This window comes from Theropithecus gelada, chromosome 1, assembly GCF_003255815.1.
Source record: "Theropithecus gelada isolate Dixy chromosome 1, Tgel_1.0, whole genome shotgun sequence".
NCBI lineage: Eukaryota > Metazoa > Chordata > Mammalia > Primates > Cercopithecidae > Theropithecus > Theropithecus gelada.
In genome coordinates, this window is record NC_037668.1 from 197,258,592 (window position 1) to 197,325,884 (window position 67,293).

General features: G+C 43.0%; 1 protein-coding gene, 1 long non-coding RNA gene, 1 other non-coding gene and 2 pseudogenes across 4 annotated transcripts; 2 read left to right on the forward strand and 3 right to left on the reverse strand.

Moving 5' to 3' along the window:
* The first annotated feature begins 7,788 nt into the window (after positions 1–7,788).
* Positions 7,789–7,891, forward strand: LOC112615263. Its single transcript, XR_003117311.1, has one exon. It is a non-coding gene; the product is annotated as a U6 spliceosomal RNA (small nuclear RNA).
* Positions 7,892–18,138: 10,247 nt separating this feature from the next.
* LOC112635444 lies at positions 18,139–19,601 on the reverse strand. Its single transcript, XR_003121914.1, has 2 exons — positions 19,008–19,601; positions 18,139–18,911 (listed from the first exon to the last, which is right to left on the reverse strand). It is a non-coding gene; the product is annotated as an uncharacterized LOC112635444 (long non-coding RNA).
* Positions 19,602–24,150: 4,549 nt separating this feature from the next.
* Positions 24,151–28,820, forward strand: LOC112633980 (annotated as a pseudogene). Its single transcript, XR_003121711.1, has 2 exons — positions 24,151–25,837; positions 28,739–28,820. The product of XR_003121711.1 is annotated as an ankyrin repeat domain-containing protein 36B pseudogene (transcript).
* Positions 28,723–45,793, reverse strand: SFT2D2 (SFT2 domain containing 2). The gene is made up of 8 exons (XM_025403575.1): positions 45,608–45,793; positions 39,929–40,015; positions 39,611–39,696; positions 36,332–36,413; positions 34,877–34,912; positions 34,731–34,789; positions 32,413–32,442; positions 28,723–29,072 (listed from the first exon to the last, which is right to left on the reverse strand). The coding sequence occupies exons 1-8, from the start codon at positions 45,668–45,670 to the stop codon at positions 29,033–29,035; spliced, it is 483 nt and encodes a 160-aa protein (XP_025259360.1). The 5' UTR covers positions 45,671–45,793; the 3' UTR covers positions 28,723–29,032.
* Positions 45,794–60,812: 15,019 nt separating this feature from the next.
* On the reverse strand, positions 60,813–61,121 carry LOC112608904 (annotated as a pseudogene).
* Between the last annotated feature and the right edge of the window lie 6,172 nt (positions 61,122–67,293).

The window sequence follows — 67,293 nt, forward strand, 5'->3', positions numbered from 1 at the left end:
AGCACAGAGTACCAAGGTGTACAAATCATGTCACTTTTAGGGAATTAGCAAGAAAGACTTTCTCACAAGTGGTCTCAATTCCCTTGTCAGGCTGGGTGAACAGAAAACTAGCAGGTGGAGCTCCTCCACCCCACTCTACTTCCTTTAACCTTAAAAATTCTTTTCTACCTGTTATACATTGGGCTGCCATGAAGGTTTTGTTATAAAGAAAAAATAAGTGAGAAAGTGTTTTCATATTTTTTAAATTAGATATAAAAGTTTTTAAAAATGTTTCCAAATCTCTGGACTAAATAATGTCTAAGGTATTTCCCAACTCTAACAATCTAGCATTCCCTCTGATATGTATTGACGGTGTAAGGAAAATGGCTGTGCTTCAGTCAGGAGTAGGCTGAGGTAGACATCCAGCACAGCATAACACAGTGGGTTTGGAGTGCAGGCACACAATCCTGTGCATTATATAATCACATGTATGTAGCCATTTGATGTAACTAGTTTGTGTGAGATCATACCTGGCTTTGAGCCATGATTGTCTGTGAGTAGTATAACTACACTGCTGACTTTGTAGGAGAGCAGAGAATAAAGCCATGTCCCAATTGCCTATGGTTCCTTGAGTATTCTTTCAGATACCCGCCACCAGTCCACCAACTCCCCTTGGACCTCAGCTGGGGTTGGAACCTGACAATTGGCGTAGTCAGCAGGATCCCAAGGTGAGTAAGCCCTTGGCCCCTATGATCCCGGGTAGGCCATGAGGCCCCAGCATGAGTTATGGCACCCGGTGCTGCTAGGATGGGCCCCAGTGGAACGGTGGTGGACAGGTCCCCCCGAGCATGGAGAAGGGGCTGAAGCACCTGGAAGGACAGAGCACCGAGAAGGAGCGTGCTTTAGCCAGCAGAGTTGGATGGGCGTTTTTGACTGTGCTATGGGAAGTGCACGCTCAGTCCCTACGGGATGCAGCACAGGTAAGGAACCTCCACGCACAAGCAGAGTGCCAGGAGGCCCGGATACACAGCTTGGAATGAGAATTAGGAGCTGCCATTAGTGTGGGTCTGGGCCCACCATCCCAACCAGAGACCCTCGATCATTCTGATACCTAGGAGGAAGAACCCCTGTTTCGGGCTTGCCTAGTTGTCTATCAGAAAATAGAACATGAACAGCTGTTGGAGCCCCAGGGACGGGCACAGGGACCCCCTACCATAACGGAGCACACATCATGCAGTGCTTATACCCCAAATGAGTTGCAGGAATTAGGTAAACAGCTTTGGCAGCGCTTGGGGAACCCCTACCCTCCTGGACGCTTCACCTTTGGGATGAGGTAGCCAACAGTATCGTCTGCTCCACCTCTGAAATGGAAAAGTAGACCTCCATTATGACCCATCTCTCCCTCTGTCGGTGATTGCAGGTGAGCAGGCAGTTAGCACAGGGCAAGGCGACCACACTCTAGTTAAATAGCTGATGGTAGCCCTACGAATGGTATGGAACAATGCCAGAGAAACATCAGAAACTATGAGTAAATAGCAGTTGTATACAGATTTGGTGCAAGTAAATTCAGGAGATGGGTATGCGGCAGGCTATGTTCAATCTGAATACCCGAGGGCCAGATGATGAACACTTTACCTCCCACAAGAGGGACCCTGTGTTAGGTTCTGCACCCCCAAGTGCCTTCGGCTTCCAGGCCGTTGTCCTCACTCCATATGTGGGGCACTACACACACGAGGTGACTACCACCATGGTGGTCCATAGGGAAGCAGAGGGCCCACAGTGGGACCAGGGAGTCTGTGCCACAAAGAAGAAGGTACCCATTCCACATGGGGCCACTTCATGGGACAAAATGGGGCCCCAATGCGTGACCCACATGCAGATGTGAATTGATTTGATTTGGCTGGGGTTGACCGAGAGAAAATTAATAGGCAACCCAATGAAGTGCTGTTAACTTTGTGGAGGCAACTGTCCCCAGAGCAGCAATTCCAGAGAATGCCCAAGATGAAGAAGAACGATGCTGCTGGACCCAGTCCCATCCAAGGCTCCAGCTCAAGAACTACTTGCAGACCGGCGGAGGTATAGAGCATTTATGTTTGATTAGGAAACTGGCTGAGGTGCCTGGCTTGGGGGGACACCAGACAACCAAAGGCCACATGTGAAACAGGCAATCCACTGGTCCCCCACCAATGCACGGTGGGTGATGGCGCTGGTAGACACCGGTGCAGATTGTAGCCTCATCTATGGGAACCAGAATAAATTTCCGGGCAAGGCTGCATATACAGATGGCTATGGAGGCCGGTCAGTGAAAGTGAAACCTGTATCTTTGCACCTTGGCATCGGCCGCTTAGCTCCCCACTCATAATTGCGTATGTCTCTCCCACACCTGAATACATTCTGGGGGTGGATATTTTACATGGCTTGGCTTTACAAACCACAGTCAGAGAATTCAGACTCCGAGTACATGTGGTTAAGCTGGTACTGTGCAGACATACACATCACCAGCCCCAGGTCCTGCCATAACCCTGACAAGTTACTTCCACCTGTCAATACCGCTTTCCAGGTGAGCATACAGAGATAACAGAGACCATTAAGAAGTTAGAGGAAGTGCAGATAGTGCATGGCACCCACAGCCCCTATGATGCACTGGTATGACCAGTCAGAAAGCCTGATGGAACCTGGCCGATGATGGTGGATTATTGAGAACTAAATAAAGTAACACTCCCTTTACATTCGGCTGTACTGTCTATCACTGATTTGGTGGGCCGCTTGACGACAGAATTGGGACAGTACCCCTATGTGGTAGACTTGCCAGTGCATTCTTCTCAACTGACATTGCTCCAGAGAGCCAGGAACAGTTTGCTTTCACATGGGAAGGGCAACAAGGGACTTTCACAGTGTTGAGGCAGGACTTTGTGCCTAGCCCCAGCCTATGTCATTGTCTCGTGGCCACAGATTTAACCACCTAGAAATGTCCAAAGGAGGTCCACCTAGTCCATGATATTGATGATATTATGTTAACCTCTGATTCTCTTGCAGATTTAGAAGCAGCGGCACCCCTCTTGCAATAACATTTGGCAGCATGCAGTTGGGCCATTAACCAATCCAAGGTCCAAGGGCCTGGATTCCAAGGTCCAAGGGTCTACCAAATTATTGGGAGTTATCTGGTGAGGTAAGAAGAAGGACATCCCAGAGGCCACTGATAAAATTCAGGCATATCCCCGCCCCGCAATGATGAAGCAGCTACAGACTTTTGTGGGCCTCTTAGGATATTGGCGGGTATTCCTGCCCCATTGAGCTCAGATGATAAAACCATTGTATCGGTTGACCAAAAAAAAGGGAGCTACCTGGTATTGGGACAATGATGCTGAAATGGTTTTTCTGGCAGCCAAGTGGGCCATACAGCAAGCACAGGCCCTACGAGTAATTAACCCAGGGTGCTCATTTGAACTCAATGTGCATGTGACCACAGATGGTTTTGGCTGGGGCCTATGGCAGCACGTGGAGCACTTTAGAACACTGGTAGGCTTTTGGTCCCAACTTTGGAAGGGAGCTGATCTCTGGTATCTCTCAATAGAGAAGCAATTAGCAGCTGCATATGCCACCCTTCAGGCTTGTGAGAGTGTGATGGGACAGGCTACAGTCGTCGTGTGGCCGACTTACCCAATAGCAGGGTGGGTACATTCATGGGTAACCACCCTCCGGACTGGGACAGCACAGACATCCACCTTAGCAAAGTGGGGCGTCTACCTAGAACAGCAGAGCACACCGAGTACAAGGCCCTTAGCAGCAGAATTACAAGAACTCTTGGGACCTGCAGTTCCGATATAAGATATGGTTATGGATCAGCCTGAGGCACTCTTAAACCCTAAGCCATTACTGTTTAAAGAAGGGCACCCCCCCATTCCTGATGGGGCGTGGTATACGGTTGGGTCCAGCCGGGGTGCTAGTGCTGCCTGGACCACTGTCGTGGTCCAGCCTAGTACTGAAACCACATGGTTTGATACTGGGTGCAGACAAAGTAGTCAGTGGACGGAACTAAGGGCAGTGTGGATGGTGATCACCAAGGAGGAGACACCTGTGGTAATCTGCACTGACAGCTGGGTAGCATATCGAGGCCTGACCTTGTGGTTAACTACCTAGAAGTTACAGAATTGGCTAGTTGGCCACCTGCCCATTTGGGGCCAGGCCATGTGGCAAAACCTATGGGAAATGGGCCACCAAAAGGATGTAACTATTTATCATGTGTCAGGACGTGTGCTTTTTGCTGTCCCCAGCAATGATGACGTAGATACCTTGGCCAAGATCCAGTGGTTGGAGTCAGCACTTACACAAGATATAACCCTATGGCTGCACTGAAAATTGGGCCATGCGGAGGGTAAACTAATGCAACAGGTCAGTAAGCGCTGGGGGTCTATCCTTGCCCACATAGGATATCTGAGAGGCCCACCAGAAGCGCCCAGCACGCGCACAGACATACACCAGACAGAGGCAGCTGCCCAGGGTTACACAACAAGTGACGGTAGGGTGGATGCCCTTGGCTAGATGGCAAATAGACTACATTGGGCCACTTCCAAGGTCACAGGGGCATACACATGTTTGACGGCTGTAGACACGGCCACCAGTCTGTTATTTGCCTACCCTTGCAGGACGGCTGACCAACACCACACCATTCAGGCCCTGCAACACTTCGGTGCCCTATATGGTTGTCCCCTGATCATTGAAAGTGATAGGGGAACACATTTTACTGGACAGCAGGTACAACAGGGCACAACAGATGGACATAAAGTGGAGGTCCCATGTTCCACAAGCTGCTGGTATGACTGAATGATATAATGGACTCCTGAAAAATGGGTTATCCTTGCATGTTACTCCCCCATCTTTGCGGGGCTGGAGTTCACGGTTGGACCTGGTGCTCCAAACCTTGAATGAACGGCTACAGAAAGGTGGCCTGGCCCTGGTGGAGGCACTGCTACACCGGGCCACTGCCCCCATCCAGTTACAGATACACACCAGGGACGACCTCCTCCGACCAGGTATGGGGACGAACAGTAACCTGTTGTTGCCTGCCCCATGCTACACCGGGCCACTGCCCCCATCCAGTTACAGATACACACCAGGGACGACCTCCTCCGACCAGGTATGGGGACGAACAGTAACCTGTTGTTGCCTGCCCCAGCACCCCTAAAGTCAGCGGAACAAAGAATCTGGCTTTGGCCGTGGACCCTCCAAGCCCCACATTGCCAATGGTTAGCTATTGTAGCCCCTGGGAGGAGGGCCTACAGTATGATTTACATGTCACTCCTTAGGTATTTAATATATGCCCTCCGTGACTGACCGTTCATAGAGGAATGGCCAGGGAAGGAATCCTCCTCTGGGGTCCATATGTATTATCTGTGTGACCTATTATGAGCTTCCCAGTGACTTTGGCACAGATACAGGACCCAAAGGAACCATGGGGAGCTGAGAAGGTGTGGTGCCATTGCCTAGGGCAGAAGCCCTTGGTGGCTGCATTGTTATCCAGGAATGAAAGGTTGGCCTGTATTTTGCCCGAGGGGTGTGATTTACCCTGGTTAGTAACTGTGCCTGCTTTATCGTTTTGACCATAGGTTGACATGCTCCAACAGCATTGTGGACTGGGCCCACACCTGCACTGAGGTGACCAGTGTTTCCAACTGCTGAATCTGCACTGCTCTTCCAGCAGCAGCTGTGGATGGCTTGCCCTGGCACATACATCTAGCTTCTGTGGAAAACTGGACATGGTTAGACATTTGGGGTCCCATGGCCATTTGGAATGCAACATGACAAGCTTTGGATAGAGGATCCCACAAAACCCATAGCATGCCTGCCCCCTGGCTGACCCATAGCGACTATGATGGATGGGGCTGGTTAGTGGGAGAACATGTGGTGCCCCTACCACAGGTACCACAATGTATAGAGCAGCACTGGGGCAAGGCCACCATGGGGCGGCTACCTGCCACAGCCTGCACAAATATAACATATGTCACCACACCAAAGGTGCAGTGGAATAGGCGGCCTCATCAACGCTGGGCCCCAGTGGACTTAGTGCCCCCCTGGAAATTTATAGACCTATGAAGACACAGGATGGTCATCTTTGCCAGTGAAATGGACTGGCTGATGTACCTAGGGGGGACCTTACGTGCCTGCCGCTGTTATTCCCACATTACCTAGATGCCCAAATAACTGGGAGGCACTACGTTCCCAGTTTTTGTGAGTGCGACAAACCCCCTGGTGGCTCTGCCCCTTAGCATTAACCATCCCTGAAGCAGGTGTCACCTGTAGAAACGCAAGTTACCGCCCTTGCAGAGCACACTGCTTGAGCCTTGAATTACACCCAAGTTGCCCTCCTTCTGTTGACAGATGAGGTTGATCAAACCAGGAAGGTGGTACTGCAGAACTGGGTGGCCCTCAACATATTAACTGCTGCCCAAGGTGGCACCTGTGCTCTTTTGGGAACGCAATGTTGTGCCTTCATCCCGGACAATGAACAAAACATAACAGCAGTTTTGCAAGAGTTTCCCAGGAAATCAAGGCAGTTGACAGCCTTACTGATGACCCCCTACAGACATGGTGAGCATCTTTAGGCTCTGGCCTATGCTGGACCCTAATAATTATGGGCAGCATAGCAGGAATATTAGTAGTGAGTTGTTGCTCCCTATATTGCTGCTGTGGCCTATGAATCCAAAGTTCCACCCTGTGGGCACGTCTCCCCACTACAAGGACTCCCTCGGCCTACAGGGTGGATTGCTGTGCTGCAATCAGGAGTAGGCTGAGGTAGACATCTGGTACAGTCTGACACAGCAGGTTTGGAGAATAGGCGCACAACCCTGTGCAATATGTAATCACATTTATGTAGCCATTTGATGTAACCTGCTTGTTACAGCTCATGTAAGGCTTTAAGCCATTATTGTCTGTAATATAACCGCACTGCTGACTCTGTAGGAGGGGAGAGAATAAAGCCATGTCCCAACTGCGTATGATCCCTCAAGTGTTCTTTCCATTACCCTCCACCTGTCCACAAATTCCCTTCAGACCCCAGCTCAGGTTGGAACCTGACAGATGGTACTACATGACTGTTGCCATTTCACTTATTAGTGAGGGGCTAATTATTGTGTGTGTATATTTTTTTAAGTGGGCAAGGCATGGTGGGTCACACCTATAATCTCATCACTTTGGGAGGATGTGAGCCCTGGAGTTCAAGATCAGCCTGGGCAACATAGCAAGATCCTATCACTACAGAAAAATTAAAAATTAACTGGGCATGGTGGCATGTGCCTGTAGTTCTAGCTTCTTGGGAGCTTGAGGCAGGAGGACCACTTGAGCCCAGGAGTTTGAGGCTATAGCGAACTATGATCACACAACTGCATTCTAGCCTGGGCAAAAGACCAAGACCCTGTCTCAAAGTCTCAACAAACAAAAGCTTATAACATTTCATGGAAGCCTCATCTTCCTCAGATATGATATTCTGGCTTTCTATTATAGTGGGTTACTGGCTTTCTGAATTGTTTTCTAAGAGCTTCACATTTGTGTTCCTGGCATATTTTGTAAGTAGGTCCTGGCCAAGCTTCTTAGAGAACAAGTCACTCATTTTTTTTCTCTCTCTTCAGGTGTCTTTGCAGCACAGTACTTCCGTGAAATACAAAGTTAAATCTTAGACAATGTGCTATACAATATATCTTCAATATTTGAAAAGAGACTCATATCTGCATCTTAGGATTAAATCACTAAATTGTTTTACCTACAGTATAATAAGCCCATATTACTTTTAACCATAAGACCCAACAGCTATGCGTGCTTTGGCAGCACATTTACTAAAACTGGAATGATACAGAGAAGATTAGCGTGGTCCCTGTACAAGGATGACATGCAAATTCATGAAGTGTTCCATATTTAAAAAAAAAAAAAAAAGATCTAGTAGCTGGCACGGAGTAGGTCCTTTATTATTACTGCTTGGTTTATTATTAATTTATCAAGGTGTAATGAGGCAAAAACTGATATTAACAAAAAAATTAATAACATTTGGAGGCATCATATTTATTGAGGCATTTTTAAGAGAAAACTGATATTTCATAAAGTTTTTTTCAAGAACATTTTTACTTTTAAATATTTTCGGGCCAGGCACAGTGGCTCACCCCTGTAATCTAAACACTTTGAAAGGCCAAGGCGCGAGGATCACTTGAGGAATTCAAGACCAGCGTAGGCAACATAGTGAGATCTTGTCTCTATAAAAAATTAAAGAAAAATTAGCTATTTATAGTGGTGCATACCTATAGTCCCAGCTACTTGAGAGGCTGAGTGGAAAGGATCCCTTGCGCTCAGTAGTTGGAGGTTAGAGTGAGCCATGATTGTACCACTATACTCCAGCCTGAGCAATGAAGCAAGATTCTATCTCTGAAAAAAACAATTATGCATCTTTGCTGTATTTGAGATAGTCCAAATGTGAAAACATTAAAAGATAACTTCCCATTCAGAAATCAGAAAACATTTTTCAATAACAAATAATAAGACTATTCTATGCTTTCAGTCAAATGTTACATGCTTCTTCTCAGATTCTGGGAATGTTGCACTTTCAACAAAGTGTCCAATCAAATAAACCCAGACACACAGACATCTCCCCTCAAAAAATCAATGCAATTAAAAAAATAGTGACATGCCATCTATGAAGACTATGAAGAAGCTATGCCCTGGTGATTTAATATTAGGATGGAGATGGAAGAACTGAGATGTCAAGCAAAACTCTGAGTACCTTAAAATTGTGCCTTGAATGAAGCATTGCAGGAGAAGGAGAAGTAGAGGGAAGTCTTCACTTGGGAAGGCCCCAAGAATGATCTACATGAGTGAATCAAATAGCCAGGCACAAAGGGGTCTAGAACTGCTTTTCTCCCAGCACAAGCATGTCTGAGTCTCACGTTAGACAGCTGAGTTTTATTCCTATAGAAGTCTAGCTATTTATGCAAATGTCTGAGATGCGTTTTCAGTTGCTTATGCGGGGAGCTCCAGCTTGCAAGTGGAAGGGTCACGTGGGAGCCCAGGCAGGAACCCCACTCACCTGAGACTTTCTCCTCAGCGTGGGGCCTGCAGGTGCCCACCTTCCCCATGTGGGCCACCTTATCAGAAGGAGTCTGAAATGTTGAAGTCCACAGGAAACAGTAAAAGAATGAGGGTTCTAGATTCTGCCACAAATAATCCTGTGTCCGCAGGCAATTAATTTTGCTGTACCTTTTTCTTCACATACTAGAAAGAGCTGAAAAGAAATCTTTGAGATCTCCCAAACATCCTCTGATTTTAGAGATGGGACTCATGATAACAAGGATAGGAGTGACTTTCCTGGCATCATTTCACCCATTCATTCACCCACTGAGTGTTTACTTTGTGCCAGGCATATTGGACCTCAGGGAGCTTACAGTGAGGAGACCAACAAGTTTCCTGCAGCGGAAGTTTGGAAGAAAGCGTAGAACAGAGAAAGCCTGCCATTCTCTGCAGGAACCAGGGACACCTTCACAGAGGAGGAAACATATAAGCTCAGTTTTGAAGTAGGCATTTGCCTTCGGCCAGGGAGGAACTACATTCCAGGAAAACAAGACTATTCCATGACAAGCTCAGGAGGTATTAACACATTGAGTATTCAAATAGCAGCAAGTTCAGCCAGTGGAATATCAGACTAGAGAGGAAATGATTAAGGGCTTGGAATGTTCCGTATTTCCACAAGGAAATAATTTTAGTTGGCATATGAACTAACATTTGTTACTATAATAGTTATAGCAGAGAAATGCAACTAGAATTTGAAACCTATGCCTTTAAGGAGAATGTTGCTTAGAACAAGAGTAAAACTAAACAGAGAGTAGTGTGAAATGCCTGTAAAGCAATAGTGGTGGTAAAACTTGAAAACAACAAAAGGTGGAAGATGAAAGGGGGAGGGAGGAAGGGAAGGCGGGGGCAGAGGTTAAAAAACTATCAATTACTATGCTCAATACCTGGGTGACGGATCAATCATACCTCAAACCTCAGCACCATGCAAGGAACAGGCAGGTGCAATGCAGGAAAGGGCATAGCAGATGTGAGAGCTATTTAGAAGGTAGAATCCATAGGAAATGGCCATTACTGGATATGGCTATTAACGGAGAAGGTATCCAGGATGATTGTTCAGCTATCCATTTGGACAACGGGGCAAATGGCAGGACCATTCTCCAGGACAGAGAACACAAGAAGAGTCAGGAGGAATGATGTTGCATGTTCACCACGAGCAGGGGCATTAATTTCAACCAACACAGTCTGTAGTTCACAGGCTGGCTATAAACACACCCATGGATAACAACTTGAATATCGGGAACGGGGACCCGGGGAAAGGAGATGCCCAGTGCTGTGACCTCTGGACTGGAATCCTGCTGAAATGATTAGGAGGGCTAAATGTTTCTCTTCTGCTTAATAATGTAAGTTCTATCTCACAGGCTCAGCAGCTGCCCTGTAGCTAGTTGTTGAAGGGGGCAAGACAGCTATTAATTAAGGTGTGCAGTCTAGCTGACACCTGATAGTACTGCTGTGTCCTCTGGCACACAGCAGCCCATGTCTCCAATTTAAAAGGGCAAAAATTAAAAGCCATGCAACCTGACCTCACAAGCTTGAGCTCCCCTGAACTGTGGCTGGATCCCTAGACATACACCAGGCAGAATCCACGTCTGTACATTTAGTCCCTGCAGCCTGCAGAAACCTAACACCTTTTCCCACCCACTTCCAGTGCCCCCAGGAAATTAGCACTCACCTGGGTACTGGGTCATAATTAAACTGAACAAAAAGACAGCTGCTCCTACCTTTCTTTTTTAATCACCAACATGTAGCCTTGGGGATTACCAGCTTCGGGTTGATTTAGGGAGGATTACTCTTTCATTAGTTTCCAGGGTCAGTTCCAATACACTGACATGAGAGCCCTTTAAGATGTCCTTCCATGCCAACAGTTCATCCCTTTCCATGACTGAAAGGTTAGGTTTTTGGAAGCCACTGGCAGCCTACTATTTGCCAGACCCCCAAATATCTGATTTTTTAACCAGAAACAACACCCCAAAATGATTCTGCACTGATTTTCTAGTGTATATGAGATGTCACTCTAAATCCCCAATGTAGTCTCTAATAATGATGAGAAGGAACAAACGTGGGAAAAGAACAAATGTAGAGAGCTCAAGCTTCTGCATAACAAAGAAAACCATTTACAGAGTGAAGAGAATTCACAGAATAGGAGAAAATATCTGTATACCACACATCTGATAAGGGGTTAATATCCCAAATATATAAGAAACTCAACTTAATAGCAAGAAAACAAATAACCTGATGTTTAAATGGACAAAGGACTTGAATAGATTTTTTTTAAAAGAAGACATACAAATAGCCAACAGATTTATTTAAAAATGCTCAACATCACTAATAATCAAGGAAATGCAAATTAAAATCACAATGAGAGATTATCTTACACGTGTTAGAATGACTGCCATCAAAAAGACAAAAGATAACAAGCATTGGCAAGAATGTGGAGAAAAAGGGCCACTTGTATACTGTTGTAATGTAAATTAGTACAGCCATTATGGAAAACAGTATGGAGGTTCCTCAAAAAACTAAAATTAGAATACCATATGATCCAGTAACCCCACTTCTGGGTATATATTAGAAAGAATTGAAATCAGTACACTGAAGAGATATCTGTACTCCCATGCTCACTGCAGCATTGTTCACATAGCCAAGATATGGCATCATGCTGGGTGCCCATTAACAGAGAAAATGTGGTATACATACACAATAGAATACTAGTCAGCCTTTAAAAAGAAGGAAATTCTGTCACTGGGACAATATTGTGAAATATTGGACTGTGTGAAATAATCTATGCACAGAAAGACAAATACTACACAATCTCACTTATATGTGCAATTTAAAATAGTCAAAGTTACAGAAGTAAAAAATAGAAAGATAGTTACCAGGAGAGTGGATGAGAGATGCTGACCAAAGAATACAAAGTTGCAGTTAGATAGGAGAACAAATTGAGATCTATTGCACAGTACGGTGACCATAGTTAATAATAATGTATTATATATTTCAAAACTGCTAAAAGAATAGATTTTAAATGTTCTCAGTATAAAAAACATAAAGTATGTGATACATATGTTAATTAGCTTGATCTAATCATGCCACAGTAAATACACATATCAAAACAGTACATTGTGCCCCATACTCCATTAACATACATAATTGTCAATTAAAAGTAAAACTTTTTTTTTTGAGACAGATTCTCACTCTGTCACCCAGGCTGAAGTGCGGTGGTGCAATCTCAACTCACCGCAACCTCTGCCTCCCAGGTTCAAGTGATCCTCCCACCTCAGCCTCCAGAATAGCTGGGACTACAGGTGTGCGCCACTGTGCCCACCTAATTTTTTAGTAAAAACAGGGTTTCACCACATTGACCAGGCTGGTCTCAAACTCCTAACCTCATGTGATCCACCCACCTCTGCCTCCCAAAGTGCTGGGATTACAGGTGTGAGACACTGTGCCCAGCCTAAAAATAAAACTTAAAAAAAAAAAATAGTTGAAGAAGGATATACCATGCCACCATTAATCAAAAGATAGCAAGAGAAGCTATATTAATTTCAGGCAGAGCAAGCTTCAGGGAAAGGAAAGGTATCACAGATAAAGATGGGACACTGCATAATGCTAAGGGGGTCAATCTCCAAAAAGGCATAACAATCTTTAATGTGTATGTGCCTAACAACAGAATATCAAAATGTGTGAGGCAAAAATTAATAGAAATGCAAAGAGCAATAGAAGAATCCACTATTATAGTGGACACTTCAAAGCCCTTCTATCAGAAATTAATAGATCCAGCGGGCAGAAATTCAGTAAGAATACACTTGAATTCAACAACACCATCAATCAACTAAATATAATGGATATTTATAGACTAATTCATCCAGCAACAGCAGGATACACATTATTCTCAAGTTCATGTGAAATACTCACCAACATAGACCATATTCTGGGCTCTTAAAACACCTTAACAAATTTTTTAAAAATAGAAATCATGAAATTGGATCCTTATCTTATACCATATATAAAAATCAACTCAGAATGGATAAAGGACTTAAATATAAAACCTGAAATGTACAACTGAAAGAAGAAAACACAAGGGGAAAGCTCCATTATTTTGGCCTGAACAATAACAGAAAGATAGCTGGAAAATCTCAAATTACTTGGAGATTAATCAACACACTTCTAAATTACACATGGGTCAAAAAAATCAAGAGAAATTTAAAAATATTTTGAATTAAATGAAAATGAAAATACAGCTCATCAAATTTTGTGGGATGCAACAAAAGTAGTGCCTGGGGAAATTTAGAGCATTGTATGCACATATTAGTAAAGAGGAAAGCTCCAAAATCAATAATCTTCCACCTTGGAAAACAAGAAAAAGAAAAGCAATTAAACCTGATGTAAGCAGAAGACAAGAAATAACAATGAGTAGAAATCAATGAAACTGAAACAGGAAATCAATAAAGAAAATCAACAAAACCAAAAGCTGGTTCTTTGAAAAAAATCAATAAAATCAATGAGCCTCTAGCCAGGCTAACTAAAAAGCCAGGGTGGTGGTGGGAAGGGCAAATTACTAATATTAGAAATGACAGAGGAGACATCACTACAGATGTCACAGACGTTAAAAGGATAATAAAAGAATTCTATGAACAACTCTATGATCACAAATCTGATAACCTAAATGAAATTGATCAATTCCTTGAAAGATAAAATCTGCCAAAACTCACACAAGAAATGACAATCTAAATAGATCTATATTTATTAAAGAAGTTGAAACAATAATTAATAAACTTAAAAATACAGAAAATTCCAGGCCTAAATGGGTTCACTGTTGAATTCTGTGAGCCATTTAAGGAAGAAATTATACCAATTCTCTAAAATCTCTTTCAGAAGATAGAAGTAAAAACAAAACAATCAGGATTTATCCTATGAGCCCTGATTTATCCTATGAGGCCAGCATTACCTAATACCAAAACCAAACAAAGACATTGCAAGAAAAGAAAACTACAGACCAATATCTCTCATGAACATAGATACAAAAATCCTTTGCAAAATATTAACATACTAAGTCCAAGAATGTAAAAAAGAATTACATATCACAACCACAAGATTTATCCCAAGTATGCAAGGCTGGTTCAACATTCAGAAATCAATTAACATAATCTATCACATGAACAGGTTAAAGAAGAAAAATAACACTATATCTTTTTTGTTGTTGTTTGTTTTTTGTTTTTTTAGACAGTCTCACTCTGTACCAGGCTGGAGTGCACCGAAACAATCTTGGCTCACTGCAAACTCTGCCTTCCGGTTTCAAGTGATTATTGTGCCTCAGCCTCCTAGATAGCTGGAATTACAGGTGTGGGCCACCACACCCAGTTAACTTTTTTTGTATTTTTAGTAGAGACAGGGTTTTGCCATGTTGACCAGGCTGGCCTTGAACTCCTGGCCTCATGTGATCCACCCACCTCGGCCTCCCAAAATGCTGAGATTACAGATGTGAGCCACTGCACCCAGCCTATCAATAGATGCAGAAAATGCCTTTGACAAAGTCCAATACCCACCCATGATAAAAACTCTCAGGAAACTAGGAATAGAGGGGAACTTGCTCAATTTGATCAAGAATATCCATTAAAAACCTATAGCTAACATTATACTTCATGGTAAGAAACTTAAGGTTAAGAAACTTAAGGTTAAGACCATAATGGCAAGGATGTCCCCTCTCACCACTCCTTTTTGTCATCATACTGGAAGTCCTAGCTAATGCACTAAGACAAGAAAAGGAAATAAAAGGGATACAGACTGGGAAGGAAGAAATAAAACTCTGTTCATAAATGACAGGGTAGTCTATGTCAAAAATCCAAAAGAATCAACAAAAAAATCCTGGAACCAGTAAGCAATTATAGTAAGGTTACAGGACACAAGGTTAATATACAAAATCAATTGCTTTCCTATATACCAGCAATAAGCAAGTGGAATTTGAATTTAAAAACACAATACCACTTATATTAGCCTACCAAAACATAAAATACTTAGGTATAAATCAAACAAAATATGTACAAAATCTGTATGAGGAAACCTTAAAAGCTCTGATGACAGAAATTAAAGAACTAAATGGAGAGATATACCATGTTCATGAATAGGAAAAGTTAATATTTGGCCAGTCATGGCGGCTCACACCCGTAATCCCAGCATGTTAGGAGGCCAAGGCAGGAGAATCACTTGAGCCCAAGAGTTCAAGACCAGCCTGGGAAACATAGTGAGACTCTGTCTCTCCAAAAATTTTAAAAATTCACCAGGCATAGTGGTGTGCTCCTGTTGTCCCAGCTACTCAGTAAGCTGGGGCAGAGAATCACTTGAGTTCAGGATTAAGGCTGCAGTGAGCCATGATCACACCACTGCACTCCAGCCTGGGAAATAGAGTAAAACCCAGTCTCAGAAAAAAACAAAACAAAAACCCTCAATATTTTCATATCAATTGTTCCCAACATGAGTTATAGATTCATTGCAATCCCAGTCAAAAACCTGGCAAGTTATTTTGCATAAATATTTTTAAAAACTAATTCTAAAGTTTATATGGAGAGGCAAAAAGGCCTAGAATAGGCAACACAATATTAAAGGAAAAAAACTAAGTTGGAGAACTGACACTACCTTACTTCAAGACTACGAAGCTACAGTAATTAAGGTAGTGTGCTACTGATGAAAGAATAGACCAACATATCAAAGGAACAGAATTCAGAACCCAGAAACAGACCCACATAAACATAATCAACTGATCTTTGACAAAGAAGCAAAGGAAATACAATGGAACAAAGATCATCTTTTTAACAAACAAGGCTAGACCCGGACATGAAAAAAAAAAAAAAAAAAAGAATCACAGGGGCTAAATGTAAAGTAAAAAACTATAAAACTCCTACAGGATAATAACATAGGAGAAAACCTAGATGATCTAGGGATTTGTCTTGTCTAGAGACAGGTCTCGCTCTGTTGTCTAGGCTGAAGTGCAATGGCATGACCATAGCTCACCACAGCCTCAAACTCCTGTGCTCAAGGCAGTCTCCCACCTCAGCCTCCTGAGTAGCTGGACTACAGGAGCACACCACCACATCAAGTTTGTTTATTTATTTATTTAGACTAAGATGGTAGGCCATAAAATAAGTCACAACAGATTGAAAAGGATTAAAATGATTGAGACAAATTCTGACTATAATGAAATTAAATTAGAAATCAAGAGATCTGCAAAATCCCCAAATGTTTAGAAGTTAAACATGCTTGTAAGTAAACGTGCTTGTAAGTAATCAATCAGTTAAAAAAGAAATCACAGGAAGACAAGAAAATATTTTGAACTGAATTAAAATGAAAACACAGTATATCAAAATGTGTAAGATGGAGCTACTGCAGTGCTGAAAAGGAAATTTATAGCTTAAATTGTATTAGAAAAAAGGTATAAAAATCAATGGTTAAGGCTTCTACTGTAAATAGCTACAGAACAAATTAAACCCAAAGTATGTATAAGAAAGAAAATAGGCTGGGTGTCGTGGCTCACGCCTGTAATCCCAGCACTTTGGGAGGCCGAGGCAGACCGATCACCTGAGGGCAGGAGTTCAAGACCAGCCTGACCAATATGGAGAAACCCCATCTCTACTAAAAAAAATACAAAATTAGCTGGGCGTAGTGGCACATGCCTGTAATCCCAGCTGCTCAGGAGGCTGAAGCAGAAGAATCGCTTGAACGTCAGAGGCGGAGGTTGCGGTTGAGCCGAGATCGTGCCACTGCACTCCAGCCTGGGCAGCAAGTGTGAAACTCCATCTCAAAAAAAAGAAAAGAAAAGAAAGAAAATAATAAAGAGGAAAAAAATCAAATAACAGACAATGAACATTGAAAATCAGTGAAATCAAATACTGGTTATTTTACTGTAAAACATAACACAATAGAAAAGTACACAAACAAAAAAATACATATACAGCACAATGATTTATCAAATACCATGAAACTACCACATGGTCTTTGAAGAAAGACCATGACCAGCACCCAGAGGCATCCTCCCATAATGTCCCCTCCCAATTCTGTCTTTCCCGAAGTAATGACTATCCTAACTCATGCAAATAACTTCCTTGCTTTTCATTACCACCAATGAAGGCACCTAAGAACTTGAAAGTCCAGAGTTATTTTACCTATTTTTTTAAACTTCATATAATTCTGTATGTACTAGATATGTTTGTTGGCCATTCACATATCTGTCTTTGTGTGTTCAAATCTTAACCAAGCTGCCTTTGAAAAGATGAGCAAAAAAAGCTGACAACCTTCTACCTATGCTAAGCAAGGCAAGAGAAGTCTCAAATTACCAACATTAGCAATAAAAGGAAGGGCATAAGTAGAAATCTTACAGATATTAAAATAGGAAAACATCATGAACAACTTTATGTTAATTAGACAACCTACTTTACACAAAATAACTAAACCAGCTAGGTGTATAGGAATATGCCAAAATAGGCCGGGCACAGTGGCTCACACCTGTAATCCCAGCACTTTGGGAGGCTGAGGCGGGTGGATCACCTGAGGTCAGGAGTTCAAGACCAGCCTGGCCAACATAGTAAAACCCTGTCTCTACCAAAAATACAAAAAGTAGCTGGGTGTGGTCATGCACGACTGTAATCCCAGCTACTTCAGAGTCTGAGGCATGAGAATCACTTGAACTTGGGAGGCTGAGGTTGCAGTGAGCCAAGATCACACCACTGCATTCCAGCCTGGGCAACAGAGTGAGACTTCATCTAAAAAAAAGAAAAAATAATAAGTATTTGTATGTATGTATGTATATATACTTTTTTTTCCCCAAAATAAATACTTAAGGAAATTTCTTACCTTTTAAAAACCTTCCAAACTGTTCCTAGACTCATGTGAAACCCTAAGTCATTTAAAAGAGAGGACTACACGTCAAGTTAGGCCCCCAAAAACATCTTTAAGTGCCTATAATGTGTGCTACACACTGAGAATTCAAATTAAAGATACCGTTTTTTCTTACAGTTGTACAATCTTCATGTGGCTTCATGAAGTTATTAAAAAAAAAAACTAGATTTATTAAAGATCATAATGCTATCATTTATTGAAGAAAAAAAGCAAAATTGTGATGGGGGAGGAGAGACAGCTTGGCAACATTCCTTTTAAAGTTAAGTTAGCATAAAGAAAACAGTATTTATTAAATGAAATAGATTTTCAAGGTAGGAAAAAATGTATTTTTGGATACAAAAATTCAGTTACACAATCAGTAGCATTCAAAATTAGTTATGAGTATTTATACAATTACAAAAAAGGATTCATGTTTCAACAAAGTGTTTTAAAAGCTCAAACATTTTAAAACGGGCACAATATTCTAAAGCCATATAAATTCACCATGGGCTTTTGAATGTCCTCACTCCCAACTTCATAATCAAAATTTACAGAAGCAGCAAAAGATCAGAGTTCAGAGGGCTATTTTTTTCCCTTTCCTTATTTAAGGTTGCAAACACATTGACAAAGGCAAAATAAACACCTTTCATGGCAGAAAGACCAAAAAATTGAATGTAAACTATAGCTCTCCCTTAGGAGATTAAACAAATACAAGGTTCGTTTGTACTTAGAACAAGGCTCATAACTTCTTGTAGCATGGACATTCAACAGGCACAGAGCAACATTCACCCAAATACCAGCTGCAATTTGTTCTTTAAGGATGCTTCACAAGGATATTATGTCCAGGTAGCCAGTACATATCAGGGACCAGCTGTCCTTTTGTTGTTTGTGGCTATTTATTAAATGTAGTTGCATTACTTTGTTGTGAATATGTACCATCATTTGCTACAATGCTATGAACTGACCTTTAATTTTACTTTTTTTAGCAAATTATTCCAAATCCTGAATAACATTTCATTTTAAACAGCAAAGTTTCTCCTGTCTAGTGGACTCATGGTTACAGATCATCCTGTCTACAGAAAATCATTTTGTACATTTCTAAGCCCATTATCAGTTTATCTACTCCTGCTAGAAAACGACATAATTTTTTGTCAATTTACATTAACAAAGGCACTGCTACTCCCCATTTATCTCGCTGCTACAAAAACTGGTAAGTCAAGGGTAAAGCTTAAGTAACAGGGACTATGAATTTAGGGTAGAAGTGAAAATAACCAAAGTAGAACTAAATACCCTATTCTTGAATGAACTGAGATCAAGTAAACTTTGCCAGACTTTCTTCTTAACTATAAAACTATTAACCCAAGGTAAAGTCACACAATTTTACCTCCCAACAAACTTTTAAAATAAAAATTTCCAAAAACTTTAGATGTCTAGGTTTTGTTATATCTTACCAAGAGTTACACAGTCGTAAATCTATATTTAACTTCAGCTAAACATCTATTCACTTTTTAAAAACACTGTCTGCAAATAAACTACTGGACATCTTAAGCTTACTAAAAAAAACTTAAGATTTTTAAATTTAAAAAAAAAAAAACTAGAATAAAAATCTAGCAAACAGCTTCATGTATCTTTAAACACTGATTCTTAAAAATTTATATGCTGGCCGGGCGCGGTGGCTCAAGCCTGTAATCTCAGCACTTCGGGAGGCCGAGACGGGCGGATCACGAGGTCAAGAGATTGAGACCATTCTGGCTAACCCGGTGAAACCCCATCTCTACTAAAAAAATACAAAAAATTAGCCGGGCGAGGTGGCGGCGCCTGTAGTCCCAGCTACTGGGGAGGCTGAGGCAGGAGAATGGCGTGAACCTGGGAGGCGGAGCTTGCAGTGAGCTGAGATCCGGCCACTGCACTCCAGGCTGGGCGACAGAGCCAGACTCCGTCTCAAAAAAAAAACAAAAAACAAAAAAACAAAAACAAAAAAATTTATATGCTGAAAATGAGGTTTGAGAATAGGTATTTTAAACTATTTATAATCCTACAGTCGATTCTAGTCAGAAGTTATCTGAGCAAAGAGAAAATAAACAAAACCTGGCGTAAACAGTCCCATAGAAAATAGAATCCACAGCCATGGGGCTGCCCTTCAATTTCCCAATTCATTCCACTAAGTCTCATGATGCAACATCTGTCACTTTCATAGGGAAAACAGAAGCCAAGCCAGATCCTCCATACTTTAAGATATGGTCCCTTATTATCTATTTTAACAGAAGTATCAAAAAGCGATTTATTTTTATTTATTTTTGAGACAGAGTCTCGCTCTGTTGCTCAGGCTGCAGTGCAGGGGCATGATCTCGGCTCACTGAACTTCTACCTCCTGGGTTCAAGCAATTCTTGTGCCTCAGCCTCCCTCCCAAGTAGGTGGGATTATAGGCACACACCAGTTACCCTGGCTGATTTTTTTGCTGTTGTATTTTTTGTAGAAATGGGGTTTCGCCATGTTGGCCAGGCTGCTCTTGAACTCCCGGCCTCAAGCGATCCACCCACCTCAGCCTCCCAAACTGCTGGGATTACTTTGGGAGTGTGAGCCACTGCACCCAGCCAAAAAGTGATTTTATTTCGAATGCATTTCATGATTTTATTCCTTGCTCCCTGAGCATGCAGTGATTAGGGTGGATGAGAGGTGGCACTCAGGCAGATAATTCACAAAGTCACCACACAAGGGTGATAGACAGATGATCCAGCACTGAGATAATCAACCCAGTGAAAATGCTACACTGGGGACAACGTTTTGCCCTTTCCAGAGACAAGATATCTTGAGCTGGGGTCTGAGCTACGGCTATTAGAGGAGCAGAATTGAAAGCTCCCTTTGAGCCCATTCTGCAAACGGGGATGCATTTCAGATAATGAGACAAGAGATGGGATTGAGTTAGTACACAGCACGTCCAATACCCAACAAGCAGCCTCAGAGAGACTGGGACAAGAGGGAGAGGGGACTGGAAGCCATCTCTTCTGGTCTGAAGGGCAGTGCTCCTCCCAAGACAGCATTCAGAGAGCCAACAGCCCAGGGCAGATCATGCCAGGACAGTGCTTCCACATGGCTGGCTGAGTACCACATTCCCATCTGCAAAAGAGTCACCTTATTGGTTCCCTTAACTTCCAAAATGCAGCGAGCCCTCCTTCACCCAGCAGTGAACAGAAGAGAAGCGAATGCAGGTCAGCAGGGAGATAGAGACCATTATTAACCACAGGTCTGAAACCCTAATTCTTTACTCACTCATCAGGTTGCTTTTAACCACTGCTGTTGCTTGGTAACAGATTTCAGCAGATTTGAAATGGATTTCTTCCTCCCACAGTCTAACAAAAACAAGTAGGGAAACAACTAAAGAACAAGGCAACTTAAGGAAAACCCTGGGAGGCAGGGTCATGCAAAAGCTGCTTATGGTGTCCTGACGGGAGCTGTCTGAGCAAACTGGCCACAGGCAGTGAGTGAAAGCAAAGCAGAAGCCTTTCTACAAGGCCCATCTCCTGCCAAGAACCCCTCCCTGATGCCTCCACTGGTGGGGTCTGGGATAGGCTCTTTACCCTCTCAGAGGATGGAGGCAATACCATTCACTGGGCAGTCGCTGTGAATACTGAATGAGAAAAAACATGGCAGTGTCCACAGGGCCAGGCACATCGTACTAGATAAGTATTTGTTAGATAAATTAATGATTAGAGACATTCACTCTCACCTTCCAAAGTTGCCAGTTATTTCTGGGATTAAGAAATCCCAGGGTAGTAGGGTAGAAAGCCTACCCTACTGAGGCTCTACTTATGCCAAGCCCTATTCTAAGCACTTGACATGTCTTACTGACATCTTGCAATGACCCAGCAGGAATTGTTATTCCCACAATTTTTAAACAGATGAACAAACTGAGGAACCAGAGGTTAGGTAACTTGTTCAATATGACACAACTAGTATATGACTAGTCCCAGCTCACACCCAGATGTAATTGACTTCAAAGACTACATTCACTACTATTATGCTATAAAGCCTATAAAGCCCTGGTGACATCTTAGTACCCTGGCCTCATGTCCCACAAAGTCAATCCAGGGATTAAAAAAGACATGGGGCTGGGCGCAGTGGCTCACGCCTGTAATCCCAGCACTTTGAGAAGCCAAGGCAGGCAGATCACTTGAGATCAGGAGTTCAAGACCAGTCTGGACAACATGGTGAAACCCCATTTCTACTAAAAATACAAAAATTAGCTGGGTGTGGTGGCACATGCCTGTAGTCCCAGCTACTTGGGAGGCTGAGGCACGAGAATCGCTTGAACCCGGAAGGCAGAGGTTGCAGTGAGCTGAGATCATGCCACCGCACTCCAGCCTGGAAAACTGAGGGAGACTCTGTTTCAAAATTAAAGCAGTGTGTAGAGGGAAATTTACAGCACTAAATGCCCACAAGAGAAAGCAGGAAAGATCTAAAATCGACACCCTAACATCAGAATTAAAAGAACTAGAGAAGCAAGAGCAAACAAATTCAAAAGCTAGCAGAAGACAAGAAATAACTAAGATTACAGCAGAACTGAAGGAGATAGAGACCACGAAAACCCATTCAAAAAACCAATGAACCCAGGAGCTGTTTTTAAAAGATCAACAAAATAGATAGACTGCTAGTCAGACTAATAAAGAAGAAAAGAGAGAAGAATAAAATAGGCACAATAAAAAATGGTAAAGGGAATATCACCACCTATCCCACAGAAATACAAACCATCAGAGAATACTATAAACACCTCTACGCAAATAAAGTAGAAAATCTAGAAGAAATGGATAAATTCCTGGACACATACACCCTCCCAACACTAAACCAGGAAGAAGTCAAATCCCAGAATAGGCCAATAACAAGTTCTGAAATTGAGGCAGTAATAGCCTACCAACCAAAAAACAGTCCAAGACCAGACGGATTCACAGCCGAATTCTACCAGAGGTACAAAGAGGAGCTAGTAGCATTCCTTCTGAAACTATTCCAAACGATAGAAAAACAGGGAATCCTCCCTAACTCAATAGATGCAGAAAAGCATTCAACAAAATTCAACAGCCCTTCATGCTAAAAACTCTTAATAAACTAGGTATTGATGGAACATATCTCAAAATAATAAGAGCTGTTTATGACAAACCCACAGCCAATGTCATACTGAATGGGCAAAAACTGGAAGCATTCCCTTTGAAAACCAGCACAAGACAAGGATGCCCTCTCTCACCACCCCTATTCAACATAGTATTGCAAGTTCTGGCCAGGGCAATCAGGCAAGAGAACGAAATAAAGGGTATTCAATTAGGAAAAGAGGAAATCTTAAATGTAAGACCCAAAACCATAAAAACCCTAGAAGAAAACCTAGGCAATATCATTCAGGACATAGGCATGAGCAAAGACTTCATGACTAAAACACCAAAAGCAATGGCAACAAAAGCCAAAATGGACAAATGGGATCTCATTAAACTAAAGAGTTTCTGCACAACAAATGAAACTATCATCAGAATGAACAGGCAACCTACAGAATGGGAGAAAATTTTTGCAATCTATCCATCTGACAAACGGCTAATCTCTAGAATCTACATAGAACTTAAACAAATTTATAAGAAAAAACAAACAACTCCATCGAAAAGTAGGCGAAGGATATGAAAGACACTTCTCAAAAGAAGACATTTATGTGACCAACAAACATGAAAAAATGATCATCACTGGTCATTAGGGAAATGCAAATCAAAACCACAATGAGATACCATCTCATGCCAGTTAGAAAGGCAATCATTAAAAAGTCAGGAAACAACAGATGCTGGAGAGGATGCGAAGAAATAGGAATGCTTTTACACTGTTGGTGGGAGTGTAAATTAGTTCAACCATTGTGGAAGACAGTGTGGTGAGTCCTCAAGGATCTAGAACTAGAAATACCATTTGACCCAGAGATCCCATTACTGGGTATATACCCAAAGGGTTATAAATCATTCTACTATGACACATGCAAACTGCAGCACTGTTCACAACAGCAAAGACTTGGAACCAACCCAAATGTCCATTAATGATAGATTGGATAAAGAAAATGTGGCACATATACACCATGGAATAGTATGCAGCCATAAAAAAGGACGAGTTCATGTCCTTTGTAGGGACATGGATGAAGCTGGAAACCATCATTCTCAGCAAACTATCACAAGAACAGAAAACCAAACACCACACGTTCTCACTCATAAGTGGGAGTTGAACAATGAGAACACATGGAAAAAGGAGGGGAACATCACACACCGGGGCCTGTTGGGGGATGGGGGGCTAGGGGAGGGATAGCATTACATGTATATCTATGTAACAAACCCGCATGTCCTGCACATGTACCCCAGAACTTAAAGTATAATAAAAAATAATTTCCAGAATCTCGTATAAAAAAAGACTAAAATTTAAAATGCAGTTTATGTAAAAGATCAACAGAACTTAAAGATAATCACTGTGACTTACAGCAAAAATTCAAAAAATGAAAAAGACTAGTGTACTACAAGACTACCTGAAAAAAAAGAAATAATAACACAGAATATCAAAAACTTGAATGGGAACAAGAACTCTGCAATTTGAGATTTCTGATAGTCATGAAAAAGAAGACCTGTTGCATAAAAACCACTTGATGTAAAATGAAATTGCCAGGCTCAGGCTGGAAATAGACACAATAAAAAATCAAATCCTGGAAAAGAAATACCTAAAAGACATTGAAATTATAAAAAGAAAGCATGAAGACCTCAAAAGGCTCTAAAACAGAATGGGGAAACATCAACAAAAGCAATAGCCCATTATAGTGGACAGCTTACTGCTCTGACAGATGAGAACACAATGCTCTGTTCCAAACTGGAGAAGGAAAAACAAAGCAGGCAAAGACTGACGAAATGGAATCATACCATCGTAGACTGAATGCTGCTCTACGTGATCATGATCAAAGTCACTCAACAGAAAGAGACCAAGAGCTTGATTTCCAGGGCACGGTAGAGAAATTGTGTCATTTACAGGAAAATTTGAATTCTCATGTTCTGATTCTTTCTCAACAACTTTCTAAAGCTAAGAGTAAGTTCAGGGGCCTCAAAACTGAGCTCCATTACACGAGAGGCTCTGAAAGAAAAGGCTTTGGTTTTTGAACACATACAAAGAGAGCTAAACCAAACAGTGTCAAATGAAGGACATTGAAAAAATGTACACAAATGGCCAAGATAAAGTAGAAAAATGCACAGAAAAGCAAGTAAGATTATGTCAACTACAAAGACAAACTATGTTGCTTCAACAGCAACTGGATGATGTTCACAACAAAGCTGACAATCAAGAAAAAATAGTAATTGATATTCAAGCCAAACGTGATGCTACAGTACAAAATCTTCAGTCTGAGTGCATAAAGCACAGTCTTTTGCTAGAAGAGTAAGAAGATGATCAATAAAGTTAATCATTTGAAAGAAAAACAATGTCAATATGAAAGAGAGAAAGCAGAAAGAGAAGTAGTTGTGAGACAACTTCAACAAAAACAGGGTGATGTCCTAAACAATCAACAAAAGCTTCGCTGGATGCTTCATTGTGTCACTGCATCCGTTGAGGAAGTGAGATGCAAGATTCAAGGAAGAAATTAGGCCAGATGAGAATTCAATTTCAAGAAAAACAGTATCAACTTACAGCAACTATGAGATGTACTAAGGAGACGCAAGGCCACATACAAAAGCTCGAAACAGAAAATTCCATGTTAAGAAATACAATTAAAAAGCAAGATGGCCAAATTGAGCAGCTTCAGAAAATCCTGCGAAGTTCAATGCAGCAGTTGTTGAAAGAAAATGAACTACAGAAACAGATGAAGCTTCTTCTGAATTTAAATCTGGATCCTCTACAGCAGAGGTCCCCAACCTGCAGGCCACGGACAGGTCCATGACCTGTCAGGAACCAGCTACACAGCAGGAGAGTTACTGTGGATCTTCTAGATTATCTGCATGCCACGTGACTCTTATAACCAGTTTTTAATTTCCACAAAAAACAAAACAAACAAACAAAAACGCCTGCTTGGTTTTGGATGGGGACCTCACTATATCTATAGATTAATATGGGAAAGAATTAACATCAACAATGTTGAGTCTCTCAGCCTATGAACAAGATACTTACTTAAGTCTTCTTTAATTTTTCTTAGCAATGCTTTTTAGTTATCAGTGTACAGATATTCCACATAGTTTGTCAGGTTTATTCCCAAGAATTTTATATTTTAATGCTATTGTAAATAGTATTATTTTTAAATTTTCAATTCCTAATTCTTCTAACAGAGAAACATAATTGATTTTTGTGTATCGATTATATATCCTGCAGTGTCGCAAAACTCACTTGCTGGTTTCAGTAACCTGGTAATGGATTTTATTTGGTTTTCTACATAGATGATAATATCTGTGAATAGACAGTTTTACTTATTTATTTTCAATCTAAAGGCCTTTTATTTTCCTCCTTCCCTCCCTCTTTCCCCCAACTCCCAATTAAAACATGATTGCAGTGGCTAGAATTTCCAGTACAATGTTGAATATAAGTGGTAAGAGTTGACCTCTCTGTCTTATTCTCAATCTTAGGGGAAAACATTCAGCCTTTCATCATTACAAAGGATGTTAGCAGAAGATATTTTAAAGATGCCCTTCAATAGGTTAAGGAAATTCTCTTGTATCCCTAGTTTGCTGAGATTATTTTTTAAATAAAGAATGGTTGTTCAATCTCCAAAAAAAAAAAAAAAAAAAAAGGACATGGACATGGAGGGGTGAGCCTTCTAGGTGTCTTATTCCAGGTTGCTGGAGCTGCTGGAGCTCACAGTGATTAGCCAAGCCTCGTATCAGTTCTAAAGAAAAGGAACCATGAGCATTCCTGACCTCCTCCATGCCCCTTCTGACACCACAGCCCTTCTGAGATCTGTCTCCAAGAGGCACCTGGGATGTGAAAGAATCCCACAGAAGCCAAAGGGGTAGCATAAAATTTCCCTTCCTGGCTGAGGACAGGTTAGGGATCTGAGCAGATGACTGGATGCTGTCAATAGCCTAGAAAGAACCTGGGAAGACTAGCTCCTCTCTCTGGCCCCGTCAGGCTTATTCACAGCTCCCCAGCCTCAGAAGACAAGACTGGCAGGGCACAGCGGCTCACACCTGTAATCCCAGCACTTTGGAAGGTCGAGGCGGGTGGATCACCTGAGGTCAGGCATTTCAGACCAGCTTGGCCAACATGGTGAAACCCTGTCTCCACTAAAAACACAAATATTAGCACAGGCATGGTGGCAGGCACCTGTAATCCCAGCTACTTGGGAGGCTGAGGCAGGAGAATTGCTTGAACCCAGGAGGCGGAGGTTGCAGTGAGCCGAGATCACGCCACTGCACTCCAGCCTGGGTGACAGAGTGAGACTCCATCTCAAAAAGAAAAGATAAAAAAAGACCAGTCAGTCTGAGTTCTTAGCCACAGTAGGACAAAGAAAGGTTCAGCAATTAGCCACAAGCAAGGAGACAACCATCAGGTCACTTCCTTCAGTTTAGTGGTGACAGAGGAGGATCCCTAGTGGACCAGTTGGCCCTATGCAAAGAGCAGAAAGGCAATCCAGATAAACGTAATTTGTAGGATGACTCTGGAGGTCCTGGAGGGCCAGGAACACTGGCTGACAAGACAGGGTACTAATGGTGGTCAGGCAACAAGGAGGAGCTGACAGGGAACACAAGGGACAGTGAACATCCTACAGATCCAGGAAGAAGCTTCCAAAAGAGATGGGCAGGGACAGCCAGGTAGGAGATGGCTTGGCTGATGAAAATGGGGAAAACAGTCATAGGCAGTTACAGGAGGCACAACCAGAAACAGGTCAGAAAACCCTGGGTCATGAAGGAGGCTGAAGCTGTGGCTTTGGGTGGACCCAAAAACCAATGTGGGCCTTGATTCCCTTGACTGAACAGTGGGATAACAATCCCTGCTTCCTTACAAGGATGTCCATAAGAACCAGGTAAGATCATGGACACGAAAGCACTTTGTAGGTTAGGCATCAGGCTGATAAGAGATCACCTGCAGTTTATGGGATCCTCCCCAGTGTCCCCAGCACAGGCTGAGTGCAAACACCAGGACTATTTAAAGGTCACTGGGCAGGCGTGCCTACTTCCTGTTGGCCGCACAGCAGGGATCTGTCTTCCCACCCCACTCTCCCCTAGCCCAACGCCAGGGGAGAACGGAAAATAAAATCAGTTTAAAAGCAACCATTTATAAATAATGAAGAAAAAAAATATAGCTGAGAGCAGGATTTTCACCTCTTATGGGCTCTTGTCCAAAAAGAAATAGCAGTGTTTTCTGCTGCTGCTCTGTTCTTTCCCCATCTAGTGCCAGGAGGTCATAAAGAAAGATATGTAGGGAGAGGGAGGGAGGGATGGGAAATAAAACCCAAGAGAAAAAGAGCCTTCACCTAATGTCAGAAAACACATTCCACAGTCAGGCGTAGAATCAGAACACCAAGAATGCTTAGATTTAAATTCCAAAACAGCATATACCACCAAAAAGTGCTTCTTTTCTACCTCACTCCACGGCCAGGCTCTTCAGGGGCTTGTGTAAAGCAGAGTCACTTGTTCTTAGATGCCAGAGGAGAAGCAGACTCACTCTATGCAGGACAGTGGTGATGGTTTCCACGGAGGGACAACTGGACCCCAAACCTCTGTCCCTTACTGTTGCTCCCCTGTGATCTCTGATGGGGCTGCCTTTTGCCACCTGGGAATCACTTGCACCCAAGGGTTATCTGCTGCTGCTGAACAGGTTTGTATTCATGGGAATTCAGTGGGACAACATCCAGAGAGGAAACAGGTACGTGAGGAAGATTCCATTCCACAAGATATAGAACCCACTTCTCATCCTATGCTACTGACATTCAGGTTCGAGAATGTATTGTTGCTTCCAAAAGTAACACTCAAATGTTCGAATCACAAGCAACACATTGCTGCAAGATAAAAGGCACATGTCTGTAAGACAGAGGTTTCGAAGATAGTTACAAAACTGTCCACCAGCTTCCGTCCATAGTGCCTTCCAAAGCTTCGCAAAACTGGCCATGAATTATGCAAGACACACGGCAAAACACTTCTTCACAGCATCCCTAGGAAAGAAAAGACACAAAGATGAGTGGCACATCGTCACCCCAAAGGCACTTTAGAGGGCACCCAAAGTGGAAGCTGCAGAGTAGAAAGCACCTAGATTGAAAGATCAGACCTACACAGCATCAAACTGCAGCTTCAACATTTATTAGTAGTACTATCCTGGGAAAGTTCCTTGTCCTGTTTGAGTTCCAAATTCCTCATCTGTAAGAGGGGATGTCCCCACTTACCCCACAGTCTGATTATGGGAATAGTCATCATAATCAGAGAAAAAGATAATATAGACTATCAGAAACTAAGAAGTCAGTCAGGACTGCTGCACTTCAATATCGGTCAAAATAACAGAATGCACTGAGAGCATTAAATATTAACTGGGACCTTTCTTCATTCTAAGCAGGCAGCAGAAGGGAGCCCACTATGGGTTCTGAGCACTTATTAATACGCTATATTAGCCTTATCACAGATATATACTGCTTGGAATTCAGTGTAGAGGGTGCAAGGAAGAGTTGGTCTTCAAGAAATTACTATTCTACCCAAGCAAGCACCTCCATTTCCACCACCACACCACATTGTGCAATGTGGCACTAGGCTTCTCATACCCCAGTTCTGTTCCACGTTCTCAACTGTGCTGCACTAAGGACACTGGGAGTCACATAAGGGAGGGAGAGGGGAATGGATGCATTTCCATGGGTAGATACTGCATTTAATATCAAGATGATTCCAGGGCAGCATTTCTTGAGACACACTCTGCACTGTAGTCCCAGAAGAGTCTCTGCACAAGAAGGGTTTTATGGCCACATAAGTTCCCCTCATGGCAGCTCACAATACACATAGCATATGGAAGGATCTAGCAAGCCAGGCAAAGAGAAACTTACCTAACTTTGCTTAACCTGTTTCTCAGATTACTTGATTATAGAACTCTTTTCTTCCACAGAAACACTATTTCCGTGGAACACCATGGGAAAAGCTATTCTAGGGGAACTTACAAATAGAAGGGTGGGGCCAGGCATGGTGGTTCACGCCTGTAAACCCAGCATTTTGGGAGGCTGAGGCAGGCTGATGACTTGAGGTCAGGAGTTCGAGACCAGCCTGGTCAACATGGTGAAACCCCGTCTCTACTAAAAATACAAAAAATGAGCCTGGAGTGGTGGCGTGCGCATGGAGGCTGAGGCAGGAGAATAGCTTGAACCCGGGAGGTTGGAGACTGAGGTGAGCTGAGGTCAGGTCACTGCACTCCAACCTGGGCCATAGAGTGAGACTCCATCTCAAAAAAAAAAAAAAAAAAATAGAAGGGTGGGATCTAGCTCTGTGATTCCCTCCCTACTAGAGGAGTAATTCATTTGCTCAGCACATGAAACTCACTATCCCAAATAAAATTCCATCATTCTATCAATCACTTGTACATAAATTTTATACATGCCAATCCAGATCAAGCCTGAAGCTCTGATGAATGACTCCAAGCAAGTTTCACAAATGAGACCTGTGCAACTGCATTGGCCCCATACTTAGAAGGGTTCACATTGAGTTTCATGCCTTGATTTGATGATGTTGCCATCTTGAAATTCATAATCTTTTTTTTTTTTTTGAGCTAGAGTCTCACTCTGTTGCCCAGGCTGGAGTGCAATGGTGTGATCTCAGCTCACTGCAACCTCCGCCTCCCAGGTTCAAGAGATTCTCCTGCCTCAGCCTCCTAAGTAGCTGGGATTACAGATGCGGGCCACCAAGCCCGACTAATTTTGGTATTTTTAGTAGAGACAGGATTTCACCACATTGGTCAAGCTGGTCTTGAACTCCTGACCTCAGGTGATTCACCCGCCTCGGCCTCCCAAAGTGCTGGGATTACAGGAGTGAGCCACCGCGCCCGGCCTATGATTTTTGAACAAGAAGCTCACATTTTTATTTTGCACTGGACCCTGAAAATTATGTAGCTGGTTCAGGGACCAAGAAATATTCAAATGTTGGCAGGCTGATCAGTATCTCATTGGATCCTCAGTTATGATGGACTCTGGCTTACTTCACATAAAAATCTAGCTTCCCAGGACATCCCTGCCCATATTCTTCTCAGAAAAGCCACCAGGCCCCAAAACCAGCCAGGTCTGCATGGAGTATTTCATAACTGTTACCCTCCTAGAATTTATCAGTGAAGCCACTCAGCTACCTTTCACTTGAAAGGCTTAACTTCGCATCCAATCACTCCTTCCTCAGCACTTTCAAATCGCTGTCAGCAACAGTCTTGGAATTTGTTAAGACATAAGATTGCTCTTCCTCCTTCCCAAGTCATGCATAATTTTTCATTTCCTCAGTACAGTTTGTTGTTTTTTTTTGAGACAGAGTCTCACTCTGTCACCCAGGCTGGAGTGCAGTGGCGTGATCTCGGCTCACTGCAAGCTCCACCTCCCAGGTTCACACCATTCTCCAGCCTCAGCCTCCCAAGTAGCTGGGACTACAGGCGCCCACCACCACGCCCGGCTAATTTTTTGTATTTTCAGTAGAGACGAGGTTTCACCGTGTTAGCCAGCACGGTCTCAATCTCCTGACCGCGTGATCTGCCCGCCTTGGCCTCCCAAAGTGCTGGGATTACAGGCGTGAGCCACTGCACCCGGCCCAGTACAGTTTTTTTAAAAAGCTTGTTTTTAATTAACAGGTAATGATTAAAAAAAAAAAAAAAATAGAAGTTAAATAGTTGCATTAGAACAAAGTCAGAGGCAAAGATCACGTGGCTAATTTTGAGAGGGTCATCACTGAAAGTGCTTAAAGAGGTTTGGAGTATTAGAATTTCAGAGCTAAAAGAGGGCTCTGGAGATGATCTAGACCAACTCAGTCTACTTATCAATGCTTTGAGGCCAGAGGGGTCAAGAGAGTTGCTCAAGGTCACACTGCTAGTTAGGAAGCCCTGGTACTGCTTACTCTCCATTTATAAACTCTTGTGAAACTTTTCCAGCAGTGGGATATTTCAAGAAGCACGAATTGAGATCCCTCCATATCTTACTCAGTGATATTAAATGACATTCACCTTTATTTAAAAAAAAAAAAAAAACAAAAAAAAAACCCTACTCAAAGCTACAGGTTAAAAGAGTAACGATGTGCATATATGCACTATATATAAGAGTAGAATGTTCACAGCATTGGAAATTGATGTACCTGGGTAAATATCCATCATTAGTTGTATAATTAGAGTGGGTGGTGTAGTGACCTTAAACTTACTTAAATGAGATGTATAGTATTTGTCTACTTGGCTCAAAAGACTTCAGTAAAGATAAATAAAATAAGATGTACTCTCTGAAAGCAGACTCTAAATTAAAATGAATGACAGAAATCGTATTTCCAAATACACAGTCTTACCTTGCAAATGGTATGAAGGAAAGGCTATACCTATAATGAAAAACAAAACAAAGGGTCAAATGAGATGAAGGGAGTAGCAGATTATCCAACAGAATGGGCTTCTGAGCTTTAAGAGTACCTGCATCGATTTATCCAGACCCTCTCCCATCCTCAGCCTGGGGGGTGAGCATGTGCACACAAAGGCCCACGCATATACATGTATGTGTACCCAGACACACACACTATGGCCATGTACAGACAGGTAGCCACAGAAGAAGGGCAAAAGGTTCATGTGGCGATAACCCCTATGACCTCAGCCTCACTGCAGTACTGCTATAACCTTGAGCTAGCAGCAATCACCTAAAAGTCAGATTTCAGATACCTGGATGGCACAGAAACTCTATTCTGAAAAAGTATCAAATAAAACCCAGAATAGTTGAACCGCCCCCTTTTTTTTGAGACAGGGTCATGCTCTGTCACCTAGGCTGCTGGAATATAGTGGCTCAATCATACCTCACTGCAGCCTTGAATTCCTAGGCTCAAGCTTAGGAGGCTCAAGCAATCCCCCTGCCTCAGCCTCCAGAATTGCTGGGACTAAGTATGTGCCACCATGCCCGACTAATTTTTTAATTTTTTTTTTTTTGCAGAGACCAGGTCTTGCTACGCTGTCCAGGCTAGTCTCAAACTCCTGGCTTCAAGCAATCCTCCCACCTCAGCCTCCCAAAGTCTTGGCATTACAGTGTGAGCCACCCATACCTGGCACAGTTGAACTCCTAACATTTTATAAATTCTAAACAGAATTTAACTTCTACCCAATTGGGATAAATTTTCTGCTCTGCTCCTATTAATTTTAAAAGAAGAGAAAAGAGAATAAAAAAGAAGAAGAAGAAAAACTGCTACCAACTACTCTATGGGTGAAAATGTAGTATGTCCAAAGGTATTTTGGTAAATCCCAGTTAGCTCAGCCCTGTTGCTTAGAAGGGAACCCCACACAAGGAAGAGGCTCCAGAACTCTATAGAACCAGGCACTGTGTGTCAGGCAGGCTGTAAGCTGGTCACCCTTAGAAAAGCAAACACAGTCAGAACACGTCAGTGTTGAAGGGAATATCACTATTCAGCTGAACCCATGTGAATGCCGAACCTTTGAAACTGGATTCAAAATCAGTCTATAAGCAAAGCAAGGTGTGTGTATATGGGTACCAATTTCTGCCCTAGAAGAAAATCAAAATATAAACAGTCTACCACTCAAATGTGCATTTAAACACACATACACACACACAAACACCACCATCCTTCTCCATATCTTATACTTCCCATGTACAGAAGCTCAATTACTTGTCAACACAGTAAATTCCAAAAGGCAATTTGAAACTATATTTATTCCGAAGTCCAAAATTGCTAAAGGGAGGGATGGGAGTTAAGCTTACAGTCTCAAGATTCATTTCTACCAAATAGGAGTTAAACCAATTCTTGGGAACTTTAAAATGTCCAGAATCCTGTTTTCTTTGCATTGTAGCAAACATTTTTTTCAAAAATAGGTGAGTCACATCTATATTCAAACTGTTCTGGCAGATACCACCCCTTGATACACTTTGAAAGTACTACAGGAATGTCTTGGAACCTACAGATTCCACGTGTGTCACCACCCCCACACTCTGATGTCGTATAGGCTTGAAAGGACCAAGAACCTACAGCCCCATTCATGGTTTCACAAAATGTCTCCAGCGTCCCTTTTACTATGCTTGGCTCTGGAGTTACAATTTCCTGCTCTTCAGCTGAATTACCAAAAGTCAACAGGCCTCTAAGCACATACGCAGATCGTACAGCCCACAGACACACGTTTTTCCATTTCGTCAGTGACTGTTCCTCATCTCCTGCTGACAATTCACTCTTTGTCCTTCTGTTAAATGATTCATTCTATCACAAATGTAACACTCATTATTTTTCTTACCGCTTTCCTTTTTTGTTAACCTCTATTGGACTCACAAGCCTTTTTAACATCCCTTATAATACTTTTATTGTCCTTGCACTTACCGGACATGAGTGGTTTAATAATATTTGTAACATCTCAAAAATCAACCATTAGTTCAGCAAAAATGCCACAGCAGGCAAGCAGCCTCCTGTGACCACTCAAGACCACTAATGCCATCTATTGGCAGTGGGCTGGGTTGATGGGCATTTGCTCTGGAGCCTGACTTCACTTTCATCAATGAGAATCCTTAAATTAAAGAGCTTCTGTGTTTTCTTAATTCTCCCACCCACAATATGTGAGTTTTATCTCCTTCGGCTACATTAGTCAGTGGGCTATGTGGGAGGGGATTGTTTAAAAGGTTACTTACCACGTCAGTGCCAAAGACTGCAAAATGCAGAAGATAAGTGCAAGTCCCTTGTTATGCCACTGGAAAAATAATAATATGGTTATAGGAGAGTGTGAGACAAGGGGCAAAAGCCAAAATGGTTAAGAAAAATTAAAATATACATTTACCCAAAAGGCAGAACACAGGGTAAGTGCAAAACACAACTAAAGGGAGAAAGGAAACATTAATTAATGACAATAACATGGCAGAAAAAAAAAAAAAAACACCTCAAAACTTGTTATTCTTGACAAACGCACAATACTTATGCATCCTTCATCTCAAAGCAGTTAACCCACCTGAGCACCCATGTTTGGCAGAACAGTTAAAAATCTCCACGAAATCAAACTAGCCAATAAAGATTCACATAGCTTAAAAAGAGAAAGACATTCTTTTACTTTCAAGTTTTCCCAGAACCTCTGCCCAGCAAACAAATCATATTTCAGGCCCACCCATTCATCCGTCCATCCATCTTTTCATTCGAATGCACTAAAGAAAGCTTAACACAAATCTATTTTAACTCCTACCGAATGCTAGTCTCTGCAGCAGAAAGCACATGCAAGGACAAAGGTTAACATGAGATATCAATCTCACAGTCAGCATGCCAGTTATTTGTTTACCTATCACCTAACACTTTCCCTAAGGCCATTCTTAGAAAGCTCTTCCTACAGGAGACTTGTCCAGGCCATGGACATCTGAGGCTGGCCAAGGACAACTGGTGCTAGAGCAGTTAGCCATGCCTTTCCTCGCCATCCTTCTATAACAGTAACTACTCAAATATGTCCTAAACATTCTCTGTGTCCAGCATCGTGCCCAATACTCTAAAAGGACACAAAATAAATAGTAAATGTGGTCACAGCTTTTGAGAACTCACCTATTTGAACAAATGAGATTACACAAATGAAACTAAAAATAAAAGTATGTTCATCAAGTTCCAAATGTTGTAATAGTTATAAAAGTCCAGAGAGTGCAGGTCTGGGATGATTTTGACAACCACAGGGAAGAAAATAGGCCAAAAATGAGAGGCATTTGGGGTCAATGGGACAGGAAGCTGTAACAAAGCTGAAGACAATGTTGTCAGAGCAGGGTACAAGGATGACAGGCCATATGGAGGCCATTCCCACTTTGGGGAGACTGACGAAAAACAGCAATAAGTCTCCAAGTCAGATAATAAGGAATAAAGAGGCCATTCTATAAGGCAGGACACCCACCCTAGAGAATGAGTCCTGTGTTTCTGAGTTATTCCCTCTAAGCCCTGCCTGTGTGTGGCTTCAACAGTCACCAGGAAGGTGTCTGAGCTCCCTTACTACCACCATACCACTCTGGCTAATCTGACAAGCAATGCCCTCTAGAGGTGCTTTTCAGAACTGGTAGCACCTTGACACCCACTGAAACACAAAGTAGGGGAGGAGGGGATCGCGGCATTAGGTAGAGTGTTCCCTTCTGCCACATGGTTATAGGAATAAGGTAATAAGTCAAGCTGAACGGAAAAAGAGAAGAGGTCCTTAGGTTTAAAAGGAAAAAAATCTTATACAACAGAAATAAAAACTCCCATTTGAGAAGTCCAGCTAAAAAGCAGACCTTACCAGCACCATGATAGTTGCAATCAAACGTGTAGGTTCAAACATTCGCTTCAGCTGTTTCACTGGTCCCATGAGGAAGATGGTACTAAAAGGCAAACACACCCACACAAGCTGTTCAGAACAGAACTGCACTAGGCACACTGAGTCGCCTCCCCAAGATTTCCTGTGGCAACAGTAGCTAACATTTGAAAAGCTCTTATTCTGTAGAAGGCACTGTGCTGAAGGGCCTTTTGTACATTATTCTCATTTAATCCATCAACAACCAACCCATAAAGTAGGAACAATTACCACACAGAGCCCACAGAGTTACTTTATCCAAGGCCACCCAACTAGGGAATGATAGACCCAGGCTGTAAATGCATGTGGGTTTGACTGTAGATTCATATCATACCACTAGGTTAGATAAGCCTTCTCCTTGAGAGGTGCTACCTTGCCTCCCTGACAATACCTACTCATGGAAACAAACAAGGCTCAGGAAGTTTAACGAAAAACCATACCTTACAGGCTTAGGTAGGTTATGTTAAAAAGTAGAGCATTTCATTTTCTTTCATAATCTTCAGGGAATAATTCTAATGATGATGATATCATCATGGGTTATTTGTTGAATGTTTGCTAAATGCCAGATATTACATGTATTACCTCATTTCTTCTCAACAATTTTGTGAGTTACATATTACACTTATTTTAGAGATGAGAAAATCACACAGCTACCAAAGAGCTGGTATTTGACTCTGTAGCTATTGGATTCCAAAGCTCTAAAAAGACAGTCCCAGCATGCTTGGGTTTTTTGTCTGTCTGTTTGTTTGTTTGTTTGTTTTGAGATGGAGTCTTGCTCTGTCGCCAGGCTGGAGTGCAGTGATGTGATCTCGGCTCACTGCAACCTCCGCCTCCCGGGTTCAAGTGATTCTCCTGCCTCAGCCTCCAGAGTAGCTGGGACTACAGGCACACATCACCACATCCAGCTAATTTTTGTATTTTTAGTAGAGACAGGTTTCATCATGTTGGCCAGGATGGTCTCGATCTCTTGACCTCGTGATCCGCCCACCTCAGCCTCCCAAAGTGCTGGGATTATAGGCGTGAGCCACTGCGCCTGGTCCCCAGCATGCTTTCTGTATGAATGAGAGATTGCTAGCAAGAGTAATCACAAATGAAGCAGACTGTCGTGTCTAACACATCAACTTGGCGTGAGCCACCACACTCGGCCAATAAGTCTTCCTCTCTTTGAAGTGCCATTAAGTTGCAAGGCTTCACTCTCAAGTGCCCCAACTAAAAGAACACTTCTTTAACCTACACCGAATAAGAAGCAACAGTCAAGGCTGGTCCTAAAAATTAAACACAGCGTATACACAAAACTATAACAGACTACAGGCAAAGACACAAACTCCCAAATGCCCTGAAAATAACAATTTGCTCCCTTTATTATTTCCCTACACAGTGCTATGAAGAATCCAGCCCATAGCAATTTGCTAAAGAGCTCTTCTGGACTAAGCAACACACCCATATATTTATGCTCAGTCTAGACTATACATTGTAACTTACACTGTCTGCCCAAAACAACCCCCCACCAAAAGTTAGTATTGGAGAAAGCTTTAGAGGCAACAAAAGACATCTCTAAGGGTCAGCATTTTACTGTCATAAGCACTAATCAATTAAGCTGTAAGCAGGTGGCCAGAATCATGCACTCAATCATTTAATTAACATCCCCCATTTCCAGCCAGACTCAGAGCTAAGTTTGGGTACAACTGGGGACAAATAAGATACATGTGCAGCCCTTATCAAGTGGCTTACAGACCTAACAAGTCAGTGTAGTAAAATGCTACCCGCACTGGCACATAAATATAGATGGAATACTGAGAGCCCAAAGGAAGAGGTCATCAATTCTGGAGAGGAGGAGGTAATCAGGAAAAGCTTCATAGAAGAGGTGGCTTTTGAGCCAGGTCTTAACAAATGAGCAAGTGTCTACCAAACCAGGGCAGCTACAGATAGGGCAGCATTCCAGAAGGAGAAAACAACCTAACAAGGGCACAACGACATTTTGGGAAATGCAAGAAGTTCAGCCTGGCTGGGAAGCACACTGGGTAGGGAATGGGACAACGGTGAAGCCAGATCTCAAAGAGGCTTAACTGTATGCATGTTGAGGAATTTGGACTTCATCTGTAGAGACAAAACAGGGAGCCACTCGAGGGGGCTAAGTAGGGTTATAAATGAATGGCTCTACAGCTCAGTGGAATACGGCCTGGAGAGGGGCAATGGAGGAGACAGAGAGACCCCGCAGAGGCATCTTGTTCAGGTAAGGGTGATACAGGCCAAAGCTAAGACGAGCTCAGATATCACCTTCTCTAGGAAGCCCTCCGTGACTCAGGTCGTGTCAGCTGCCCCTCCTTGAGCATCTCTTTCCATATCTTGTTATATCATGAGTTCTATGTCTGCCTGGCAGGGACCAAACTGGACTTGTCTTTGTATCCTCTGAGCCTAGCACAGAGTGTGATCAATGCTTACCCACTGAGCATACAAGTCAGTCAGTGAAGCACAAATAGCCATGGGGACACAGAGGAAGGAGCCAGGAAGACAGGGATACATCAAGCCCTGGTGAGCAATCATGGAGGGGAGACTTGGACCCCCAGGACTCTGAAGCCATTTACAGAGACACAAGGGAAGGGAAAAGGGGGAAAAAAGATGCCTGAGTTCAGGTTCCTGCAGGTCATTCAGGTAGAGGCCAGGCCAGTGCTCCCAGTTGGAGAGGGTGGAGTTGTTAGCACCAGTGTGACTGAAGCATCAGTGTGAAAGCTTGACCTGGAAAGTCTGTGCATTCACAACATGCAGAATGGGCTGCCCACCTCCAGGACGCGCTCAGATGCCCTGCCCACATGAGCGGCTACTCAGGTCTGGGAAGGTCTGACACTTAATAAAAACGAGTTTCCCTTATGGCCACTGGAGTGATGAGCCCTTTGAAAACCATCAACTCAATTTCTGACAGCAATAAGAATACAGCAAGCAGGAGGACTGGGTTGTAAACCCTGGAGAAATCACTGAACTGCTCTGTGCTGCAGTTCCTGAACATGTAAAATCACAATGGCAACACAGTTGCTGCTTTCTCCCAGGTGTTTCAAACTAAGAGATAAAATGTTTTCAAATAATAAGATATGAATGTGAGATAATCTAACCATTTCTCTCCAAATCCCTTACAACTACTGGAGCCTCTTCTTTCACCTCTCTCAAGGGCAACCAAAATCCATTTTCCCATCTAATGATTAGCTAAGATTGGATTTTAAAAAAAGTTACCTCCCAATTGATGCAATATTACCAAAGGTATAAAACACTGCGAAGAGGTGTAATCCCTTCCTGGGCACCCACAGCAGAAGAGTACCCTAGAATTTAAAGCACAGCATTTGCACATGAGCAACCCCTCCCACCTGGCCACACAAGCAGAGCTCACAGAGGAAGCCCTGAGGAGGCCGTTTCCCTCCCCACCTCCCTGATTCCCTCTCCTCTCATCCATGCATTTTAGTGAAGGGCAAAAGGGGAAAGGAGGTGGACAAAAAGGGGAAAAATGGCAAAGACGGGTAGGAGGAAAAGACAGAGGAGGGAGGGAAACCTTACCAGCAGTGAGCAGAGAATTCCTATAGCAAAACACGCAATGAAGCCTTTTATCCTGGTCCCCCAGCTTAATGAAGATGCCTCAACAACCTAAAATTGAAAAAAAAAAAAAAAATACATATACACACACATTTACTAAAAACAAAGCAAGCACAAAATTAAATCTAGAAAGTGTTAAGTTGTACTAGGGAAGGCAAGGAGCACAGAATCCTACACACTCAGGCGATGGGAGTCGTCGAATCCAGACTTTATCAGAGCTGTAAAGTTATAATGCAGATATGAATCTCCTCTCCAGCAGCTAACAGCTATGCCTCCCGCTGAACATCTTCAGAGGCAGAAACCCTTTGCCTTGAGCACAACTCATTTCATGAACAGGAAGGCAAGACAGCCAATCCTAGAGTAGCCCAGAGCCTTCCCACAACCCACGCAGGATGAGGACCACACCTGGAAAGGCATGAGTCCACCTGGGACCCTCCACCAGGCAAGGTCCCAGGAAATAAGGAAAACATGAGGGGACAGCACTCAAGCAGCTGCTCCACTGGTCATCCTCTCCTACATCAACTCTCACCCGCATTATTTATTCTTGGTTCAGATGTTGTACTTACAGGGTGCCGGCATCAGTCAACTCATCCAAGTGCGAGACAGATCCTGGTTAATTAATGACAGTCCTGCTCATCCTGATTCTTTGCCATCATGATTAATCCCTCCCTGGAGCAAAGTTCAGGAGAAGCCAGGAGTTCCAAAAACACTATTGAAATAGGAGAGCCTGTGAGTAGCTCCCAATGGTTCTTTTCCCATGTCAAAAATGACAACAGCCGGGCACAGTGGCTCATGCCTGTAATCCCAGCACTTTGGGGGGCCAAGGTGGGCGCATCACCTGAGGTCAGGAGTTTGAGACCAGCCTGACCAACATGGTGAAACTTTGTCTCTACTAAAAATACAAAAAATTAGCCAGGTGTGGTGGTACATGCCTGTAATCCCAGCTACTTGGGAGGCTGAGGCAGAAGAATTGCTTGAACCTGGGAGGTGGAGGTTGCAGTGAGCCGAGGTTGTACATTGTACTCCAGCCTGGGCAACAAGAATATAACTCTTGTTGTCTCGGAAAAAAACGACAACAAAGTCTCTGCACTGGTGACCCTGCTCGTCTGTCCACCTGATGCAAGTGGGAACAGCTGTTTCAAGCTGGACAAAGACAGCTGCCAGTGAGAGACCAACACCACACAGGGCAGCTAGGCCATGTATATTCACACAGGGCTCACCTTGTATGGCCAGCATGGTCTCCATCTAGCAATGTGGTCAAAGTTCCCTACCATATTTCCACCAGGCTGATGGAAGAAGGTAGATAGTGGCAGAGAGTCAAGAGTCATTAGACTGGCAACTCCCTCAGCCTTGACTACCCCCAGCTCAGGGATCTGTTTTCAACCATGTCTCCAGAGTTCCTGTCAAACCAGAAGCTTGAAAAGAACGATGAGAGGCTCCCCTCAGGTGTGGCACGTATTGCCAAAGACTACCTTAATCTCCACTCAGGAGAAAGGTATTTAGGTCAGGTTATACATTCATACATATTGGAACTGAGCCCATGACCCTGCACAGAAGGCACAAATTAGGGATGATAACAGGTAGCAGGGGCCCAGTGTTAAGACCTGACAAATGAGTCACCTGGTTTTACGCTGAGGTAAACCTCTCCTGGAGGAGTCTGGTTTCCCAAACCCCCTGGGACTCCAAAATGAGCCATGTGATGATGCTCTGGTAGCAGGCTTTACAAGGCCCCAGACAATCTAGTCAGGCTACTTCTGACTAAAGCATTTAACCTCCCACCAGTCTCATTTGAGTGGTACCTAAAATGAGAAGGTACCACTCTCCCTACTCATGCAAGAACCAAAGAACTTACCTTGCCAAGGCGAGAAAAGAACTAGCTGCAGGTAGGAAGAAAAATTGACCTGGCTTGTTCATAGGAAGAAGAGTGGTAATGGGATTGGCCTGGCTTGTTCACAGAAAGAAGAGCGTAGTGAGATTGGCCTGGCTTGTCTGTAGGAAGAAGAGCGGTAGTAGGATTGTCCTGGCTTGTTCTTAGGAAGAAGCATGGTAGTAGGATTGGGCTGGCTTGTCTGCAGCAAGAAGAGTGGTAGTAAGATTGGACTGGATGGTTCCCTGAGCACTACATGTCATCAACAGGGATTTTTTAAAAGATTCAACCTTTCTATTTTAAGAGGATAAACCATAAGGTTAAGAATGAAATCTGAATTGGCTTTGATATCTAGATTGCTAAATAACCTCAACAGAACAGTGAGATTCCAGCCCTCATAAAAATCAAAATAACTGACAATAGGAAGCAGTTCAGCCAAGAATGTGTTTCTGGTTTCTACCTTCAGAAAGGAAAGCAACACTCCATATTCAAGTCTCTCAAGCTGAATCCATCCAAATGTTACTGTTTGCCAAAATGGAAGGGGTGGGGGGCATATTTCACCACTGTATTTTTCCATTACATGTGGTTGCAAGTTCTTTTACATGCACACTTGGTCAGGGAAGGAGGAAGCTGTTGTTCCACTTCTTCTAACTGGACTCAGTGAAAGCAAAACACTTCTTTTGGCCAAATTATGAAAACAAACTCATAAAATGTCTGTAAATTCATGACTGCTGGAAGCTGTGCTAGCATATTGTTTTTGGAAATTAGAGTAGCTAAAATGGTACCTGGATAGAATGTGTAGGCAATGCGCTCCCGGGCAGTCTGACTGACTGGCAGCTATTCACAAAGGTCCCTTTCACTCTGTGATGTGGAGAGGAGAGAGGCTGTTGCCAAGAAGTAATACTAAGAATTGTTCAGAAAAACAGGATTGGTAGCCAGAAGGTGAGAAAGGAATACTGCTTCATTTCCACACTTTAAAATCAGATACTACTCATACCTTTCTTGTCCCCAGAATCCTTTATTAAAAAAACATAAAACCTATACTTCCAGAAAGAAGTCCCTTGAAACTACAGACTTAAGGTGTACTTATGAAGAGGAGGTATCAATCACAAAATTCATCGTGGGTTATAATTAGATACTGCCATGCAAATTTTATAACTACCTAGGAGAGGTAGGAGAAATAGAACTAGTCATGCCTTTATGGTTTGCATTAAAGGAATAAAAGTTTTAAAAAGCACTCTCTTCTAGTGACCTCTTTTTTTTTTTTTTTAATTTATTTATTATTATTATACTTTAAGTTGTAGGGTACATGTGCATAACGTGCAGGTTTGTTACATATGTATACTTGTGCCATGTTGGTGTGCTGCACCCATCAACTCGTCATTTACATCAGGTATAACTCCCAATGCAATCCCTCCCCCCTCCCCCCTCCCCATGATAGGCCCCGGTGTGTGATGTTCCCCTTCCTGAGTCCAAGTGATCTCATTGTTCAGTTCCCACCTATGAGTGAGAACATGCGGTGTTTGGTTTTCTGTTCTTGTGATAGTTTTCTAGTGACCTCTTAAAGAGATTTTAAGAGTGCCTAATTCAACATACCACACAAAACAGCAATTTCCCCACGAAATCCTCCAGTTCTACCAGCCCCCAAACCATGAAAAATATGAGACAATTAAATCAGTACTAATATTTTAAAGGAAGCTCTGACCTAATCAGTAAATACTAACCTGAAACAGCCTGGAAGATGAAGTCAGTCGGCAACAAAACATTTCCCAGGAATTCAAGACTCGGGAAGTGCCATACAATGATGTTATAAACAGAATCTCACTCAGAAAGAGGAAACTGATCAAAGTATTTCAGAACAAGAACGAAGCACCTATTCTTTTTAAATTAGATCCAACAGATGCCTCAGCATAACACATTAAAGCCCTTCTCACAGTATCCAACACAGACATTCACCATTTTAGGTTAAAAACAAGCTCAGCATTTATGTTTGCAAACTTTATTAGTCGTCCACTGTTGAGGGTCAGCCCACTGCTTCGTGATGATTTTCGAGACAATAATATCTGCATCATCCCACTGTCAACACTCCACCCTGCAAGAGTCTGCAGGGATATAAAGTGTCTCCCTCTTAAGCACCAACTGTTCATAAAGGCTTGTTGACAGTCAATGGAAATAAAGCTTTAAATAACGAGGGTCAGCTACCTACGAGTCAGACCTTTCTTAGGCCTGGTCTGAGGTTCCACTTGAGATTCATAATAGAAGCTAGAAATAAAAAAAAAAAAGAACCCGTGAAATTACTCCTGAGCCTTGACCAATTAATAAAGGCAATAAATTAAAAAGAACCCACCAACTAGTTTTGAAATGTCAAAAAGTTAAACTTCAGTGCCTCCAACATTCGATCCCATATAGTTACTCCCTCAAGGTGAAGATTAAGAGGGCAAGTTTTGCATTCTGAGATGTCATGCAGAAAGTGTAAGTCCCAGTATCACACAAAACGAAACCGAATAAAATCAGCAACCACAAACGTGAGTGAAAGCAGCCTGCTGAGAAAGAAGACCTTGCTGAGAAACCAGAAGAAACACCGATTAGTTTCCAGTTGGCCATATCATCTTAACATCCTCATTTCACAGATGAGGAACGGAGGCTAAAGAATACACCAAAAAGTGAAGAGAAACGTTATTTTGTCATCCAAAAAGGAAAACAAAAGCTAAAAGCACCCCAAATAGAAATGCAGCATTCTGTGTGGTTCTACAACATAGGACATTAGCAGCCAGGTTTCAGCACGATTAAAACTTTTCTAATAGGCCGGGCGCGGTGGCTCATGCCTGGAATTCCAGCACTTTGGGAGGCAGAGGTAGACGGATCACTTGAGGTCAGGAGTTCGAGAACAGCCTGGCCCAGATGGTGAAACCCCGTATCTAATAAAAACACAAAAATAAGCCGGGTTTGGTGGCGGGTGTCTGTAATCCCAGTTACTTGGGAGGCTGAGGTGGAAGAATCGCTTGAATCCAGGAGGCGGAGGCTGCAGTGAGCCGAGATAGCACCACTGCACTCCAGCCTGGACGACAGAGTGAGAGACTGTCTCGGGGTGGGGGGGGGGGGGGAAGCTTTTCTAATAAAACAAACCAACACACAGGCAGTCTCCTGAGGCGCTGGGTGTCTAGAGTCTAGGTGTGGGCATTGTGGACACAGAGACACAAGATGTGGTCCCTGTTCTCATGGGATGGGGGGCAGTTTCTCCCCCTCAATCACAAGGCAACGTGTACAGGGAGTGTATAGGGAGTGTCACACCCTATAACCTAAACCGGACAGAAAACCAAGGCAGAGCTCGGGGCGCGGCCACCAGCCCCGTCGCGAGGTGGGGACCGCCACCCCAACACCCCAGCCCGGGTCTGGCGCTCCGACCCACCCAGCGAGGGCTCCTTCCGCCAGGACCTCGGGGCCCCTAGCTCTACCCGGCCCCAAAACGCATTTCCCGGCCGGGGCCGACAGCCCGGTCGCCCGCCCTCCCACTCGCAGCTAGGTCCAGGGATTTCCTCCTGCGCCGCCCCCCGTCAGGGAGAATGGGCTGAAGGGGCGCGGGGCAGAAAAGAACGCCGCGGCCGACTGCCCCGTGCAGTGCCAGGGCTCCTCGCGGAGCCCTACAGAAGAGGAGGAGAAGCGGCAGAGCTACAGTTCAGAAACTCCAGGGAGTCCCCGCAGGCTTCCCAGGCCCGGGCCGGGGACGTAGCGCGGGAGCGCGGCGAGAGGGGGCCGAGGGCCCCGGGCTCACTCACCTCAGACAGGCCGCTGCGGTCCTCCGTGTCCTGCCCGCTTAGCACCTTCTTCAGCTTGTCCATTGCGGCCCAGTACTCACCGGCTCCAGCCCCTCTGCAGCAGCCTGTTGCGCCTCGCGAAGTTGACGGCTCTTCCGGGTACTAGGCAGCCGCCCCGCCACCCGGGCGCCAACCACGGCGCGCCCCGCCCAGGCACCTGCCCACCTGGGGGCGCCCGGCATGCCCCGCGCGCCCGCGCCTGCCTTCGCCCTTGTGTTTTTGTCCCGGGAGGCGGGTCGGGCCGGAGGGGCTGGGATTGAAGTCACCAGGCGCTGCCAAACATTAATTGGGCGTCCGGAGCAGTTTCAAACCCGAACGGGCTGCGCTCCCTCGCCCTACTTGATCCAGTCAACAAATGCTGAGCACCTACCACGTGCAAGGCTCTGGAGAAACAAAGACCGGGAAGAAGCCTTGTGCAGACGGGAACAAAGGCTGTGTTTCATCCATATCGCGATCGTGCCTACACAGGAAAAGATTTTTTTTTTTTTTAATTACTCAAGGCCTTAACCTGGTGTGGTGGGGCATGCCTGTAAGCCCAGCTACTCCGGAAGCTGAGGCAGGAGGCTCACTTGAGCCAAGGAGTTCCAGGCTATAGTGAACTGTGACCAGGATACTACACTCCAGCCTGGGCAACAGAGCGAGACTCTGTCTCACAAAAAAAAAAAAAAAAAAGTGACTGAAGGAATGTGGAAAGGCACAATAGATTGTTAAATTGTTTTGTGTTTGTACAATAGTTTGTTTTACTGACCTCAAAAAAACTAAAAATAGACTGGGCATGGTGGCTCATGTCTGTATTCCCAGCACTTTGGGAAGATGGCTTGAGCGCAGGAGTTCCAGACCAGCCTGGGCAACATAGGGATACCTCATCTCTGCAAAAAGATTTTTAAAAATTAGCCAGGCATGCTGGCGGGCACCTGTAAGCCAAGCTACTTGCCAGGCTGAGGAGGAAGAATGGCTTGTTCTCAGGAGGTCAAGGCTGCAGTATGCCACGATGTCAGTGCAGTAAGCTACTGCACTCTAGCCTGGGCAACAGCGTGGAAACAATCCAAATGACCATCAACTTATTAATGGTAAATAAAATGTGACATACCCATGCAATAAAAAGGAATGGAGTACTGACACATGCTACAACGTGGATGCACCTCAAAAACATTGTATTAAGTGAAAGAAGTGTGGACCCCAAAAATTTGAGACAAGTCTCAGTTAACTATTTAGGAAGTTTATTTTGCCAAGGTTGAGGACCAGCACCTGTGACATAGCCTCAGGAAGTCCTGATGACATGTGCCCAAGGTGGTTGGGGCACAGCTTGGTTTTACACATTTTAGGGAGACATGATGCATCAATCAACATATGTAAGAAGTACATTGGTTTTGTCTGGAAAGGCGGGACAACTCGAAGCAAAGGCAGGAAGACTCAAGCGGGGAGGGAGCTTCCAGGTCACAGACAGGTGAGAGACAAATGGTTGCACTCTTTTGAGTTTTCGATTAGCCTTTCCAAAGGAAGCAATCAGATATGCATTTATCTCCATGAACACAGGGATAACTTTGAATAGAATGAGAGGCAGGTTTGTTCTAAGCAGTTCCCAGCTTGAATTTTCCCTTTAGTAATTTGGGGGAGCCCAAGATATTTCCCTTTCACAGAAGCGAGACACAATAGACCACATACTGTATGATTTCATTGATAGGAAATATCCAGAATAGGCAAACCCATAGAAACAGAAAGTAGACTAATGGTTGCCTAAGGATGGAGGAGGGGAAATGGTAATAAGAGACTAATGGGGTGATTTAAATGTTCTGGAATTAGATAGTGGTAATGGTTGCATACACAACTCTGAACATACTAAAAACCATTAAATTGCATGCTTTGAGTTAATTGTATGGCATATGAATTCTATTGCAATAAAGCCATTTCACAAATGCTTCGAACAGTGCTCAGTATATATTTCACAATCCATTAATATTATCTATTGTAAAATGTAACAGGCATCCACTCTTATCTTTCCCCAATGTATCTGAGTCTGAACCTGGAATATGGGCTCCTGATTTACCTGCAGGTATATTTGCACATTGTGCAATTGGCCCATTACAAGGTGATTCATTGTAGCATTGTTTATTTTAAAAAAAAAAAAAAAAAACTTGGAAACAACTTGAAAGTTCATGAATGAGGGAAGTGCTTGAATAAATTATGGTACATTCATTCACAAGAATACTAAGTAGTCATTAAACACAAAAGAATGAGGAAGGTTTAATAAATGTCATCAGAAGGTTTTTTCTGACTGTGCCACACCATCCCTTGAAGGATCTTTGTAAACATAAGTCTGACTCATTTGTTGCCCTGCTTAACATCTCACACAGTGTGGTAAACTGAAAAATGTTCCCCAAAAGATATCCATGTCCTAGCTGGGCGCTGTGGCTCATACTTGTAATCCCAGCACTTTGGGAGGCCAAGGCGGGTGGATCACGAGGTCAGGAGATCAAGACCATCCTGGCTAACACGGTGAAACCCCATCTCTACTAAAAATACAAAAATATTAGCCAGGCATGGTGGCAGGCACCTGTAGTCCCAGCTACTTGGGAGGCTGAGACAGGAGAATGGTGTGAACCCAGGAGGCAGAGCTTGCCGTGAGCCGAGATCATGCCACTGTACTCCAGCCTGGGTGACAGAGCAAGACTGTCTCAAAAAAAAAAAAAAAGATATCCATGTCCTAATCTCTGGAACGTGTATATGTTACCTTAGATAGCAAAAAGTGGAGTGGGGTGGTATTTTGTGCAGGTAATTAAGGATCTTAAAATAGATTATGCACATTTATCCAGGTGAGCCATAAATGCAATCATGTATATCCTTATAAGAGGGAGGCAGAGGGAGATTTGACACAGGCAGAAGAGGAGAAGGCACTGTGACCACAGAGGCAGAGATGGGAGTGACGCAGCCACAAGCCAAGGAATGCCAGTAGCCACTAGAAGCTGGAAGAGGCAAGGAAAGTATTCTCCCCTAGGGCCTCCAGAGGGAGCAGCGTCCTGTCAGTAGCTTGTTTTCAGCATTTCTGGCCTCCAGAACTGCGGGAGAATCCATTTCTGTTGCCACCAAATTTGTGATACGTAACAGCAGCTGCAGGAAACTAATGCCCATGTTCCCTACCACCTACAGATAAATTACTACTGACTTCTCAGCAACACATACCTTCCTCTTTGGGTTCATCTCGCTCCTTTCTCTCACACACTCCAGGCTCCAGGCATAGGAGACTGTAGTTCCTGAACTCATTGTGTTCCTACCTTGTCCTGGAAAACACCTACTCTTTTCCATCCTTGTCTGTTTCCCTTCCCCCAACACACAGTCCTCTCAAGTCATCTTAATCTTACCTCCACCATAACACTTAGCACAATATGCTCCATTTGTTCACATTAGGGTCCCTATGGGGCATAGATCTTATTTGTCTTTCCATCCCCAGCACAGTGCCTGGAACATATAATAGGTGCTAAATAAATAATAACCTACTCTAGTCATTGGCCAGGTGAGGTGACTCATGCCTGTAATCCTAGCAATTTGGGAGGCCGAGGCAGGTCGATCAGGAGGTCAGGAGTTCGAGACCAGCCTGTCCAACATGGTGAAACCCCGTCTCTACTAAAAATACAAAAAAATTAGCTGGGCATGGTGGCAGGTGCCTATAATCCCAGCTACTCCGGAGGCTGAGGCAGGAGAATCGCTTGAACCTAGGAGGTGGAGTTGCAGTGAGCCGAGATCGCCCCATTGCACTCCAGCCTGGGCAACAAGAGTGAAACTCTGTCTGAAATAAACAAATAAATAAATAAATAACCTACTCTAGTCACTGGTCAGATGGCTCACTGGTAGGCATTCTCATTCCCCACTGTGCAATGCAGATGCAAACAAGTCCTCAAGGTTGAATGATGTACTCCCTCACAGCCTTTCTGTACCTCTGTTTTGCCAGGGTGAACAAATAGGCAGCTTTAGATGAAATTTTATGTGTGCTGTGTTAAATTTCACCCTCGTCTCAGCAAAAGCTAAACACAAAAAAAGTTACGAAGTCCCTTAGAAGTGTGTGTGCAAGGAAGCTCTAAGGAGTTTGTTTCCAAGGAACAGGAAATAAGGCAGTCCTCTGAGCATTATTAATGCATGAAATTAACACAGAAATCATCAGGGTGGACATATTCCTACTTGGTTATTAAGAAAAAGCCCTTAAAAAATCATGATTGAATGCCTTAATGTATCTAGAATAGGAAAAGGAGAAGGGAGGGAAGGCCATTCCTCAAACTGGTTAATCCTAGGGGCCAGGAAAAGGAGACTCCTAAGGCAGTGTTGGCAAAACCCGTTTAAGCACAGCACAGGTAAGACATAATTCTAGTGTCTGAGTCCCACATGAAGCAGGTATATCCTTATCACAATTGTAAAAGCCTAGGCCACCATGCAAATTCTGAACTTCCTTCCCTTTTTTTTTTTTTTTTCTTTGAGATGGAGTCTCATTCTGTCACCTAAGCTGGAGTGCAGTGGCACGATCTTGGCTCACTCCAACCTCCACCTCCCAGCTTCAAGCGATTCTCCTGTCTCAGCTTCCCAAGTAGCTGGGACTACAGGCGTGCACCACGACACCCAGCTATTTTTTGTATTTTTTAAATAGAGACGGAGTTTCACTATATGTTGACCAGGCTGGTCTTGAACCCGTGACCTCAGGTGATCCGCCCGCCTCAGCCTCCCAAAGTGTTGGGATTACAGGTGTGAGCCACCGCATCCGGCCTCTTCTTTCATTTTGATTTCTTACATACCAAGAAGGCTTCTCCATTATAAAATCTGCTGCTCCCAGGAAGATGTCAGTCTTCTGAATGGTCGCAATTCAGACCTTGAAGCCATGAAGCCAAGAGACAGATCCTTGAAGGACCCTTAGGGTTGTGCTATTCTGTGGATATTTGTAGGGGCAGCCAGGCCTCCCCTCTACTTCCAGTGGGTATTCTTGCCTTTTCTTCAGTCTTCCACATGAAGTAAGTAAGTGAAGTAGAAACCTTAGCTGAACAAATCAGGACAGTGCCTCTTGCTCTATTTTGGCATCACAGACCCTTTTGAGGGTATGATTGTAATGGAGCCTCTCTCCACCTGCCCCTGGGGAGAAAAGTGGCGCATACTACCAGGGGTGTCATATATGCCAGGCGTTCCGCCATAACTATGGGGCCTTGGTTGAAAGCCCCAGGTTTAGAGAAAAACATTCAGATACACACCACCAGCCTTATGTATCTCTCCAAGCCCTAGATTGCTTTGTGCATTCACCTGATTTTAGTGGTGGAGTAAGAGTTTAAATGATTTTTCCAAAGTCCCTTTGAGGGAAAGGCATGACCATTTAAAGGTAGGAAAGGAAGCTGAAAAGTAACTGTTTGATGTCAGTATTCTCATGGCCCCATGGCTTCTTTATCAATTACAATACAGCTGGCTGATAAAGGAACAGTTATATAGACAGGGATGAAAGAAACCATTTAAATCCAGGAGTGTTCAGAATTGGGGATAATAAGACTCTCCCAGTCATCACTGCAGGGAAGTAACTTTGCAATACGTGAATATTGTAAGGAGGGCTCTGATGCCCCACCTCATACCTGTTTGCCACCTGAATCCACGTGCACCAGCAATAGACATGCAGTTTGATATGCTTTGGCTCTGTGTCCCCACCCAAATCTCATCTGGAATTATAATCCCCACGTGTCAGGGGAGGGGCCTAGTAGGAGGTGATTGTGTCAGGTGGGTGGTTTCCCTTACGCTGTTCTCACGACAGTGAGTTCTCATGAGATCTGATGATTTAAAAGTGTGTAGCAGTTTCTCCTTCACTCTTTCTCTCCTGCCACCATGCGAAGAAAGTCCTTGGTTCCCATTCACTTTCCATGATGATTGTAAATTTCCTGAGGCCTCCCCAGCTACGCAGAACTGTGAGTCAATTACAATTAAACCTTTTTTCTTCAAAAATTACCCAGTCTCAGGAGGTTGTTTATAGCGGTGTGAAAACACAGTTGTTTCTCTCCTCACCCCCTGCCGTGTGTCTGTGTGTGTGTGTGTGTGTGTGTGTGTGTAGGGGCAGGGGGTGTGGGGGCAAGGGGAGGATAGCAGAAAGTGGTTTACAGAGAGAAATCCCCCTCCCTCTGCCTCTGTACAGGGGAGCTGTTTTCTCCTTCCTTCCGTCTTTCTTGACTATTGAACTTTTTGCTCCTTAAAACTACTCCACGTGTGTCCATGTTGTTTTATCAAAATTGGTGTGAGACTAAGGACCCTGGGGTTCGAACACTCCAGTCATCGGAGCCGTCTCAGTACTGGGAAGGGGGATCCAGCCATCGACCCAGAGCCAAACCCCAACCAACGAGATGAGACTATAAATGGGGCAATCTGGGGCACGTTCCGCAAGGTCCTGCAGAAGTCTCCAGCAAGATTAAGCCCCTTTTGACCACAGCTGCAATCCCCACATTCATTACCACACCTTCTTTGCCTTTTCTCCCTGTCTCCCTTTCCCAATTTCTCACCTGTTCTTCCCGAGATTGCCTGTCAAACTGCCTGCCTGCCTCCTGATGCTTGTCTCAGGGTACATTTTGAAGGAAACCCAAACCAAGACAGGGGTACTATTTGCTGTAATGGGTCTTTATTTCTATCTTAGACAAATTCAGGCCTCATAGAAAAACCTGGCACTTGTAAACCAAAAATAAAATTCTAAGGCCCTCCAACCGTCTGAATGAGCCACTCCTCCTAGCCCAGAGCATTCCAAAGTTAACTTGAAAATCTAGTTCAGGCCACAACAGGATGGTGGGGTCGAACATGCCTCAGTATACCCTCCTGTCTTTTGGAATTCAGGAAAAGCTGACCAGCATGAACATCTACACAGACCTTAAGTCTGATAAGAGACATCTGAAATGTATTCTCTCTGAAGCCTTCTACTAGGAGGCTTCATCTGCAATATAAAGCCATGGTCTCTATAACCCCTTTAGGGAAACCAGACACTTCTTTCTATTGATATAACTCTTTCAACCAATTGCCAATCAGAAACCTTTTAAATTTTCCTGTGATTTGAGTTGTCTTGCCCTTCCAGATCAAACCAGTGTAAATGTTACATGTGTTGACTGATGTATTATGTCTCCCTAAAATGTATAAAAGCAAGCTGTGCCCCAGGCACCTTAGGCACATGCCATCATGACCTCCTGAGGCTGTGTCACAGGTGCATCCTTAATCTTGGCAAAATAAACTTTCTAAATTGATTGAGACATGTCTCAGATACTTTTGTGGGTTCATACATTCTAACACTAGTCCAGACTTAAAAATCCACATGGGCATTTTCTCTGCCAGTGCCCTGCTGTAGTTTGAATATGTCATATCCCCCAAAAATCACATGTTAGAAACTCAATCCCCATACAACAATATTAAGAGATGGGATCTTTAACAGATTATTAGGCCATGAGGGCGCTGCCCTCATGAATATATTAATGCTATTATCACAGGAGTGGATTCCTTATAGCAAGACCAGTTCAGCCGCCTTTCTCTCTCTTGCTCTCTGCCTTTTGTCATGGAATAATGCAGCTAGAAGGCCTTTGACAGACACTGGTCCATTGATCTTAGACTTCCCAGTTCCAGAACAGTGAGTCAATAAATTTCTGTTCATTTTGAATTACCCAGTCTGTGGTATTCTGTTATAGGAGCACAAAACAGACTATAACATTCCATAAATACAACATAGGTAGGAAAACACACATATCTAAAGATTTTATTATTACTATTATTATTATTTAGAGACAGGGTCTTGCTATGTTGCTCAGCCAAGTCTCAAACTCCTGGCCTCAAGCAACCCTTTCACCTCAACTTCCCAAGTGGTGGGGATTACAGGTATAAGCCATTATACCCAGCTATATCCAAAGACTTTTTACTGAAGAGTATCAATCTGAAATAATCAAAAGGATCAGGATCCAGTTTTAAAGAGCTTATTCAAGAGAAGCTGAAGCCATTCCTGGATGCACCCCTTCAGAGAAATGGGGTTAGTGCTTCGAAGGCAAAAGCTAAATTTTTTCTTATGTAGGAAAAAGACAACTTTAACAAGATTACAACATTTTCTATATAAGACTGATTTATGAATTATAACAAATTAGTTAGTTACAGTTTGTTTCCATGCAGCTTGTTTTCTTTTTCTTATAACTGGTTTTTCATTTCCTTTCCAATTTTAAAGGGTGTATTTAACTTTGCATCTTAAGCCATATGATAGCCTAGAAATCTTTGTGTGAGAAAGGTAAGAGGGGGGGTCAATCTATAATGAAAGTCTGTGGTTAGAGGGAAGGGGGTCCTCCCTGGCACCCTTCAACCATTTACGTTTTATGAAACAATGCATGTAAGGGAAAAGGCTTAATTTGTTAATTAGACAGACAAAAGCTTATAGCTTATAGCTGCCCAGCTTACAGCCTGTCAACGACTCAGGCCCTGAAATTCGTATTCCTTTAAGGCTCAAAATAATTTAGCATTCCAACAGCTTAGACTTTGAATTACTTATTTTCACAAGAGGACACCTGTAGGCAGGTTTTCCACAAGTACTACCTGACCCTTTATTTATAATGCAACTCAAGAATGCCCTGGCCTGGCACAGTGGCTCATGCCTGTAATCTCAGCACCGTAGGAGGCTGAGGCAGGCAGATTGCTTGAGCCCAGGTGTTTGAGACCAGCCTGGGAAATACGGGGAGACACTGTCTCTACAAAAATAAAAATAGCCAGACATGGTGGCACGGGCCTGCAGTCTCAGCTACGCGGGAGGCTGAGGCACGAGAAGGATCACTTGAACCCAGGAGGTAGGGGCTGAAGTGAGCTAAGATCATGCCACTGCACTCCAGTCTGGGCAACAGAGTGAGACCTGTCTCAAAAAAAAAAAAAAAAAAAAAAGGTTGGGCATGGCAATTCATGCCTATAATTCCAGCACTTTAGGAGGCTGAGGTACGCAGACTGCCTGAGGTCAAGAGCCCGAGACAAGCCTGGCCAACACAGTGAAACCCTGTCTGTACTAAAAATACAAAAATTAGCCAGGCATGGTAGCGCATGCCTGTAATCCCAGCTACTCAGGAGGCTGAGGCAGGAGAATCACTTGAACCCAGGAAATGGAGGTTGCATTGAGCTGAGATCACACTAATGTACTCCAGCCTGAGACTCCATCTCAAAAAGAAAAAAAAAAAAAAAGAAGGAAAGCCCTAAGACAACAGGCCTCATGCCTCACATTTATAAAGAGTATCAAGTCCTCCAGACAGCTAAATTTGTGATCATACGAAAGATTAGGGAAAGATCTTGGTATTTTGTGAATCACTGAGGGAAGCTATGTGGTTAAGTACATAAGGAAAAAAACTAGACTATTTCTATTTTCTGGAAGCAGCATTATCTGTAACCTTATTTTGATGGTCTTAATAACAATCCTTTAAATCTTAGTGTGAGAAATGACTAATAAACAATTATTTAAAATGAGGCTTTAATTTGCCTTATTTGCATAACACTGATTGCTCCATTGGTTATCCCCTCTCCTGAATCACCAGTCTGATTATTGAGCTATTCCCATAGACATGACTATCCCCACAAATCCCTAGCTACCAGCCTGTTTCTTTCAAAGCAATTTTGTTGAGAGATCTATCTTCATATTTCATTTTCAAAGTCCAGTCTGGCTTCTGCTGTCATCACTCCCCCCAAACTGTATAAAATTAGCAATATCAGGCTAGGAGTGGTGGCTCATAATCCCAGCACTTTGGGAAGCTGACGCGGGTAGATCATTTGAGCCCAGGAGTTCAAAACCAGCCTAGACAACATGGCGAAAACCTGTTGCTGCAAAAAATACAAAAAAATTAACTGGATGTGGTGGTGTGCACCTGTAGTCCCAGCTACCAAGGAGGCTGAGGTAGGAGGATCACCTGAGCCTGGGGAGGTTGAGGCTGCCATGAGCTGTGATCATGCCACTATACTCCAGCCTGAGCAACAGAGCAAGACCATGTCTCAATAAAAAGAAAAAAAAAATCAGCAATATCTCTATGCTGCCAATAAAAACTGCTGTCATCTTACTATTAATAGTTCCCTTAACAGCATTCAGTTCAGATGCCAACTCCTTCCTAGAAACATTCTTCTCTTCCCTTAGCTTCTATGTTACTGTACTTTCCTGGTTTCTACATTGGCTATTCCTTCTCCTCTCTTGATCTCCAAGTGTTGTTCAGGGATCCCGCCAAGGCCTTTTTTATTTCTTTTTCTTTTTAGTTTTTCTCAAGTTTCAGATACTAATTGATCTGTATAATCTTCAATCCAATATATTAACATGATTTCATGCATTTAGAGGAGAAATATTTCCTGATTAAGTGGAAAATTGTGCAGATGGCTTCTGGAAGACCTTCATTCTAAAGCGGCTTTATAGAGAAACATTTAGAAATCTGGACCTTCTTTCTTCAGTATGCTGTAATCCACATTCACTGAGTAGAACTTGTATGGATCATTAGGACCCAGTTTGTTTCAGGGATCTGGGTTATTCTTTCCATCAACTAACATCTGGATTGAACAATACCAGACACAAGATACACAGTGCTGCTCCAGTACCTTCAGCTCCAATAAACACAAAGAGGGGATCAAGCTCAGATGCTTCTTGGCCTGACTAAGAATCTGGTGGAGCATGTTTACAGCATTTGAAAGGAAAGAGACTCTTCATTTCTTTGTCAAAATTCTTTAAGTGATTTCATTCATTTATACAACTTTAAAAGTTACCTATATCGATGATAATCCTCAATTTCTTTTTTTAGTTCAGGTATCTGAGCTACAGATTCAATTACCCATTGAACTACACATTAGGCCAGGTGCGGTGGCTCATGCCTGTAATCCCTGCACTTTGGGAGGCCGAGGTGGGCAGATCATGTGAAGCCAGAAGTTCAAGACCAGCCTGGCCAACATGGTGAAACGTTGCCTCTACTGAAAATATAAAAATTAGCTGGGCACAATGGTGTGTACCTGTAGTCCCAGCTACTTAGGAGGCTGAAGCAGGAGAATCGCTTGAACCCGGGAGACAGAGGTTGCAGTGAGCCAAGATTGTGCCACTGCACTCCAACCTGAGCAACAGAGTGAGACTCTGTCTCAAAAAAAAAAAAAAAAAGGAAAGAACCTACACATTAAACATTTTCATTTGGATGTCTTAGGCATTCCAAGCCTAACATGTTCAAGAGAAATTTTAACTCCTCTAAACTTCTGCCTCCTTTCTGTTCTCATCACATTACATAGCACCAATAGCCTCCTAATTGGTCAAGACCAAAACTTAAACATCCTCCTTCATCCTTCCATTTCCTTCATTCCTAATGTTGAATTCATAAGGAAATCCAATAAATTCAGTCTTCAAAATATACTTTGAGACCACTTTTCCTCATATCCACTACCACAGCTCTAGATCACACAGCATCATCACTCCTGTTGCCTACTGAAACAGCCTCGTAAGTTGACTGCTACTCCTCTAAATACCTTCAATCCGTTCCCCACCTAGCGGCTAACATGAATTGAAAATGTCCGACCTCTTGCCCTCTATGCTTAACTTTTCATTATTTCTTATTGCATCAAAATAAAATCTATCCTTCTTAAACATGGAGTACAAAATGCGGCATAATCTAACCTTAGCCAATCTCTTCAGTCTCATCTTGTGCTCAAGCAACACACCTCTCTCCGCTTCCATAAGTATGCCAATCTTTTCATTGACTTTTCTCCATTGTTTCTTCTCTTACAAACTCTTCCCACCCCAAATATATCCCATCGCTAAATTATTTTTATCTTCAGGATTCAGTTTAAATAACATGCCCTCAGTATACTGCCCAAACTACCTCTTTTTTCTTCTTCTTCTTCTTCTTCTTCTTCTTCTTCTTATTATTATTATTATTATTATTATTCTTTTGGGATGGGAATTCACTGTGTTGCCCAGGCTCGAGTGCAGTGGCATGATCACTGCTCACTGAAGCCTCAACCTCTTGGGCTCAAACAATCCTCCCACCTCAGCCTCCCAAGTATCGGGGAAGACAGACATGTGCCACTATTCCTGGATACTGTGTTTTATTTTTTGTAGCGATGAGGTCTCCCTGTGTTTCCCAGGCTGGTTTCAAACTCCTGGGCTCAAGCAATCCTCCCATCTCAGCCTCCCAAAGTGCTGGGATTATGGGCAGGAGCCATGGTGCCCAGCCTCCTTCTTCTTCTTTCAATTGTTCTTCAAATTCTTTTTTGTTCTTAAATTCATGTTTATTAAAGTATACTCAAATATAAAGAAATTTGCCTTTTTTAGGTATACAATTCAATGAGGTCTGACAAATCTATATGGTCATGTATCACCACAATAAAAATTTAGCATATTCCATCACACCTAAAATTTCACTCATATCCTTTCATATTCAATACTTCCCCCTCTTGCAACAATTGATCTGATTTCTGCCAATGGTTTTGCCTTTCCAGAATGTCATTGTGATGGTGAATTTTATGTGTGAACTTGACTAGGCCACAGGGTGCCCACACATTTGGTCAAACACTCTTCTGGGTATATCTGTTAGGGGGTTTCTGAATGAGAGTAACATTTGCATTGGTAAACTGAGTAAAGACTACAAATTAGACTGCCCTCCCTGATGTGGGTGGGTCTTGTCCAATCCACTGAATGCCTGAATAGATCAGAAAGGCCAAGTAAAGGGAACATCTCCTGCCTGACTGCCTTGAGCAAGGACATCAGTCTCTTGCTTTCTTTGAACTTGAACTGAAACAATGGCTCTTCTTGGGTCTCAAGCCTGCTGGCTTTTGAAATGGAACTGACACCACTGGCTCTCCTGATTCTCAGGCCTTCAGACTTGTACTGGAACTATACCATAGGTTCTCCTAAATCTCCAGCTTGCTGGCTGCACATCTGGGAACTTCTCAGCATCCATAATTACATGATCTAACTCTTTACAATAAATCTATTTAGATAGCTGGATAGGTGGCTGGATAGATAGGTAGGAAGGTAGGTAAGTAGTTATACAGGCAGGCAGGCAGGCAGGCAGACAGACAGACAGACAGACAGACAGACAGACAGATAGATAGATAGATAGATAGATAGATAGATAGATAGATAGATAGATAGATAGAATAGGTGATAGGTAGGTAGATAGATGAATAGATAGATACATGATTGATTGATTGATTGATAGATAGATAGATAGATAGATAGATAGATAGATAGATAGATATGCTCTTTCTTTCTTCATGCAGCTCCAAGTTTCTGACCTATATCATTTTTCTTTTCTCTGAAGAACTTTTAACATTTATTGTAAGGCAGATCTACTGGCATCAAACTTCTTCAGTTTTTGTTTATCTGAGAAAGTCCGTACTTCTCCTTCACCTCTGAAGAATCATTTCACAGGACACAGAATTCTAGATTGGTAGTTTTTTTTTCTCAACACAAATTTCACTGACCTCCTTGCTTGCATGTTTCTGAGGAGAAGTTGGGTATAATTTTTATCTTTTTCACTGTGTAGGTAAGGTATCTTTTTCCTCTGACTTTTTAAAGACTTTTAAAATATGAGACTTTTAAAATATGGTATTCCTAGGTGTCGTGTTTTTTTGTGGTGATGATTGTGGTTATTATTGTCTTGGCATTTATCCTGTGTGGTGTTCTCTGAGCTTCCTGAATCTGTGATTTGATATCTGACATTAATTTGCAGAAATTCTCAGTCATTATTGCTTCAAGTATTTCTTCTGTTCTTTTGTTTATGTCTTCTCCTTCTGGTATTTTCTTTTTTCCTTTTCTTTTTTGAGATGAAGTCTTGCTCTGTTGCCCAGACTGGAGTGCAGTGGTGTAATCTCGGCTCATTGCAACCTCTGCCTACAGATGTGAGCTACTGTGCCTGGCCTCCTTCTGGTATTTTCTTTTTTATTTTTATTATGATATGGAGTCTCACTCTGTTGCCCAGGCTGGAGTGCAGTGGCACGGTCTCGGCTCACTGCAACCTCCACCTCCCAGGCTCAAGCAATTCTCCTGCCTCAGCCGCCCGAGTAGCTGAGATTACAGGCACCCGCCACCATGCTTGGCTAATTTTTGTATTTTTATTAGAGACAGGGTTTCACCATGTTGGCCAGGATGGTCTCGAACTCCTGACCTCAGGTGATCCACCCACCTCGGCCTCCCAAAGTGCTGGAATTACAAGTGTGAGCCACTGTGCCTAGCCCTTGTGGTATTTTCATTCCACTTATGTAATACCTTTTGTAGTTGCCCCATCATTCTTGGATTTTCTGTTGGGATTTTTTTTTTTCAATCTTTTTTTTCTTTTTGCTCTTCCATTTTGGAAGTTTCTATTGAGATACACTCAAGTTCAGAGATTATTTTCTCAGCCATGTCCAATCTATTAATAGACCCATCAAAAGCATTCTTCATTTCTGCTGCAGCGTTTTTATTTCTGGCATTACATTTATGCTTAGAATTTCCATTTCTCTGCTTACCTATTGCCCATCTGTTCTAGAAGGCTGTCTACTTTATTCACTAGAGTCTTTAGCATATGAATCATAGTTGTTTTAAGTTTATAGTCTCACCATTTCAATATCCCTGTCATATATGAATCTGGTTCTGAGGATTGCTCTGTCTCTTAAAACTGTGGAGTTTTTGTTCTGTTTTGCCTTTTAGTCTGCCTTGTAGTTTTTGTTTCTTGATACCTGAACATGATGTAGTACGTAAAAGGGGCTATAGTTAAAAGGCCTTTAGTAATGTGTGGGAAGATGTGTGGGACGGAAAAGTATTTTATAGTCCTATGATTAAGTCTCAGTCTTTTTTTTTTTAAGTCTTTTCATTTTTATTATTCAAAAAAGTTTCTTCCTGTTTTTTTTTTTTTTTGAGAAGGAGTCTCGCTCTGTCACCTAGGCTGGAGTGCAGGGCTCATTGCAACCTCCGCCTCCCATGTTCAAGCAATTCTCCTGTCTCAGCCTCCCGAGTAGCAGAGATTACAGGTGCATGCCACCGTGCCCAGCTAATTTTTGTATTTTTAGTAGAGACAGGGTTTCACCATGTTGGTCAGGCTGGTCTCGAACTCCTGACCTCATGATCTGCCTGCCTCAGCTCCCAAAGTGCTGGGATTACAGGTGTGAGCCACCACGCCCAGTAAAAGTTTCATTTTTTATTTAGCTTTTTGACTCTGTGCTTGTGCCTTCAACACTTTCACAACAATTTCTGTTCCTCGATAAGGAAAGCATGCTTGATCCTGTCATGAACACATTTAGCACAAATGGAACCACCATATTCTCTGACATTTTTGTTTGTTTTGGACAATTTCATAAGAACTTTAGGTCTCACAGCACGAACCCCTCGAAGTCTGCCTGGGCACATGCCACATGCAGATTTTGGTGCTTTCCCAACCTTCTTGGTATAAAAGTAAACAATTCTATTACCTGGGATTCGGGACAGCCTAGTTTTGTTAGAGGCTATATTGTAGGAAAGCCTACCATGGTATATCAAACGTTGGACCATTTTGAGTGCCTGTAAACAACATCAGCAAAAGAGGAAGAAGAAAGTCTTTGTGAGTTCAAAGGTCAAATAGGATTCAGTCTCAGTCCTTTAATGAGCCCGTGCCTCTGGACTGTGAACTTCACAAGTGCTTCTCTGTACCTCCCTCGCCACCATTAGGTGGAACAGGATAACTAGAGCTGGCTGGAGTTGGATATTTCTCTTCCCCCAAATCAGTAAGACTCTGAAAAAACTTTACTAGATTAGGCTCTGGTAAAACAGTTTCTCTCAAGGGCAGGCCTTGTTAAGAACAGAAGGCTCTAGCATATTTCAAAATGGTTCCTTGTCCCCTTCCCCTGATGAAATCCCAAAGGGATTTTGGCCAGTCTTGACTGTGAGAACCTGATTGAGTGCCTGGAGGTAAAACTCAGAGAAGTATGGAAATTGCTCTATGACTGGGTCCCCCTGAAGTTTTTATTTATTTTTATTTATTTGTTTTATTTTATTTTTTGAGATGGAGTCTCACTCTGTTGCCCAGGCTGGAGTGCAATGGTGTGATCTCGACTCATTGCAACCTCTGCCTCCTGGGTTCAAGTGATTCTCCTGCCTCAGCCTCCCAAGTAGCTGAAATTACAGGCGCATGCCATTTTTGTATTTTTAGTAAAGATGGGGTTTTGCCATGTTGGCCACGCTGGTCTTGAGCTCCTGAATTCAGGTGATCTGCCTGTCTTGGGCTCCAAAGTGCTGTGATTACAGATGTGAGCCACCGCACCTGGCCCCCCTGCAGTTTTTAATCTCAGACTTGTCCACACTGAGCCTCCAGTTATTTGTCAAGTACAATTTAGATTTTCCTACCCTGACACTAGTACCCACGGAGGTTTTTGCTTCTGAGTTCCTGCTCCAGCAAGTTGCAATTCCCTGTATTTTCCTGTCTCTTCAATTTTGGGAGTAGTATTTTGCCCTGTAACGTCACTTTTCTGAGGGATCCAAGAAGAGTTGTGTCTTCACTTTGTCCAGCATCTTCATTATTGTCAGGATGGAATGATGACTTGCAAGCTCCTTGCATGGACCTTTGCTCCATTATTTTCTTGCTCATTTACTCTCTGACCAGAAGTTGGCTATAATTCTTAAGTGTTCCTTTCTCTGTATATAATGTTTCTTTTTCCTCCAACTGTCTTTGAGAGATTAACTCTTATCTTTGGTTTCAGCAGTTTGACTTACAATGTGGAATTTCTGGAATTCAGGGACCTGTGAGTTACTGTTCTTCATTAACTTTGGAAAATTCTTGGCCATTATCTCTACTGATATTTCTCTCTCTCTTTTTTTTTTTTTTTTTTTTTTTTTTTTGAGACAGTGTCTCGCTCTATCGCCAGGCTGGAGTGCAGTGGTGTGATCTCGGCTCACTGCAACCTCCACCTCCCGGATTCAAGCAATTCTCCTGCCTCAGACTCCCGAGTAGGTGGGACTACAGGTGTGTGCCACCACACCCGGCTAATTTTTGTAGTTTTAGTAGAGACGGGGTATCACCGTGTTGGCCAGGATGGTCTTGATCCCTTGACCTCGTGATCCGCCCGCCTCGGCCTCCCAAAGTGCTGGGATTACAGGCATGAGCCACCGCGCCCAGCCTCTACTGATATTTCTTATCCTGCAGGCCGTTTCTGTTTTCTCTTGGACTTTAATTACATACAGGTGTATCTCATTTTTTTGTACTTTGGTTTATTGTGCCTCACAGATATTGCATTGATTGCATGGTGATCTGTGATGAGTGATCCTTGATGTTACTATTGTAATTGTTTGGGGATATCAACAATTCTGCCTATGTAAGACAATGAACTTAATTGATAAATGTTGTGTGTGCTGTGACTGGTCCATTGACCTGCCATTGTCCCATCTCTCTCCGTCTCCTCAGGCCTCTCTGTTCCCTGAGACACAACAATATTGAAATTAGGCCAGTTAATAACCCTACAATGACCTCTAAGTGTTTAAGTGAAAGGAAGAGTCACGTGTCTTTCAATTTAAATCAAAGGCTAGAAATGATTAAGCTTAATGAGGAAGGCATGATAGGATGACAGTCAGACATCTTGTATGAGTTAGCCAAGTTGTGAATGCAAAGGAAAAGCTCTTGAAGGAAATGAAAAGTGCTACTCCAGTGAATACCTAAATGATAAGAAAGCAAAACAGCCTTCCCACTGATACTGAGAAAGTTTTAGTGATCTGGATAAAAGATCAAACTAGCCACAACATTCCTTTAAGCCAAAGACAAACCCAGAGCAAGGTCCTAGCTCTCTTCAATTCTACAAGGCTGAGAGAGGTGAGGAAGCTGCAGAATAAAAGTTTGAAGCTAACAGAGGTTGGTTCATAAGGTTTAAGGAAAGAAGCTGTCGCTACAGCATAAAAGGGCAAGGAGAAGCACAAAGTGTTGATGGGGTAGAAACTGCAGCAAGTTATCCAGAGATCTAGCTAAGATCATTGATGAAAATGGCTAAACAATAGGTTTTCAAGGTAGATGAAACAGCCTTCTGTTAGAAGCAGATGCCATCTAGAACTTTCATAGCTAGAGAGAAGAAGCCAATGCCTGGCTTCAGAGCTTCAAAGGACAGTCTGGCTCTCTTGTTAGGGGCCAATGCAGTGGTAACTATAAGTAGAAGCCAATGTTCAATGTTCATTTACCATTCTGAAAATCCTAGAGCTGTGAATTATGATCAATTGCCACCACCTGTGCTCTATAAATGGAACAACAAAGCCTGGATAACAGCACATCTCTTTACAGCCTCGTTCACCAAATATTTTAAGCCCAGTATTGAGACCTATTGTTCAGAAAAAAAGATTCCTTTCAAAATATTACTGCTCATTGACAATGTACCTGGTCAACCAAGAGCTGTGATAGAGATGTACAGGAGATGAATGCTGTGTTTTCATGCCTTCTAACACAATATACAATCTGCAGCCCACAGATCAAAGAGTCATTTCAACTTTCAAGTCTTATTTCTTAAGAAATACATTTCATAAGGCTATAGCTGCCATAGATTGTGATTCCTCTCATGGATCCAGGCAAAGTCAATTAAAAACTTTCTGGAAAGGATTCACCATTCCAGATGCCAATTTGTGATTCATGGAAGGAGGTCAAAATGTCAACATTTTAATAGGAGTTGGGAAGAAGTTGATTCCAACCCTTGTGGATGACTTTCAGAGGTTCAGGACTTCAGTGGAGGAAGTCACTGCATATGTGGTGGAAATAGCAAGAGAACTACAATTAGAAGCAGAACCTAAAGGTGTGACAGAATTATTGCAAATTCATGACAAAACTTTAACAGATGAGGAGTTGCTTCTTATGGATAAACAATGAAAATGGTTTCTTGAGATGGAATCAACTGTTGAAGATACTGTAAGCATTGTTGAAATGGCAACAAAGGATTAGAATATGACATATTCTTAGTTACTTAGTTGATAAAGTAGTGGCAGGATCTAAGAAGGTTGAATGTCTCTTTTTTTTTGAGACGGAGTTTCGCTCCTGTTGCCCAAACTAGAGTGCAATGATGTGATCTCGGCTCACCGCAACCTCCACCTCCCATGTTCAAGTTTCAGCCTTCTGAGTAGCTGGGATTACAGGCATGTGCCACCATACCCAGCTAATTTTGTATTTTTAGTAGAGACAGGGGTTCTCCTTGTTAGTCAGGCTGGTCTTGAACCCCCAACCTCAGGTGATCCACCTGCCTTGGCCTCCCAAAATGCTGGGATTGCAGCCATGAGCCATCACACCCGGCCGTCAATGTCTTATTTTAAGAAATTGCCACAGCCATCATCAGTCAGTAGCCATCAACTCAAAGCAAGATCCTCTAATGCTACTTGCTGAAGGGTCAGATGATTATTAGCATTTTGTTTTAATAAAGCATTTTTAAATTAAGGTAGGTATGTTGTTTTTCTTTAGACATAATGCTATTGCACACTTAATAGACTATGGTATAGTGTAAACATAACTTTTATATGAACTAATTAACAAAAAAATTCATGTGACTTGCTTTATTATATGTTTTATGGCAGGGGTCTGGAGCCAAACTGTAATATTTTCAAGGTTTGCCTGTACATCAGGCTATTTGATCTTACCCCACAGTTCTTGGATGCTCTGTCCTGTTTCCCCACCACTACTCTCTTTTGCTTTGTCTGTTTAAATACTTGCTATTGACCTCTTCAAGTTCATGAATTCTTCAGCTGTATCAAGTTTGAAGAAATTCTCTATCTCCGATATTGTGGCCTTTTTTTTGACACAGAGTCTCGCTCTGTTGCCCAGGCAGGAGTGCAGTGGCACCATCTCAGCTCACTGTAACCTCCGCCTCCTGAGTTCAAGCAATTCTCATGCCTCGGCCTCCCAAGTAGCTGGGATTATAGGTGTTTTCTACCACGCCTGGCTAATTTTTTGTATTTCTAGTAGAGCTGGGTTTTCCCCATGGTAGACAGGCTGGTCTCGAACTCCTGGTCTCAAGTGATCTATCTGCCTCGGCCTCCCAAAGTGCTGGGATTACAGGTATAAGCCACAGTCCCTGGCCAACCTTTTTATGTATATATATCTGGTGTTTCCATTTCACCCTTTTTTACGCACTTGTCTGCTGAAATTCACTATCTGTTCATTATTTCCCACCTTTTCCATCAGATAGGTTAATATATTAATTGATTGTCTTAAGGTCTGCTAGTCCCAACCTCTGTTTCATTCCTGAATTGGATTCTTTTCGTTTTTGATTGAATGTCAGACTCGTGTATAACAGAAGGAATAAGGTAGATTGTGTCATACCTGGAAATGCACACACTTCTGTCAGATGGATATAGTTTGGATGTTTGTTCCTTCCAAATCTCATGTTGAAATGTGATTCTCGATGTTGGAAGTAGGGCCTGGTAAGAGGTGTTTGGGTCATGCGAGGGATCCCTCATGAGCGGCTTGGTGCCCTCTTTGGGGTAATGAGTTCTCCATTAGTTCACGTGAAAGCTGGTTTTTTAAAAAGAGCTTGGGCCAGGCGTGGTGGCTCATGCCTATAATCCCAACACTTTGGGAGGCCGAGGTGGGTGGATCACTTGAGGTCAGGAGTTCGAGACCAGCCTGGCCAACATGGTGAAACCCCATCTCTACTAAAAACAAAAATTAGCCAGGCTTGGTGGCACATGCCTGTAATCCCAGCTACTCAGGAGGCTGAGGCATAAGAATCCCTTGAACCCAGGAGGCGGAGGCTGCAGTGAGCTGAGATGGTGCCACAGAACTCCAGCCTGGGTGACAGACTAAGACACTATCTCAAAAAATAAATAAATAAAAAGAACTTCGCATCTCTCTTGCTCCTGCTCTTGTCATGTGACACATCAGCTTCCCTTTCCTTCTGCCACAAGTAAAAGCTTCCTGAGGCCTAACCAGAAGCAAATGCTGGCACGTTTCTTGTATAATCTGTAGAACCATGAGCCAAAATAAACCTCTTGTCTATAAATTATCCAGCCTCAGGTATTCCTTTATAGCAATGCAAAATGCATTAACACAGAGACCACTAGTTTGGAAATTGTGTCAGAGACCACTAGGGGTTTGAGTTGGATTAATGCTGTCACTATCTTCAGTATACTACAGGCTTCAAATTCTTCCAGTGCTTGACTGCTATTACCTTATGCTTATAGCGCACCTGGAGTACAGGAGGACTTTTCTGAGTCTCACCCTCAATTTTCAGGGATCCCTGTATGCCTACACCACACAGAGGATCTATATTTACACCCTTGCTGCTTCCTCAACAACAGACTGGCATTCCTTGTTAATTAGTGCTAGGCTTGTAGCAGAGATGGGTTTTTTTTTTCTTTGGCTAGTCTCAGTCTTAGGGAGGCTTTGTGGGCCTGGCCTACAGGGATGTGGCTTTCTCAACATTCCCGCACCATTTCTCAATAGTAGTCAAATCTGTTTCAAATCTATTGTTGGTCTTGTGCAACAATTTCATGTCCATTCCCCACTGGGAGCAGACCTCTTTATGTTATCCATGTGGCATCTTGGGCCTAGATTTTCCGCCCCTCCTCCAAGGTCAATTTTTGCTTCTACTCCTCTAGAAGTAATATTGTTTTCCTGTGTCCTGAAGGCAGAACATTTCCTACCTCTCTCCCAAAAGCAGGTGCATTTTGTCTACATTCCTACCCCAGAGCAATGAACTTCTGCCATGGCCCCAGGATTGATATGGATTGT

Excerpts from the sequence above, each read along its gene's own strand:
- SFT2D2 (XM_025403575.1), bottom strand. The coding sequence starts at position 45,670 with ATGGACAAGCTGAAGAAGGTGCTAAGCGGGCAGGACACGGAGGACCGC. Across the intron at positions 39,697-39,928 it reads GAATTCTCTGCTCACTGCTG|GGTACTCTTCTGCTGTGGGT; the intron begins GTAAGGTTTCCC and ends TTTAAATTCTAG. Across the intron at positions 36,414-39,610 it reads AATATTGCATCAATTGGGAG|TACCATCTTCCTCATGGGAC; the intron begins GTAACTTTTTTT and ends TTTGCCTTTTAG.